This window comes from Phalacrocorax aristotelis, chromosome 1 (genome assembly GCF_949628215.1).
Source record: "Phalacrocorax aristotelis chromosome 1, bGulAri2.1, whole genome shotgun sequence".
In the NCBI taxonomy this organism is placed as follows: Eukaryota; Metazoa; Chordata; class Aves; order Suliformes; family Phalacrocoracidae; genus Phalacrocorax; species Phalacrocorax aristotelis.
The window spans coordinates 536,835-589,531 of NC_134276.1; the positions used below are offsets into that span (position 1 = coordinate 536,835).

A 52,697-nucleotide genomic window follows, 5' to 3' on the forward strand; every position below is an offset into this window, starting at 1 on the left:
GAAGAGCCGTCACTGGTGATGTGATTCTGCAAGGAGGGGCATCGCGCTGGGACGCACCCAGAGCAGCGTCGCCTGTGAGACGGGTGCGATTGCTCTGCAAGAGGTGTGACCTCTTCACTGACCGATTTGGCCTCCTGGCCCTTTCCGTTTTTACTTTCTCATGGATTATAAGATAAACTCAACTCCATTATATAGATTTCAACTCTTCTTCTGGTGTAAACCCTATGATTTGGTGAAAAATACAGCAGCTGGCTGTATTAATTTTGTGAGTGCTGCTAGAAATGCTAGGTGCTCTATCAGGGTTACTTATGCGTCTCTCTCTCTGGGAAGGACGGATATCACACTTCTGACAAAAAGGCTTTCAACGTTGATTGACAATCAAGCCTGGCAGGAGACTTTTTTTGTTGTTGTTCCAAGGGAAATTCCAGAAAAGAAACAACAAAAATCACTTTACTCTATGTAACAGAGGGACTCCCAGCTGAAGTGGGGGAGATATTTCCATGAGAGGGTCAATAGCTGTGATTTATGCTGATCACAGCTCCTGAAGAGGAGGCTGTAAGTGGGCATCAAAGCTATTTGGCACAGTTGTGACAGTAGGATTGTAAATAGAAGTGGTTGTGAGTTGATAATCTTACTGAAATCAGGATGGTTCAAGGATTATGAAATGGGAGGTTGCTTGGAAAGTAGATCCCACAGAGTTCAAATACAGAGCTGAGCCATAACAGTCAGTTGTTATTATTCATGATAATTAGCACACACAAAAGCAGCGCTTGAGGATGTAGTGTGCTGTTGCCACAGATGGCCTTGAGTCTGAATAGATTTGTCCTACAGATTTTGCTCTAAATTTCATTTTAATTGGTGCTTTTATTCTAGATGAGGACTGTCTGGCTAGAAGGAGATCTGTTGAAAAGGGCCTGGGGTGCTGATGGGTACAAGTTATCCCGACATCGCCAGGAGACCTTGCAGTGAAGGTGGACACTGCTGGGTCTTTGAGGGTGCTGGAGCATGCACACTGTGAAGGGCAGTGGCTTCCCCCCCAGTTCAGCACCGGTGAGACCATGTCTGGGCACTGGGTCCAGTCTGGGTCTTCCAGTAGAGCCAGCAGCGACAAGCTGGAGATCCTGGAGCCCAGGATGTGTGGGTTCTGCTACCAAGCCATCTTTCATCCACACCTTCTCCACCATCAAGTCTGCTGTGCTCAAGGCCATAGCTTTTGACTTTTTTTGTAATGATCTGCAGCCCCCGAGGCACACACCCCTCCTGACAAGCTCCCTGGTCACCAAGACTGGTATGGGGTTGACCATCCAGGCAGTACTTCTGGTGTTTCTGGGCCCCGTTCTCCTGAAGATGATGCAATATCACTAGGTAAATGGTCTCTCCCACTCTGTCTTTTCTACCCCAGGATACCATCAGTGTAGCCCAGTCACATTAATGTGTCATTTATGAGACAGCAGCATTTATGGCTTAAGTGCTTGCTCTTTCCTCAATGGTTTCAGACTCACTGTTACTTGTTCTGTTGTACATCATGATCCTTAAGACTATTGCATCCAAGGAGGAGCAGTCCAGGGTCTTGAACACTTGCATCTCCCATATCTGTGCTGTCCTAGTCTTCAACATCCCAGTGATTGGTTTGCCTGTCATTCACAAGTTTGGGAAAAACGCTTCTCCTATTGTTCACGGCCTCATGGCCAACATCTGCTTGCTGGCCCCACCATGATGAACCAGATTGTGTGTACAGTGTGAAAACCAAAAGGATCTGTACGACCAGAAATCTGCAAGAAGCCAGATGTGACTCCGCAGTCACGGCGTGAGGGCTCTGACTGTGATTGCACAGGTGGGTGAGTAAAGCCTTGCAGGTACCAGTGGCGTCACACAGCTCAGAAAGCCGGTGACAATTAGGTTATAAACTTAAGGGCAAACCCGTCACCCGGTGCCCACTTGAATAACTGCTAAGACTTGGGCAGTAAAACGCCAGTTGAAAGGTGTGCCATTTTTATGGTCAGATGTGGCTTCTTGCACTATGCACAGAAGACATAATTAATTAGAAGAAATGCATATAAGTCTGAGTGATGTAGCTGCTTAAATATTTTAACAAAACATTATTTCCTCTATTGATTTTCCTCTTACAATGATGTCTGATGGAGAATGATGTTCTGTCTGCTTTCTTTGGTAAAAAAAATAATAATGAAGGAATAAATACTTCAATAAATTTTAAAATGTTGCAGCACAGTACTGGATATATTCACCAATATTATACTGGGAATATCAGCACTTTCTATCAGTTAATTAGGAAACACAGACATCACACGGATCAGAAAGGGGTTATCAGTAGGAACAGTTATTCTCGGTGGGTACAAAGGTGAGTTAAACATTAACCAGAAAAAGCAAACGCAGGCTATCATGAGATGGGCAGTTTTAACGACCAGGCCTGTGAGTCTGCAGAGGGGCTGACAAGGGAGGTCCTTGAGGTGGATGCATCATCTCAGACCTCAGATAGCTTATCGCTGTGAGACGCACCACGAGGATGGGTTTGCCGTAGCTCTACCTGGGGTTTTCCCTGCAAACCTGCACCATGAGCCCGGTGTTTCCAGCAGCCAGACCCCGCTGCCTGCGCACGGGACGGGCTGTCGGCCCACGAACAGAGAGGACTGAGGGTCCTCCTGCCTGAGTGACATGTGCTTTACTGATCCATGAATTTATTGTGTATTTCTATTTCCACGTAAGCAAACAACCAGGATTGGAGCAGGGAGGAGTTAATTTTGCTGCCTGGCACTCCTAAGTCCCATTCTAGCAGCACTTTATACCCACTACGCTATGGTGTGAGCTGACCAAGTTTTGCCTCCGAGCAAAGGCCCTGTGTTTGCCATACCCTGGCCTGTGCCATGGGAAGATTGACCCGTACTTCACACTGTTTCTTCCTCAAGACCCTGGAAGGATGAGCTGATGCACAGCTTTGAGGGACAGAGGTAGTAATAAGGACAAGACATACATGGTTTCCCCTCTAAAACCCCTCACCAACCCGTGGCCTCCTCTGGACACTCTCCAGTACCTTTATACACTCCATGTCCTGCGGCGCCCAACGCTGCCCACAGCACTCGGGGTGAGGCCGCCCCAGCGCGGGGCAGAGCGGGACAATCCCCTCCCTCGCCCGGCTGCGATGCAGGGCTCGGTGCCCCCCAGGGCACGGCTGGCCCTCTGGGCTGCCAGGGCACGCTGGGGGCTCGTGTTCTACTTGCCGTCGGCCAGAGCCCCCCAGGTCCCTCTGCAGAGCTGCTCCCCAGCCCCTCACGCCCCAGGCTGTCTGTGCAGCCAGGGCTGCCGCGCCCCAGGGGCAAAACCTGGCACTTGCCTTTGTTAAACTCCATACGGTTGGTGGTTGCCCAGCTCTCCAGCCTGCCCAGATCCCTCTGCAGGGCCTCCCTGCCCTCGGGAGCACCAACAGCTCCTCCCAATTTTGTGCCATCCGCAAAGTTAATTAATATTCCTTCCAGTCCCGTGTCCAAGTCATTTACAAACAGATTAAAGAGTGCTGGCCCCAAGATGGATCCCTGTGGAACCCCACTAGTGACCGGCTGCCAGCCCGATGTAACCCCCATTTACTGTGACCCTTTGAGCCCGACCCATCAGCCAATTGCTCACCTGCTGCATTACGTGTTTATCCAGCTGTATGCTGGATATTTGTCCAGGAGGAGACTCTGAGACACAGTATCAAAAGCTTTACTGAAATCCAAAATCCTTGTCCCCCCCCACTGCTCCCCTTCCCTTATTTCCCCCATATTGGGGGACCGATGAATTTTCTCTGAGTACTGCAACAGAGGGTTCAGCACGGTTGCTGGTGCAATGGCTTGCTCTTACAAGGGTACTGGAGAGGAAAGTACAGCAAATATCTAGTTTGTTCCTACCTCTTTCATAGAGATATTTCTGATGACTTGGCATGAATCACTGCAGTTCTCTGCCTCAACTCCCACCCTGCAAAAGGAGGAATTTATACCCTTTATTTTGCCTTTTTTGCCTGTTGGACAATGTCTCTGCTCGGCAATTTTACAATCGAATCACAAACCAACAGGAACCGATGGGACCTGCTGAGTGGGAAAGCAAGTGTTCTCTCTGACATGGTCCTGCACTCAGTCACGTGTGAGCAACCCTTGTCCCTGGGCAGCGCGGGGGTCCTGGGGTTTGGGGCAGGTAAGGCCCGTGTCCCAGCTGAAAAGCCCCTGGCTGGATCTGGCTGCTCCCTGCAGCAACGGAGCCGTGGGCTGACCACGTGGGACATCCTGCAAGTAGAAATGTGTATGCATTGCGTGGCAGCAAAAGCCCCAAGATCTTCTAAAACGCTTAAACACCAATCATCTGCAGCTGCAGATCTGTCTTTATTGTTTTAATGTCTTCTTCTGAGACTCCTGGAGGGAAAATATTTCATCATTTCCGTATGGTAAAGCTTTAGCATCTGGCTTTTTCCTCAAGGCAAACATTTCCTGAGCATTTCCACCCTGACCCACAGTTTCACTGTCCATACAGTGACTGAGTAATTTCGTAATTCTCTTTTTTCCAGTTATTGCTTAGAAAACCTCTCTCTTAAAGTCCTTCTTTCTCCTGGTCATGGATTTTTCTTTGGTTTGGGACCTGTATGAATTTCCCACACTTCCTGCATTAGAATTCATACGAACAATCCTTATCAGCTTCCTCTTTCTTCCTGTTTTCATGTTTTTTAAGCTGATTTACCTTCCAGTGTAAATCAAAAAGAACAAGATGCCTGTGTCTGTGTCTGTCTGTCTGCCAGCTCCCACATAAGCTCTTGTTATTTTCTATGAAATCTGACACAGCCGGAACAATCATGGGAATGTAAGAGCTCCCAGGTTTAATGAGAACAGTCAGGTGTCTGGAGAAGGGGTGTCCTGCCAGTGCCAGGTGGGGTGGAAGGGCCTGGAGGGGCAGCTCAACCCACTGCTCAGCGTCGGGAGCTACGCGGGACGTGGGGGGGGCAGGGAGCGATGCGCTCACCTGCCAGCCTTGGCTGTGGCTCTTGGGAAGATGCAGAGCCTTGAGCCGTAATCCATTTCACAGTAATTCACCCTATTTATTAAAACTTCTGGTTTTGGTTTCCTGAAAAATGATCTCATTTAGGGGCAGCTTTTCAACGATTACAAATTAGCAAAAAGTCGGTGGTGCAAAGAGAGCAAAGTGCTGACTTTTGGCAGTAGAAAGGGCCAGTAAAATGTAAACAATTGATTATGCTTATCTAGCTTGCACTGAAGAGGTCAGAGAAACTTGAACAGTAATTCCTGCATTTAGTCCAACACAATATGTTTTCCTCAGCTTATACCTAGGAAAACATTCATTATATTTTCTGAAAATTTTGAGATACAATATATGGAAACATGCACCCAATGCAGAGCTGGACATGGCGGAGTCCAAGCAGAAAACATGCCTCTCATCACACGTGGGTTGAACCAAAGCCATCACTAGAACTCTGATGGCAATGGGCCAACACCAGATTGCTTCAGCCCGAATTCTGGTCTCCGGTTCCCACTAATTTCTCCTTTTTCATTAGTGATGCAGTTTAGTCTGAGGAAACATCTAGCAGGAAATCTGATCAGCAGCGGTGTTGGGCTGAGGCTACAAACATAGGAAATTGGGTCATTTCACATGCATACACGCTGCTGCTTTGGTCCAGACCGTCTGTCCATGCTTTCCTTTGGAAGGAAGAGCACCCCTGTCACCACACTTGCCCACTCCTGAAGAGTACCTGCAACACCTTTTCTTGAATGAGTTTGTTTTTCATCGTGTAGACGATAGGGTTTAGCATGGGTGGCAGGAGCACATAGAGACTGGCCAACAGGATGTGAACATGGTGGGGGACGTTGTGGCCAAACCCATGAGTGAAAAATGAGAAAAATGCTGGTGCATAGAACATTAATATAACGCAAGCATGAGAGCTGCAGGCGCCAACTGTCTTGAGCTGGGCATCCTTGGACGAGAGCCTGAAGACAGCCCGGAGAATGAGGACGTACGATACCCCGATGAGCACAATGTCCACACCTGGGCACAGAAGGGTGGTGGCAAAGCCGTACCAGATGTTAACGGAGATGTCAGCACAGGCCAGCCGGGCAATGCCCATGTGCTCACAGTAGGTGTGCGGCATGACGCTGCGCCTGCAGTATGGCAGCCTCTGAAGGAGGAATATTGTTGGGAACATCACACAAAAGCTCCTGGCTATTGCAGCCAGCCCTATCTTGGCTATCACCAAGTGCGTGAACATTGTGGCGTATCACAGGGGGTTGCAGATGGCCATGTACCAGCTGAACGCCATGGCCAGTAGAATGGTCGACTCTGCAGTGAAGCTCATGTGTGTGAAGAACATCTGGGTGAGGCAGGCATGGAAAGACATCTCCTTGGAAAGGGACCAGAATATGCTCAGGGCTTTGGGCACTGTGGAGGAGGACAATACGAGGTCTGCCACCGCTAACATGGCCAGGAAGAGGTACATCAGCTCGTGGAAGGTTCTCTCCGTCACGATGACAAACAAGAGGATGAAGTTGCCAAGGAGCGCCATGATGTACAGCAGGCAGAATGGGATGGAGATCCAGGTGTGTGGGTCCTCCAGGCCTGCCAAGCCCAGCAGAAGGAAGGAGGCAGGCTGCAAGCTGGCTTGATTGAGAGCCGCCATAGTGGGACGATATCTGAATTAGTTTGGGCTCCCTTCCCCGTCAGTGAAAATAGGAGAAGAGGTGGGGAACACAGCTAGTAACACAGAACCTGAGGTTCCCTAGGACACTTTATTTCTCTGGATCCCAAAGTGTTTTAAAAAATCACTCCCTCACACATTCAGGGAATTGTGCTTGAGATACTGACTCCAAAACGAGTAATAAACTAAATTTAAAAGTGTATTTTTTAGACTCAGAAATTGAAATATAGCAAAGGGATTTACCAAAATCCTTGTCAAAGGACCCAGGAATCCAGACCCTCCAGCTCCAATTGCTGTTATTTATTGTGCTTTTCTTCCGTAGCACCCAAAAGCGTATGAGGCTGAGACAAGTTGGGACTGACTGACACTGATTTTATACAACATGCTATTTCTTTCAGTACCTGCCTCACCTCTCTCAGACTGTCACACCACATTTTGCAGGAGGGCAGACTCGGATCACTGCAAGGCAGGGAAGGCTTGCACAGCATCCAGGGCAACAAAGCTGTTTACTGGTGGCCGCATTGCATCAATATGAAAGGATGACCCATGAACCTGTGCAGGGCAAAGCAGAGTGGAAGATCAGCACCCCGCAGAGTACTTGATCTCGGAACGACCGTGTGCTGGGGAGGCAGAACAGCCGCTGAATTTTAAAGCAAGTTCAGAAGCAAAGGTCTAAGGCAAAGCATAGCTGTTGACAGGAAAGCTGTGCAGTCTTTGCACAGAGGAGCTCAGGATCCTCAGTGTTTGCTCATGTCAGAGCCCAGGGATTGCCCAATGGCATTTGCACTGCAACTGGGTGAAATATAACCCAGCAGTGCTGCCCTAGCGTAATCTGCCCCGCACTGTGTCGCATCTTCCCATTCGGGTCTCAGCTGGCCACATCTGCCAGATCCTCCATACCAGGTCCTCCAGTGACCCTGGTAGTGACCCTCCAGTGACGGGTAGGGGGTGTGTGTGCAGAGCCCTCTCTCTGCATGCCAGGGGCTGCTGCAGCTTTTCTTCTTGGGGCTATCTTGGGACTTTTGTCTGCGCCTCCCCTTCCTCTGCAAGTTGCTCATCCCTACCCAGAAGGTGATTTGCAGTATTTCCAGAGAAATAACAAAGCCACCCCAGGGCAGCATCAGCCAAACTAGTGGCAATGTGAAGAAGAGCCGTGAACCTTTCACAGACAATGGGTGGTCAGGGTGAGGTCTCCTGCTGCTTCGGCAATAACCTGTCTGGTGATGATAGCGGAGACCTTTGCTGGTAGTCTTCTGCTTCTTTGAACTCACATCCCAGTCCCCTTATTGGGAATTGCACATTGAAGGCAGCATGAGGTCATTAGGTAGATATCAGCTTTTTAGAGCCAGGCTGTGATCTCCTGCATGAAATGTTGATTCAGTTGGGGCCTGGGAAACTCTCCTGCAGGTAGCTGCTGCAGGTAGCACACCCTTCAGGTCAGAGAAGGACCCTGGAGCCAAAGTAGCAGCATTTGCATGACAAACCCTGCCTGGAAAATCATGTTTCTCATCTCAGAGCCTAAAGCTGTAGACTGGAGTGGTCCCTGAGGAGTTTGTCCCAGCTGCAGAATTTTGCCTCCTACTTCAAATCAGACTCCTCAGCCACAGAAACCTGCCAAATGAGAGCTACTGCAAATAACTCACCAGCTCCCATGACGGCCAGCCATGAAGCTATCTGCCTCTGACACCTGCAGAGGGGGCAGGAGGTGGTGGTATTTATACATTCCCCCTGAGTCCCCATAGGGCTCACGTGCAGCTGGGAGCAGCAGAGCTCTGCTCTGTGCTGCTTGGAGAAACGTGATGGAAAGTGAACCAAATTAATGGGGTTTTGAGTGGAATTCCTTTAACGTGAGCTGCTTGGTGAGATTTCACCTTCCATCGCCTGCGCAGATCATGGCACGGGACAGAGCGCACAAAGCCTTCGACGTGCTCTTTCATCTCCTTCACAGTGGGGCTGGGATGCGTTGGGATGGCTGAAGACACACGAAAGAGTGATACTGACCTCCTCCAGCCAGCCCTACCGAGATGACAGAGATCTGCTGCAATCACTGCCTCTAGCCTTGCTCTGCGGGTGTTCAAGTGCTGCTGCTTCAAGCACCGGGATGATTAATACATTAAATGTGTCTGCTCCCTGCAGCAGCCTTTCATTGCCATTCCTGGTCTGAATGCTCAGCATTGGCTGTACTCTGTGAGGACTCTCTTTGGGGGCATAAAAAGAAAATCCAATATTAACAAAGAGTGGGAATGATCAACAAGTGGATGGGCAGAAATAGGTTGTGGGGAAATGGAAACTAATAAAAATATGAAGGAAGCCAAACTTGGGTACCTTAAATGAAGCACTAAATCTAGATTTAGTTGCTGAAATAAAACCAGATAGATTGACTTTAGCCGGATATTTTATTTTTTCAGCCAGATAGTTTCCCTTTCTTCTTCCTTTCTTTCCTTTCCTTTTCTTTCTCAGGAAAACTGTGAACTGACATCTTGGGAATCAACATTTCAAGATCAGATTTTCAAACCCCCAAATCTGGGATGTTTGCAAAAAGTCATGTCACCAGCTGATGGCATGTGCATGCTTCACGCCTGTCCAGCCCCAGCACAGATGTTGTAGCACATAACCCCTGGCTCAGATTGACTCTGGTGCAAGAGTTTGTAGTTCTAATTAAATAAGGTCCTCAAGCCTCAGTGACCCACTTGACATATCTGTGGCATAGGCAGACTAACGCTTGATTTCTAATGCCTGAAAATCAATTTTAGACCAGTAAAGTTGGAATTCTCCATGTCCCACACCTAACTTGGGTATCGCTCTCTGTGGGTGAGTCAGTGGCACATAGCTCTCGCAGCATATCGGGGTGGGGGGGGCTGGTCTCACCTCATTTCTCTCTCACCCTGCACACAGGGACCAGAACCCAGAGCAGTCCCAAGGACAGCAGGTTTTGTCATTGCCCAGCAGCTCTTGGGGGTTCCTCTCTCCTGTCCCTTGCTGGTGGCAAGCTATGGCTCACGTCTGAAAAGCAGGCATGGGCCTGAAGCACCTCAACTTTTGGGTTTTCAACCTAAAAGCCTCAAAATCAAAGCACAGCCACCTTTTGAACACAGCAACTGTATTCGGGGGGGTGGGGGAAGTATGGGGTGTGCTGGTCTCTGTGCACACACATCCTTCCTCTGACAGAGGCTTAACTGGAGTTCCTCTGCAAAATGCCTTCAGTGAGCCACTCTGAGGGCCTTCTCATGGAGACTTTGCTTCTGGATTGTCTCCCTGCTTCAGAAAAAGGAGGACAACAAGAAAAGGAAGAAGAACAGGTGAAACAGCCTTTCTGTGAAGGTCCTGACATGGGACAAAGAACCTATGGGGTGCATCTGGCTTGGGGCAACCTGTGTGACCCCGTGGATTTGCTTTCTCCCTTGTGGCTGCCAAAACGGGGATATGCCCCCCTCCTTGATTACACGAGGAGCTCCCCACCGTGGGCAGAGGCCAGCGCGGCCGCGGAGCGGCAGGGACCGGGAGCATCCCGCATCCCGCATCCCGCATCCCGCATCCCGCATCCCGCCCCGCAGCACCCAGCAGAGGGAAGCAACGAGCCGCGCTGCACCCGCCCGCAGCCTCCGCGGGGGTGCTCGGCCGGAGCTGTGGCAGGCTCCCCCGGGGAAAGGGGAGCGGGACCTGGCAGGATCCTGGCTTCACACCTCCCCGGTGCTGCTGCCAACGCTCTTGGCCGGCAAGACGGCGTCTGGCTCCAGCACGCTGAGGCCTCTGGGCTCCCGAGGTGCGATGGAAGGGCTCACACCAGGCCAGGGGAGCTCAGCTCAGCCTGCACCAGCATGGGGGTGCTGCAAGGAGCTAGTCCAAGCGCTGTCTAACCCAAGTCTGGCCACCAGCAGATCCCTGGGAAAGAGTTTAAGCAGAAGGCAAGCATGCAGTGGTGCTCCTCAGCGCAGAAGAGCACAGGGGCTCCCCAGCCAGAGAGGTTATTTTGGTATCAAAGGATTGCTCTCCTGTGGATTTATCTTGCTTATTTTCGAGCTTGTAGAAATCTTTGCCATCCACAATGTGTCACAGAGCTCTTCCCCGAGGGAGAGGGTCTGAGGACAGCTCTGAGGTTGAGGACAGCAGGTTTCACCCATGAGGAAAGCAGCTCTCAGGCAAACGTCTGACTGAAGCTCTCACCAGAATTTCAGTACTGGAAGAAGCAGAATTACTGGTCTGCAGGGTCTTTAGCTGGGGCTCGTAATTTCATTTTACATAGAAGGATGCATATATGTGTCTTCATGGGTTGTATAGATGTACCGTGGGAAGGCTGGGAGAATCCACTCGACCACTTTTTAAAATATTGATAGTTCCCAGTAACGGTGCTCCCAAAGACATGTTGATCTTGTTACAGTGCTGGGTGCACAGTCCATAACAAAGAGTGGCAGAAAACGCAAAAACAGTTCTTACATGTTTAAATTGTTTCAGAATGTCCTTCCAAGGGGAGTCAGTTTATCCAGCCCCTGCACCCCTGGGTCAGCTGGAGGAAAACAGCTCCATTGGAAACAGGGCTACCCCTTCAGCTCATGCGGGAAGAAATCAATCTTCTAAGTCTAAATGAGCCAGTCTGAGGAGGCGTTGTGCCGCAGTGCCTTATGGAAACTCCAGCATACTAATTAGTGCATGCTAATTCAGGAATGACAGTTATTCCAAGAAATCTGGTGTTGCAGGCTAACCCAGGCAAAATGATGCAGGTGAAACAATGAAAAAAGCTAGGGAGGAAAGCACTTGTGTTTTAAAGAGAAAACAATACTTTTGGTTAATGTCTGAGAATCCAAAAGTCATGGCTTGATATAAAGGGTTCCCCTTGCAGATCCGGGGGCCCTGCTGCTATTATCAGCCTGTGTTTGGCAGTCAGTCCAGCTGTGTCTGTAGAGGGTGAACCTTGCCAGAGCTGGCCCCCTCTGCTCCTGATCACCCTCATCCTCCCCGCCACATACCACGGACAAGGTCTGAATGTCCAGTGACCAGCCTGGTGTCCTTGGGGCTACACGTGGTCCCAGGTGGCCAAAAGGACCGTCACAGAGAGCAGTGCCTGTGCTGACACCCACACCACACCGGCAGTGCTCACGTAGACGTGACCAGCACAGCCCAGCCCCATTCCTCCTTGGTGGCTGGCCAGAGCAGGACACAACCCTCGCCCACTTGGTTCACAGTCACTTTTGTGTCCATGGGTCCCTCAGACCCTGGAGCAGACCAGAAGCCTGTCCAGATCCATGCCCACACCCTCAGCCTTGTTTCTCCACTCTCCACATCCAGCCTTGGGTCTTTCTGGGTTCTGGTCTCCTCCCATGCATCAGTTAGTCCAGCCCATTGTTTGTTGCCAAATCCCACACGTGTACCCCTGTACACAGACAGTAAGGTCACTCAGAAAGGAGCCAGAAGACAGTTTAACGAACAGACAGGACAGGCTGTGGTGATTAGGTGTGTGGCCTGGATGGCGCATTGACCAGCAACTTACGTACAGTCCATCAGCCCCTTTACCAGTCCCACTCCATTTTCCCATGCTGGTTCCTTCCCAATCCACTTGGATCCCTCCTTTCCCTCCCCTTTGGTCCTTATCCTAAACATCCTATAGTGCATTTTGCACATTCCCACGAGTGCCTTAAATCATCCCATATAAAGTTTTAAACAAGCCCCATTGACTATCCAGCACTAAGCCTGCTTTTTCCCAGGGGACTCATGATAATTTTCTTTCTCTCTTCTCAGCAGTTCTGCTTAAAACTCTTTCCTCCTGGCTCCTCCATCCACTCCTCAATCACTGACCTGAAGGTCACTGTTATCTCCTGAGGCCTTGGGTTTGTGTATGCAGGTATGGTTTGTTATTTTTCCTGGGTTTTGCCTCTATTTATCTGTTGAAGAGCCGTTAACCAGATGTCCTTACAAACTATGGTACTTACACTGCAGGTGTCTACATATCAAGATCTATCCATCCATTCAGAAAATTGCAGAACTATTCTGTGGTTCATAAGGTGCTCTCTGCCCTTCCCTGTCTCAGCGTACACATTTCTGGCCCAATGAAGCACCCTCGGATAACTGAGACAGAAGAAGTTCCATGGATTGACCTTGGCTTGCACAAAGCTGCAGACTGTAATGTGTGGGAGTCTTCTCTAGTCCCCAGGAGAAGCTTATCAAAGATCATATTGTCAGAGATCATTTTTCATTGCTCTAAATTTCTGGTATGACCCACCTCTTCCCCCAGGGGCCTGACAGTGCCTTACTCACACTGTGCTAGAGGGATGCGGCGTCAGTCGTGTGTGTGAAGAACTGAGGAACCTCCTTGTCTCGTCCACAATTTATGCAACAAAACAGTGGGCACTGGATCAAGGGGCATCATGGTTTTAAGCAGGCACAGCATGAGCTGGGACTGTGCTGGCAGGAGGGAAGAGAAGATTCCTACTCCCTCTCAGCAGCCAGGGTGCATTTTCAGCATCTCAGCAAAAATAAGACTCTCCCAAATTTAAGATCAGGTCCACACTAAGCTCACACATGTCACAGCCTGTCAGGAGGAGCCTGAGCACAAAACAAGGGTGAATCCTTTTGGTTGCTTTTCCAAGCAATGACTCTCTTTAACTCTTACAGTTTGCTGTACTCCCAAAAATGACGAATTCCACAGATGCACCCCAGGATTTCACTGAGACTGAGCGTCCTCATGAAGCTGTGAGTGCAAAAGGAGCTCACACTGCCCTAGCATAAAGAGACGTTTTCTGAATGGAAGCAGGGCTGCCCATTCCCCTTTGCAGGCAGCGAAACATGAGAATGTGGAGTCCCTGAGAGCTCTCCCATCTCCGTGCCAGCCCTCTGGAAAGGGGACAGAGCACAGCTCCTCCGAGCAACCCCACCTTGGGTAGCTGAAATGAGCTGGCCCACAGGAGGGTGACAAGGGTGCTTGCAGGTACAAGCATCAGTGACCCTGGAGGAGTCAGGACCCAGCTGAGCCCTCATCGGTGGCACAGTGCAATAATCATCCATGAGCAAAGGGCCCACTCACCTGCCTCGCTCACAAGCGCCCTGAGCACCCCACCCGCTCTGCCGCAAGGAAGCAGCCTGCTCCTGTCAGGGCTCACAGCAGCGGGGGATTTAAGACCTCGAGCATGAGGGCATTTGGTTTCTCGACGCTCAGAGAAGGTGCATTAACTCCTACAGCACTACTCCACCCTGGCATGCAATGCAGCTCTGCACCATGCCATCAGTCCCTGCTGATGGCAGCAGGGGATGTGCCCTGGAGACCCCTTCCACAGATGCCCTCCTCCTCCAGGCATTCCCCCACACCGGAGAACCAGTCTAGGCATGGTTTGGATAGAGGAGCTCCTGCTCTGTGGCAGCATGATGGATAGATGAGTCCTCAAGTCCCAGCCCCACTTCAGTTCTGTGGCTGTGGAGGGAAACCCTGCAGCAGGTCCCTGGTCTCTGGAGCAGACCAGAGCTCTATGGCCTTGTGTCCTGTCCCCAAAAGTGGCATTAGGCTGATGCCAAGAGCAGACTGTAAGAACAGGGCAAGCATGCTTAGTAATTCCTCAAGTGCTTTCCCAGCCCTCAGCAGTTTGTGGTCTAGGGGATTCCTGAGCCAGAACCTGTTCATATATATGTAATAGCTCAGGAAGGACTTTTTCTTCCACTAAAGGTTCATCTGAATTTGAATTTTGGTAACTGCAACACACAACGGCCAGAAGACCTAGAGCCACCACTTCATGCTTGTTCTGAACACACTTCTTTGGAGGGCTCCTAATTCATGTATTGGAAGAGACAGTGTACGCTTCATCCCTGCCACCCATCCTAGAGCCATTCAAAGATGCCTTGTGCTGACACAACCAAAAGCAGCGTCCGTGGTGTGACAGCTGCCTTCCTGACTGGTGCTGCATGCTATCCTCAGCGTCAGGTCATACATCTTGGTTCTCTAAGATGTGCTGAGTTTGCCTTCCAGGAACACCTGTCTCAAGCTCTTTGGTCCCTGTGGGACCCACATCTGCAGTCCCACACCTGCATCTCTGCCTTCTTCCCCCTTCCAGCTTTCTTCTTCTTCACCTACTGTTTCAGGACCACCGTCTGCCACCCTGTCCATATCCCGTTGGCCAGCCTGGACCACCCAGACCATAAGTCTCACTGGGTATGGGGTGAGGACTAAGGAGATGTGGACACGGTGTTTGGCTTGCTCTGTTAGAAGCAGCGCAGCCCGGAGCCCAGCAGTGCTCTGGCAGGTGAGGCTGGATGAGACTGGACTCAGCAGCCTTCCCCCCTCAAGCTGTCCCCAAAATGCCTCCCTGAGCACCCCAGCTCCCTCCAGCTGCCCTGGGTCACTCCAAGCTCCCGCAGTAACTAACCCTGGTTTTAGTCCTCCTGTAAGGGTGCTTTGGGGTGCAGAGCATCGTGAGCCCCTGAGGGCAGCTGTTGGAGGGGCGAGAGGGAAACGGGAGTCAAGTGAGCACTGCGAGATGGTCCTCAGGGAGCGAGGCACGAGCGCATGCCTGAGTGACACGCTGGTCACTGGACCAGAAGCGTGCTCTGGGACACCCACCTCCACCCCCTCAGCTCGTTGTGGGCTTTCCCGCACAGACCTCTTGCCATGCCCCTATTGTGTGACGGCAGACGCTCTTGCAGTGTTGCAATGACACTTAATTCAGAAGGTCAGCAGCATGTCTAGGTATGATTGAAATCTCCTCTTAGCCCTCAGAAAGGTTCTTGTGAGAGGCAGAGGTTCATGGGGATCTTCCTAAATCTTGGAATTGATTTTACCACAGCACTTGGTGCACTGATGGATGAAGCATTTTGAAAACAATGTACTAATAAAATAAAGGCCCTGGGAGGAATTTCATCCGACTAGAGGAAATGATGAGGAGAAAATGCTTTAATGGCCATTGTTGGTGAAGGGAGTAAATGGAATATTTAGTGCTGAACATTGTAGCTCAAGAGCCTCAGAGTGGATGAAGATGGTCAGATTTCAGTATCTAAAGTTATATTTATTACTGTATTCTTTGAGGTTTCTCTTCCCCCACCAGTAAAACACTAATGAAGAAACATGGTGCACAGGATATGGTGAATGCATTTTTATTGCAAGGAGGAATTGCATTAGGGCAATGTTAACTTAAATATCTAAACCATTTGCATTTGTGCAGTCATTTTGATGGAGGCTTGTTACCGCGGCTACCACAAACCCCTGGCTGACTGCAGGGAGCAAGCCAGGCTGGCGGCGGCAGCCACAGCAGCTCTGCCACTGAGCGCTGGGCTTGAGCCCTCCGAGACCATGACAGTGACCGCAGCGGCTCCTGCCAGCAACGGTGGCCCGGGAGCGGTGGCAGGTGCTTTATTTTCAGAATAAACTGAGATAAGCAGACCATATTCCCATCCTGGATACGTGGGTGTAAATTCCACACAGCTACACGCAAAACCCACCGTCCACACGGGCCGTCAAGCGGGATGCTTGCCCTCCGCAGCTCAGGCACTGGCACTGACTCTTCACCCACCCCGGGGGACGGCAAGGCGGTGTGCAGCCCTTTCCCTCTGCAGACTCGCTCCAGCACCAGTAACCTCCAGCGCAGGTTACTACACAGAGCCAGGATCCCACCCAGTGCGTGGGCCTTGCTCCCAGTTACTCCAGTTGAGATGTAGGTTAGGGGTGGCAGACAGATAAACTCTCCGCAGGCACAACCCCACCTGCACCAGGGGATAAGCTGGCACAGGGGCTCTCCCACAGCAGAGCAGAGCTGAGCCAGTTGCTGCAAACCCAGGCACCTAGAGATGATGTTGGAGCCTCCCCAGTCCAGGCCAGCTGCGAAGGAGTTTGCTGCCTCTGTGCCCAAACACGCAATGAGAAAGCACCAGTCTCTCAAATACTTGTGCATGCGGCTAATTCCCACCGAAAAGAGGTGTATGTGAGAGTCCCCGCGTGCTGCCATAGGGTCAGAACAAAGGGTGAAGAGGGTACGGAGGAGAAAAAGGAAGAAACTATGAGATTCACCCACAAAGTCTGTCCTTGTGCATTTTCTCTGATGCAGAAGGTGTGGGAAGGCACTTGGTCCCAGCCAAGAAAATGCAGCAGCCGGATGCCTTGCTCTTGGTGGAGCCAGGGTGCGCCCCTCCCCCAGGAGTCAGCTGGTGAGGAAGCAAAACTGGGTTTTGCGAGCAGAGGGAGTTACTGAACTGGGGAGGGGGCTCACCAGAGCAGCACAGCTTCATGCTCTGCAGGCAACAGTGCAAAACAAGGCATTTATTGGGGCAGGGAGACACTGTCCTTGCCCCTTTGCTCAGCTGGTGGCCGTGCACACCTGCCTCATGCTGATGCCCAAGGTCTGGGTTTTTATCACCAAGGTCAGCTCAGGAGCAAAGTTCACCCCCGGCTGGATGGACCGTTGCATGCACAGGGAGCAGCAAGCCCCTCGCCAGCTCTCTGTCCCCTCTGTGGGCAGCTTCTGACCATGCTTTGTCACCACGACAGGCTGGACCCCACAGGCTGGAGTCTCTCAGCAGGGGTGATGGGTGTGAGGGGCTTTCACACGCCTTGCTGGTGTGCAAATGAGAGTGCACATACTGGGTGGCAACTGTGCTGCTGCTCTGGCTTTGTGCTGGTAACACCTCCGGAAAAGAGCGGGGTAAACCGAGCCTTGGAGGAGCTGGGGGCAGCTCATTTCCCCCAGCCCTGCTGTGCACTCCTTCATCACACAGGGAACCAAACTGGGCTGCACTTCTGAGAATGGTTTTGGATTAAGCCCCGGATTAATAGTGCTTAGCACCAAACACAGCCTGGCTGGAAAATTAGCACCCAAACTGGGGAAGGGCTGGGGCATCTGAATCCCAGCACCTCCTCTCCAAATCCCAGTCACTGATGGGAGCACGGTCTGGAGGAAACCCAGATCCCACTGGGCATCCATCCCTCTGCCCAGTGCTTGAAGGCTGGCAGCACAGCTGGGTGTCCAGGCTGTGCCTCATTTTCCCCCTCACCCCGTCCTGCCCCAGGTTGGCCTCGGCATGCCGTGGGGTTTCACCGACGCTAGAGGGAGCAGGAACCCTCCCACGGCAGCGGGGTGTCCGCCGGGCCCCCCGACAGCGGCTTTGCCGTCCTCCGAAATTGCCCCACCTCTGGAGCCGTACAGGGCATGGGGTCCGCAGCTGTGGGTCCGTGGCTGTGCCGTGGTGGGGCCCCGCAGCTGTGGTGCACCGTTCCTTGGGCAAAGCCACACACACACACAACTCGCACGATGCCGTGGGGGGTTCGTGGGGGGTTCATGGGGGGAACAATCCGGGTCTGCCCCAGTGAGTCGCGCAGGGTGGCTTGGCCAGCCTTGCTTTTCTTTCCCCCTCCCTTCCTTGAACCCACGCTTCGGTTTCCCTGCCTGGAAAAAGAGGATTTTCTTCCATCTGCATCAGCCCGAAGGTCTGTTGGTCCTTTTCCCAGCACTGCGTGCATGAACAGGCACAAAGGTTGTCCCAGCAAATGCCACGTTTCAAACGTGAAGGAAAAGGTGTTTTCTGGGGCAGTGATGGTGCCTTCAACTCCTGACTGTGTTCCTGTTTGGAAGGGGCTCATGCAAAACACCAGCTCCTGGGATGGCAGGAGATCCCAGGTGAATTTTGTGCCTTACGACACACAGGACAGCTCAGTGCTTCGGCATGCAAACGGCCTGTGCTATGACTCACCCTAAGCCACATTTGCCCAAAAGCCCCTCAATCCCAATGAAGGAGGCCAGCTTGCCAGCACATGGCAGAGCTTGCCCCAAGCACGGCAGGCTCAGCGCCCGCCTGCACGGAATCGCACTCGGTATAGTCGAGGGGGCATTTCATAAACGCCGAATGGGCCTGCCGTCAGTCTCCAGCTGGAATGTTACCAAAGAGCTGGCTAAGGGAGAGCACATCTTTTATCCCTGGGGTAGGAGAAGGGCATGGGACAGCAAACATCCCCCTTTCTTGAGGGGGATCCTGCCCTGCCGTGAGCATTTCATGGCACTTTAGGCGAGCAGCTGCCCTGTTTGGTGCCTCAGTTTTCCCACAAAGAGCTCCATGCCTACCAACCACGCAGGGGAGCCCTCTGATCCCCTGAGACCCACCTTCTGGGAAGGGGAGGAAGGTGGTGTACTTCCCTCTCCTGTGGAAATAGGAAAGGTTTCAAAAGCAGCTGGCACATTTCACACACTCTCCCCCACCTCCCACAGCCTTGCACCAGGGCAAGAGGGGAGGATGAAAAAGAGGGGTTGATTATGAGGACATGTCCCAGTGTCCCTCTGGGAATATAAGTCGCCTGAGCCTGCCATGGGCTCTGCCCCAGAGATGGAGGGCAGTCATGAAAACTATGCTGCCGTAGGGGTGAACAGCCTGTGCTTGCCCAGGTAATCCAGGGCTGCTGTGTCTCCAGGTTCTCCTAAGAAAAAATAAAAATTAAAAAAAAAGCTAAATATTTTTCAGCTGGTTGCTACGCTGCCTCAGCAGAAATATTTTCTGCTGCATCAGAAGTCTGACACAGCATAAAGGGGACCGCTGCTCCTCGGCCAAGGGCTGCTTTATCTCTGCGCAGATGGGCTCCTGTTTGTGCCGTCTGAGCTATCGCCCCACCGCAGCCCCGCGCTGCAGCCGGGCTGGGAGAGGCTGCCGTGACTCAGCACCCTGCCGTGGGTGCCGGGTGCTGATGCAAACTCACTGCACTCGATTTACGATGGGGGAGCGTGCCACAGCAGTATGGCAGAAATAGCTAAAACATCCTGCTACAGAAAACGGGCTTGAGTCCTGGGCATGGGAGTCAGGTCCCTGTCTGGCTCTGCCGGGCAGGCGATGCTGGTTTCTGAGCTGGCTTTCCGCCTGGATGTCTGAAGAGGATTCTCAAAATAAATTGTCCCTCTGGGCCGGGGTGAAACAGGGTCTGTGGGATGTTCCCTGAGCTCCATCTCAGCTCTGCCCCACAGAGATACTGTTATTTAGGACTCCCTGGGAGAAAAGGGATCTACCTATTCCACGATGCTGGGATGATGGCTTGGGGCTATGGAGAGCTGAGCAATATTAGTAACATCCTTCAGGCCAGTCCCTGATTCACCCACAAGTCCTAGGACCACAGAGGTGCTGGGATGAGCTGGTGAAGTCCAGGGCCTCTGGCAGGGCAGCTGGAGAAAGGCTCTGCCAAGGGCTGCCCCAAACACAGGGTTTTGGTGCATCGCTCAGTGTGGGGGGCTGCTCTTCCCTGCAAGGGGGTACATGGTGCAGGCAGCCCTCAAAGAGCTACTCAGCGGCTGCAGAACGACTGCCCCAGGTTCCAGCCCATCTTCAGAACCACTTTTGCTACTTGAATAAGGAGCAGTTAACAGACTGGAGTCAGGTCTCCCCTTCTGCCTTGCTAAAACCAAGTCCCAAGACAGAAGCAGGTCTGGCTCTGTCCGTTGCCAGCATTAACAGCTTGAAAGCCACCAGGGAGACACAACCCATACAGAAAATGTGTTCCTGACCCAGCTGGTCCTATGCCACAAACAGGAGGAGAAAAGTCCTTGTCTGAGCTTGGCAATACACTTCTTGGTCCCACAGGAGCCTTCCTTGGTCACAGGGACCCCTTTCATTAACAAGAGCCTGGGACTGTAAGGTCTGCAACACGGCTCTTGTGGCTCCCATCCAGTGCTTGGGGGCTTTTTGGGGGGGGGTGTCTGTGGTTAAGGAAGCCTTCTGCAAAGCAATGACAGGCAGAGCCAGCCAGACCTGCAGCAGGTGTAGTGCTGGGAGGACTGGCTACGTCCCTTGGAGCTAACCTGCGCCTTAGAAAAAAAGATGCTGGAGCCTTGCTGGGGGGGGGGGGAAGCGAGGCCATTTGCCATTACTCTGAAGTCTCTGGGGTTTAAGCGTATGGAGGGTTACCTGCTCTCCACACTGTACTTCTGCCCACCACGAGTACAACCAAGCATGTTCCTGGAGCAGCGGGCTCCTCTGCTCTTCCTGCAGCAGCTCGGCTCCATTTCTCCAAGGCTCCCTTAGTGACCACAGGTGCAGAAGGATGTGGGGAGGAGAGGGGAGCAGCCTTGCCGTTCAGGTGTGAGAGTGCTCCCCAAGCCACGAGCACAGGCAAGGGCTGGGGGAAGCGGTGGAGGAAGGCAGCATCGGATGCCATTAGCAGCCAAGCGAAGGAGGTGGCTGGTGCTTGCTCTTGAGATTTGGAGCCACATGTGCCTTGGGAGCACTGCAAAAGCCCCAGGATTTTCAGAGACAAAGGTTTCATGCCTCTTGTCTCGGTCCTGAGGATGGTGTCCAACCTGCCTGGCACAGCTGGGCTCCCTCCCACAGGGATTTCGCTCCCCAGCCCATCCCACAGCGGGTGAGCCCAGACCCTCTGTGCCCCGTGGAATGATCCTGACCTCCTGTGCCACCACCAGTTCGGCTCTGCGGCTCTTCCTTTCCTGGGCCTGTAAAGCACCCAGGGTCCAGCCCTGGGAAATGGGTCTTTCTGGCCACTTTCTGCTCTCCTGAACTGACAACTGTGAGTTTGAGCCCTGCATCAGCAGAGCTGCATGTGCAAATAGCTGAGTCCAGGGGAATTCCCCGCTGACTTGTCAGAGTGCAGAGACATAGGAGGGCGAAGGCGCCGGGTCAGCCACCAGCTCCAGGCAGTGTTTGTGCCTGCAGAACCACAGGGATGCTGCAGACCACCAAGGATCAGGACTTTCACACTAGCCACAGTTCGGCTGAGTTGCCAGCAACACAGAGGGGTTGCACTGCGGGATTTTAGTGTGGCCACAGGGACACAGCGTCACACACAGGGCTGCGCCAATGCCTCAGGCCCTTTTGCTTTGTAGGTTTCCTAACCAGGGCACTATAATTCATGGCACTGTGTTATCCCATGGTATTATAATAACTTATTTCAGCTGCATGGGCAGGAGACCCCAGAAGGGACCTTCTCTGTGGGTCTGATTTTCCATCCCTTTCTCTCTCATCTGCTCACCTTTTGCTCTGGCAGTGCCCAGGGGCCCTGGGAAACACACATTTAGGGATCCCCACATCACTAGAGGAGCAGAGGGGAGGGCTCGGTGACTGAGAGTCAGGGCCCATCCTCCTGAGCAGCTGCATTGGTGCACACTTCACAGTGGTGTGAAAGCTGCCTTTGGGCACTAAGCAGCAATGAAGGAGAGCCTGAAATCCTGCCCTGTAACACCTCTCACATGCCCTAAGCAAAAAAAAAAAATGATAGGAAAACTCAGTTTACCCCATAGATACCAGGGCTGCACGCTGGTGTGACTAGCAAAGGGCAGCAGCTGATGTGTGGATGGAGGTATGTCTGTACAGCTGTCCGTATGCCAGCAGGCAGCAGAGCCGGACCCCAGCCCCACTAATAATGCAGCCCGTTTCTGCTAAATTGAGGAGCAGAAAACAGGCTGTCACATCTTGAGCATGGCCAGGCGCTGGCTTTTATCTCGGGTTGCAGCGAGGGTGGCGAGGAGCTATCTGGTGCGGGGCTCGCAGGGCGTGGGTGGCGATGGGCTGCCTGTGGGTGATAGAGAGGGAGCTGGGCATGGCCAGGGCGGTGGGGTCCCAACCAGCCTCTGTCAGGCTGATAGCTGGGTGTCGTGCTACCCTGCTGCGGCCAGGAATGCTGCACCAGCCTGAGCGTGGCAAAGCAAAGAGCCCTGCTCTGGGACAAGAGGTGCTGCAAAGGTGCAGCACGGTCCAGCAGCAAAGCGTGCACCATGCTGCGATGGAGGCTCGTCACACACCTGGTCACAGCTGGAAAACCCCATCTGGCTCCCTCAACCCCGGCCCCTCTGCACCCCGGGAAGCGCCGCACCGACTGCGTGCCTCACGCAGGCTGTCCCATGCAGGTGTCCCCTCCAGCCCAAAGGGCTCGTGTGCAGCCCAGGGCACATGTTCTGGTAGAAAGCCACAGGCTGGACCCTCTTGCCAGGAGCCTGTTCCTCCTGTGTTGGGCAGATGAAAACCCCAGTGAGGGTGAGGGGCGAAAGCAAACCAGCAACTTGGTTATAAGCAGGAAAAACACTGCCTTAAATGAGACTGTCTTGGAGACAGCTGGTCATGAATAAAAGAGCTGCTTTTGCCTATTTCTAGATTGCTTTTGCCTGAGTGTTTGTGTTGAGGGACAGAATCGTAAAATGGTTTGTGTTGGAAGGGACCTTCACAGGCCATCGAGTCCAACCCCTGCCATTGGCAGGGACATCTTCAGCTCCATCAGGTCGCTCAGAGCCCGTCCAGCCTCACCTGGGATGTGCCCAGGGATGGGGCATCGACCACCTCTCGGGGCAGCCTGGGCCAGTGTCTCACCACCCTCAATGTAAAACATTTCTCCCTTCGATCCAGTCTGAATCTCCCCTCCTTTAGTTTAAAGCCATCCCCCCTTGGCCTGTCACAGCAGGCCTTGCTAAAGAGGTCGCCCCCACCCTTCCTGCAGCCCCCCTTTAAGCCCTGGGAGGCCGCAATAAGGTCTCCCCACAGCCTCCCCTTCCCCGGCTGCACAACCCCAGCTCTCCCAGCCCGGCCTCGCAGCAGAGGGGCTCCAGCCCTCGGAGCATTGCTGTGCCCCCTCTGGCCCCGCTCCCACAGCCCCGTGTCTGTCCCGTGCTGAGGAGCCCCGAGCTGGAGGCGGCGCTGCAGGGGGGTCTCCCCAGAGCGGGGCAGGGGGGCAGCACCCCCTCCCTCGCCCTGCTGCCCGCGCTGCTGGGGATGCAGCCCCGGGCACGGGTGGGGGTCTGGGCTGCGAGCGCACGTTGCCAGCTCGTGCCCAGCTTTTCACCCCCAGCACCCCCAAGCCCTTCTCAGCAGGGCTGCTCTCCATCCCCCCATCCCCCAGCCTGTGTGGGTACCGGGGGTGGCCCCGGCCCAGGGGCAGGACCTTGTTGGCTTGGCCTTGTTGAACCTCATGAGTTTCTCCCAGGCCCCCTCTCCAGCGTGGTCAGGTCTTTCTGGATGACATCCATCCTTCAGGTGTGTTAACTGCGCTGCTCAGCTTGGTGTCATCTGCGAACCTGCTGAGGGTGCCCTCCATCCCACTGTCTGTGCCACTGATGAAGATATTAAACAGCGCTGGGCCCAGTACAGACCCCTGAGGGACACCAGTTGCCACCGGTCTCCATCTGGACATTGAGGTATTGACCACGACCCTCTGGATGCAGCCATCCAGCCAGTTCCTTATCCACCGAACAGTCCACCCTTCAAATCCGTATCTCTCCAGTTTAGAGAGAAGGATGCTATGGAGGACCATGTCAAAGGCCTTACAGAAGTCCAGATAGATGACATCCACAACTCTTCCCTTGCCCAGTGATGTAGTCACTCCATCAGAGAAGGCCACTAGGTTGGTCAGGCAGGACTTGCCCTTGGTAAAGCCGTGCTGGCTCCCCCGAATCACCTCCCTGTCCTCCATGTGGAGGGATGCATGAACAGGGTCAGGTCACATGCCCTGCCATGCCCTGGAGGTCCTCTGTGCATTTCTGCTGCAACCAGCCCCCAGCCTCCAGACAGTGTCACCTGAAACCCAGTTTTCAGACCCAGGAGATTTCCTACAAAATTAAAGCAATACAGTAAAATGCTCTAAGTCAATTAAAACACCAAGGCCCATGCTTACATGATAAGTAAATCATTATGTGACATGAAATTCAGCCCAGAGCAGTCAGAGCAAGGGGTACTCTGCACCTCTTGGAGTCAGACCTTAAGGGTACAAAGGATTAAGCCTGGATCCTGAAAATAGAGATCCACATCAGGAGCAGAGAGGCATTCATTTAACCTGCAGTTATGTTTTCGCTTAGTTTGTTGTTATGGCACAGAAACAATTTGAAGTGTCTTTGTGTTGAAAGCAGAGTGCCTCGGGTGATGAGCCACAGTTAAATTAGATAACTCTCCCTGAGGTAATAACATCGAGCGCTCTGCCTGCTTGCTGTAAAACTCCAGTCTGCTCCAAACCTCCATGGCAGTGCGCCTGTGCCTCTTCTCTTTGTGCTCTTTCCTATCCTCCCTTTCCCTCCTAAGGAAAAAAAAAAATGCATTTTCAGAAATTCTGCTTGGCTTTCATGTTCAGGCCAGGAACCAGACAGTCCCAGCCAGGGAACGCTGTATAAATTACGGTGATTCTGCCCAGCCTGCTGCTGCTCTGCATTTCCCTGAATTCGCCATTGATATCCCGAGCAGGCTTAGGGCAGCCGTTCCGCTGGTTTCCTTACGGTCTGTGAGCATTTTGTAAGGCTTTGCCCTGGCCCTGAATTTGGGGTTCACCTGGATGATAGTCTGAAGTCCCCTTTTGCCTCAAGCACCATTTCTGGAGCAACCCTTTATAGGGTGTCTGCGTTAGCAGTGTGGCGGGCCAAGTTAGCTCTGGCTTTCTAGTTAAACGAAGACACCAGCGCTAGACTGGACACAGCCAAAAGGACCAGTGGGGTAGGAGTAGGCTGAAGCTGAAATATGAATGCACAGCCCAGAATGGCTGTAAAGGGTCATGCTATTATGAACGCTCCACATCCAGAAGCGTGCAAGTCTCCGATACGACCCTGACCCAGCAAGCTGGCTCATTCACCTGCTATTATTCCTTTGCTATGAATGTCCATCCTACGGGATTTGAAGAGCTTAAAGAATTACTATACATATAAAAGAAGCCATTAAAACGAATCAATACAGAAAAGAAGCACTAAACGAGCTGGAATGACTTCAGTGTCTCTTCCTCCTCTCTCTCCTCTGCTTTTCCCCTTCCCCTTCCCCTTGGCTCTTTGTGGCCATCATTAACCATCCTGTAAAGAAGTGGTCCTGCTCCTGCAACTGCACCAGCAAAAACAGACCCTGAACAGGTCAAAGTGTGGGACCAGGAGACGAGGTTTCTCACTGCAAGCCACATCTCTGCCTGCTTTTCTGTAGAGTCCAGAAAAACAGCATTTATTACCTACAGATTCTCGCTAATAGCAATACTGCAGTTAATACTCTCCTCCAAGCCTCCGTGTTTGATGTTGTCCTGCTTGTCCCAGCTTCACACTCCTGCTCTCTGCCACCCCTCATTGAGCTTGTTCTTGCTGCTGGTTCAAATGCAGAAGAAAAGCATCATTATCTTTTCTCTTTTAAAGTTCAGCTCTGCAGAGCTGAAAATGAGACTTCTATCACAGATGAGGCAAATGCATTGCTAATAATAGACCCAGATGTAGCTTGGATTTTATTTTCAGTGTGGGTCTGCCAGGAAATGCAGACTACAGGGCGAGAGAAGGAATACGTGAAATGGGTATTTATTGTCTCCCCCAGCTGAGCGTACAGCTGTTTGGGTCAGCTCTGTGCTCAGCAGTATGGGCTGGCTGACTCACACGATGCCAATATCTGCCTCCGAAATTAGGGTTGCACATATTTGATTTCTCTCTTTGAGTCCTGCCTTACTGAAAATTGACAACTTCTGAAGTCTTCAGATCTCCTTCAGGAGCGAGGGTGTGTGACTGTGTCTGCTCTTTAGGTGAGGAGCTAAAGCAAGCGCCGGCCACCTGCACGATACATTTATCTGCACTGAGCAGCCTCTGCTCCACGTGGTGTTATCAGACCACCCCAGTGGCTCGCTTGCTGCTGGAAGGGGCCTGTGGGCCTTGCCTAGGATTCAAAAAATTTAAAAAAATGAATAATGCCTCCTAGGACCCTGCGGCAAGGAGCTGAAGTGTGACTACAGACATGGGCTGCCCCAACTGGATCATAGTGATGCGCTCGTGCCACTGCTCCGTGTGGCCCCATGAGACCCATGGACCAGTATCGATCTGTAACTGGAATGGGTCAGAGGTCTGGATGACACCTCCTAAACTGCCTACAGACAGACCCAAAGTCCATGGTCTTGTCAGGATGCCCTAAGCCTCATGCATCCTGGTTTTGCCTTTCTAAGTGTGGCTTCACCCAAAGCCTGGAAAACAGGAAAACACCGGTGTAGTTCAATGGGAAAGTGACACCCAGAGTCAAACAAAAGCCTTTGGTCAGACCTTGAACTGGTAGAAATGGATGTTTCTGGCCTGGCTGTAACATGGTGTGTCCTGCTATACTTGTGCAAGGCATTTCATTTCCCAGCAGGGAAAGGCCGGTGAAGTGCCTGCCTTGTTAGTACTGTACACCCATCAAAAAGCAGAGGAGCCTGGCCCCAGTCACAGCCCGCCCCAGCACCTGCATCCCACACAGGTATTCCTCGAAACCTGGGGCACGAGGAGGTGGTCTCTGTTTCACGAACACCAAGCATGGCTGCACATCCATGGGTCAGGTTCAGGTGTGGAGGAGCTGGACTGACAGGCTAATGTTTTCCACACTTTCACATGATGAAAGGTGCCTGCTTAGGAAGAGGCTTCTCTGCAGGTCTGTGCATCCAGGCCTGCAGCCAAGGGCAACAGCAGGCAGCGTCCCCAGGAGAGTGCTCCTGTGCAGAAGGGCCTGTGAAGTGCCTAGGTTCATAAATCAGGTCAGCTATCCCGTCAGAGGAATATTCCTCAAGTTTAGAGAGCCTGTAAATCCTGCAGAGAACTCAAAGCTCGGGTGCTGCCGGATGAAGCTGTGCTAAAGCACCTTGCACGTGGTCGGTGCCGGCTGCAGGGCATGCGGTGGCATGTGCATGCCTACGGCGAGCAGGCAGCCATGGGGAAGGAGAGGGAGATAAGAGGGTATCATGCCCTGAGCCTGCCTGTTAAGCAGGTCACAGGGCTTTTTCCTTGAAGACCACACCTCACTGCAGACTGACCACTCCGTGGACAGACCGACCCACCACTGGTGGGGACCCCCACACTGGCCCCAGCCAATGACCCCACAGCGCAGGGCGGGGAGGGGCCGCTGGCAGTGGATAAAAGCCTCCGTGGGGTCTGCAGCCCAGCTACGGAACCTGGGTCCTCCCGCAGCGCTGAGCAAACCCTCTTGCTCGCCACCATGGTGCACTGGACAGCCGAAGAGAAGCAGCTCATCGCCAGCCTCTGGAGCAAGGTCAATGTGGAGGAATGTGGCGCCGAGGCCCTGGCCAGGTAGGTCCAGCTCCCGGGCGTCTGCTCAGCTGCACCCTGGATTGTGGCAATTGTGTTTAACGTGTCTGTGTCTGCTTTTGTCCCCCAATCTCTCCCCAGGCTGCTGATCGTCTACCCCTGGACCCAGAGGTTCTTTGATAACTTTGGGAACCTCTCCAGCCCCACCGCCATCATTGGCAACCCCAAGGTCCGCGCCCACGGCAAGAAAGTGCTCACCTCCTTTGGGGAAGCCGTCAAGAACCTGGAAAACCTCAAGGCGACCTACGCCAAGCTGTCTGAGCTGCACTGCGAGAAGCTGCACGTGGACCCCGAGAACTTCAGGGTGAGCCGTGCTCGGGGCTTGACCCTCTCTCCCTCCATCCTGCAGAGCACCTCAGTGCCTGGAGGGTTTCAAACAAGCATAAATGACATATATTTTAGTTACCAAAGAGAAAGGGGCTGGCTTGGATGGAATCTGGGGGAGAGGGGAAGGTTGGGTGTTTGATAATACCAAGGAAATGCCAGGCTCCAGGCTGTGAGTGGTCTGGGGACAAATACAGGGAGATGCTCTGAAAGCCTGGAGGCTCGCATGGACATGGCTTGAGAAAAGCGGTAGAAGGATGCAGGGAGGCCAAGTGGGGCTGAGGGTGGAAAGCATGGAAGGAAGGCGCCATGTGCAACCTCTCCCTGGCACCTCCTGGCCCCAGGGATGGGGACACTTTGTCTCCCCTTTTTCCAAAGCTGGCAGACATGGGAGGAGAGGGAAGAGCAAGAGTGGGATGGTCAGGGACTGGACACTGATGGGAAGAGATGTAGGCTGGGATTCAAGACAGAGAGGACAGGTCTGAGGTTGGGGACAGGGTCAGCAGCTGAGGGAGAGGAGCAGCAGGAGGGGAATGAAGCAAAAGCGGTCAGGGTGCAGGGGGGTGAGAAGGGAAGGAGCAGTTCAGGCTGGAAGAGATTCAGCAGGTTGGATGTGGCTGATGGCCTCTGTTTTGAGGATGTAGCAGGTAGACCTTGCACTGACCTAACCCTCTGCTCAAGTAATCATGGGGTTTTATGGCAGGAAAAAAAAAAAAGAAAAAAGACAAAGAAGGTCTAGAAATAAAGTCTAGAGGCTGGAAAAAGCAGGTGTGAGATGAAGCAGGGACAGAGGAGGTAGATACTGGTGCGTGTGGTCAGCACAGGGCCATTTTCCTGCACATGGAACTCAGCTAAATGAGCTTCCTTTGGTTGCAGCCTCCAGGACCCACCAGAGCAGCTGGGTTCCCTCCAGCCCCTGGTCACTGGGTCCTGCATAGAGTGAAGGGGTGCTCAAAACTGGGCTGACCTAATTTCTTTCCTTCTCTTTTCCAGCTCCTGGGAGACATCCTCATCATCGTGCTGGCTGCACACTTCACCAAGGACTTCACGCCTGCCTGCCAGGCCACTTGGCAGAAGCTGGTCGGTGTGGTAGCCCATGCTCTGGCCTATAAGTACCATTAAACCCTCTGGAGGCAGATGTGTCTTAATAGTCAATAAAACCCCCACATTTTCTGGACTTCTGAATGTGCTCCTGTGTCTCTGTGGCTGCCTGTGGGGTGGGAGGGAGGGAGCAAGGGGCATGAAAGGTGGAAGATGGGCTCTGGGCTGCCGGGAGCATCATGCTCCAGAAAGGCAGTCAGGCTGGCCAAAGGGGAGGCTACTTTTCCTGGCTGTTTGGGCTCTCTCCGAAAGGCATCAGCCTGCTCACTGCTGCCCTTTCCCGCCTGCCCAGCAGGGCTGGTCCTGGACCGCCACGCACAAAGTGATGCTGGGGTGCCCCTCACATCCAGAGCTCCGGTGAGGCGTCTGGGGATGCTGGCCTCTAAACCAGTGATGGGCACGTCCCAGCCCACATGGTACCTCTGAGCTTGCTGAAATCACCAGGAGGGGATTTCTGACCTTTTTTTGTGCAGAAAGCCAAGCTGCAGGGCAAGCAAGGGCCCCTCTGGCCCTAAACCTCTCAACCTGTAATGCATGCAAGGATATAAATTTGTAGGGATTCACTGAAGCCAGCTTAGATTAGGCAGAAATTTGGCTCTTCATATTTTAGTTCTGATACATTTTTAAGAAGTTGATCAAAAGCATTTTCTGAATCAGCAGTGAAAATATTTTTACCATTACTCTTGTGCATTTTGATGAGAATACGATATCTAAAAGGCAATGTGTATGATCCCAAGAGGAGGGGATGAGGGCAGCTTTTAAGCAGGACTGATCAAAGCATTTTTTTACTCAGATTGCCTTAATGGAAGAATGTTTTTTCACTGCAATGAAAGGATTCTGCATAACCACATCGGTTTCAGTTATGCTTTTCTAGGAATAACTTGAAAAGCAACAAGGACAGCCATGCTGCTGTTTCAGAATGATGAAATCCTTGTTTTGCCTGATTTAGGAATAAATTTTCTGCCTTTCTCCTGATAAAACAGGGATTTGCCCTTATGACCCCTCTATCCTACACAGACAGCCTGACAGGCAAAGGATCCAGCCCTGCTGGCGGTGCCAAGAACATCCTGGGCTGGAGGAAACAAAAAAAAAGGAAAAACAAAAACCCAGAAGCTTGCCTAACTTTCTCCTGCAGCACAGCCTTCTACTTTCAGCCAGCGAATCGGCATTTCAGCACGATTTCAGGGGGTAAGACCGTCCTCAGTGTCTTGGTCCAGTTAGTGCAAATGTGCAGTTCAAAACCTTGGAAGATGCCACCAAAGAGGAAAGGTCTCCTGCACCTGGGGCATGGGCAGACATAACGTTAACAAAATGACTGCGGGTGCATCCGGCAGCACACACTGTCCATCCCTGTGTTCGTACCTCCGGGTCCCAAACCGGCAAACACACGCTTGCTCAGTGGCTGTGGGCCTCAGCATTCTGTTTTCACCCCAGAGTCTGTGTGAATGCCTGAATCATACTGCTCCTCCTCTCCCACCCTGTGCCACGGACACATCCCAGTGGTGATGTTCCCTGTGCGCTACGGCCAGCCCCTGGACGGTCCTGTCGGCCTTAATCTGCAATTAGAGGTGCAGGCAAGGGGTGGGTTGCTGTGCTGGTGTTGCAGAGCCGGCGCGCCAGGCTTTGCAAGTGGGAGTTGCCCATCTCTGGTGTGAAGCAAGAGCAAAGCTATGACCGCTAACAGCCCATCTGACCCCAAAGCGGGGTTGGAAGCAAGCCCTGGATGCAGGCTAGATGAACTCCATGGCAAGCCTGGTGTTGACAAGACACTGCCTAGTCCTAGCAGTGTCACATCAGTAGCTCTAACAGCTCATTACAGAGGGAGCGATGTCAGCGGCGCCTCCTTCCTTTGCAGCTGGGGAATGGAGCACCGCAGGGGAAAGAGCTCGACCAAAGCACCTCCAGCAGCTGGTGGGAAAGCAGGAATCAAATGTGCATTTCCAGGCTATCCCACTGTTCAGGCTGTCCTCTTTGGGGACAGCACAGTGACGGCGGGCAAAAGCACTGCTCGTGTTTCACCATGCAATAAAATGGCCATTGGGGCGTTTCTGCAGAGCCGGTGCCGAGTGACGCTGCGATGCTCGGGCAGGGCTGGGAGCCACAAAGTGCCAGGGGACAGCGAGCCATCAGCTTGGTTCTCAGCAGTTGGCTCACGTTCAGGACCTGAATCCTGCCTTGCCCCCCGTTACACCACTTCAGTGAGCCCCGGGTGCTCACTGTGAGCCCGCGACGATCTCTGCGTGGTGCAGACAGCCTTTTGGAGCCCAGAGTCCCTTTGAAGTGGTCCCAGCCCTCCATGGACTGACCAAGGCAAGGCTGGCTGATGCACATTCCCGTTTTGCCATCTGTGGCTTCCACTCCGGGGGGAAGGAGTGAGCTCCTGCCCCCAGCTGGGAGACGACGAGATGCTGGCACAGAGCGGGACGAGCCTGTACAGGGCTGTCCAGCTGGGAAAAGAAGATCACAGCAAATAAAGTGGGACCAAAGACACCCTCGAGACCTACTGGCTTAAGACACAAGAAACTGCATGTTTTGGAGGAGAGAGAAGAGGCTGGCCTGGATCCAGAGTGGCAGAGGCTGCGTACAGCTGCCACTCCTTCTGATAAGGGCTCTGGTAAAGCTTGGCGTGGGACACTGCCTGCTGCAATCAGAGTGACCAATAAATTCTGCTTGTTTCAGAAAGGCTCTCGCTCACTGTAACTGCTTTTTGCCACCATCAGGACAGTTCATCTATAAAAAGGAAAGGTTCCCGTTCGTGGAAGTGGGCATGTCCCAGTGTGAGGTCAAGAGATGAGGAACAGCTTAGGGGATCTTCCACCCACGCCAAAGGGAACAGCTGGCTGGAAGGAGGCTCGAGGGAAGAGTCCTGAGCACAGTGAGATCCATCCCAGGCAGACAGCACAAGGGCCCCTAGTTTTCCTTCTGGGGTTAAGCTGGGGTTAAGCATGCCGCAAGGTATTGCTGTGGGTGTGCTAGGGGAAAGGAGACCTCCCTTTGACTCTGTTAACTGGAAAAAAGCTACAGAAATTGCCTCTACTTGGCTCATTGTGATGAATATTTCCCCTCCCACCCTGTGCCACCAAACAGCCCCCTCAACAGACAATCCCTGCCCTAGGAGTCCTGAGGGTCCAAAAAAATGCCAGCTGGGGCTCTACCCCCAAGCCATAAAGCAGGTGATCTTAAAATTAACCCTTTCTTATAAAAATGGGTGAGATGGATGGATCCCCTGGAGAAGTCCAAAGCAAAGCACAGGGCTGGGACCATCTGGGCTGTCGTGCCTGTGCTTTTGCCATGTCTCTCTGCTGTCTCAGAGCATGCAGGGCTGCTTACAGCGGATGCTCGTGGTGTTCTGGCTGAGATCGCCCTGCCATCCTTGCAGGCACCTTCGGGGCTGTGTCTGCTTGACTGTGAGCTCCTGTCTCTGACGGCATTATGGACCGCTGCCCAGGTGTTGTAAACAGCCTCTGGGGCTGCCCAGCGTAGCAGGTTTCCTTAAAATGCCTTTGTGGCTGATTAAGCTTAAAACGAAAAAGCCCTTGGAAGTCTTTCACAGGGAGTTTAATCTCATGTTTTCCCTCTGTCAGCTAACTGTCCTGTGGCTCTAATGCAGTTGCTGGAGGTGATGTGCAAAGCACTTTGAAGGAATCCCGCCCCAGGATGGGACGATGTTCTCCGGCAGGGACACCGCGAGCTCGGGACGTGGTCACAGCAGCGAGCGAGGGGGAGCCATGTAGGCTGGGGAGGGACAGGGCTGAAGGAGAAGGAAGGAAAGATAAGGCAAAGCTCAGCAAGCCCCAGGAGCTGTTCATTCTTTGCTTCTTCTCTTGGTTTGGCATCTCACCTTATGCCTGGGATGGGCATTTGAAGCTGCCCTTGTAGAGTGGTGCATCCGAGCTGCGCTGGTGCCGAGGTGCCACAAGACTGATGCCACCAGTTTACCAGTCCACTCTGCTAAAAAAGAATCTGGAATCTGTGTCTGCAGAGCAATTTATTGATGTTAGAGCCTTCTCATCTCTTGTATTAACTGAGAAAGCATGTGAATGAACTGGTTTGCACACCTAGCAATTAGTGTTGCATAGAGTTGCAAGTAGAGAATTTAATTTAAGGTCGGGTCACCAGTTGCAGCTGAGGGCAGAGCTCAGTACCTGACTGTATCACAGACCTCTTGCATGATTTTAAATGCATCAATGCATCCTACGGTGCATCAGGACCCTGTTTGCAAAATTATACTGTTAAGAATACTTTTATTCTTTGACAGCCTCCCCTGTTAGTATGAAACACCTTGGATCAGGATGCCCTGTCAAGTAGGAGGGTGGAAAAAAGTCACAACTTTTGAAGACATAGTAACTGCAGGGAGTAACGGTATCGACCAGAGGTAAGGATGGAAAAAACAACAGGCAGTTTTATTTGGAGCAGGCAGATAAGAAGCAAGATAGTGCTCTTCAGATTTGTAAAGGGGGTTGCCAAGAGGACAGACTTCATCCTGCATGCAGTGAAAGATCACCCCTGCAAGGCTGTTTCTTAGGGCTCAATTATTTTATGTGAACAAACATTTTGATCAAGACAGCTCTACCAACAGTAGAAATGCTGCTTTGCCGGGACCGCTTATTTTTTTGGGGGTATGAGGTATGTTATATATCAAAAGACACCTTTTTTCCTCTATAGCCAGTGTCTGTACTCAAGAGTTTGTCAGTGTTAATGCGTGATATAACAAAAGCATCCAACTTTTGCCATGCGGACAGAGTTTTATTGCATATTTCTGTTAGCATTCTGAAAAAAATAAGCATGGTTTCCTATTTGGTTCTGCCTTTTATTTGGTGTACACCACATTTCTGATTTGGTCAGGTTCAGAACTGTGCCCCAGAGCCAGCCAGCTATTAGACTAAGGGGCATTCATCAGCCCCATACAGTAATGAGGCATTCAAAATCCAAAATAAAATTAATATTGTGTTGTCCTTTTCCTGGAGGACCAGCAGATAAAATTAGCATTGGACTGGTTTTGCTCAGTACGGCCTGGACCTAGACTCCTGCTGGTATCAGGTGGGATGGACTGTCCACATGGGTGATGTGTCCAGCCTGGACTCCTCATAGGACTAAGACTAGGGGTAACACTGTGCTCTTGAGACCCGTAACTCAGAGTCGTGCCTTCGAGGCGGACCCACTTTTCTCTGGTGACAGGGAATTGTGCTGGAGATGGGCAGTAGGAGAGCTCGGGCTCAGAACAGCAAACAGACAGCAGCGATGCACAGTGATGACGGACAGCAGCTCTGGAGCTCTTTGCTAGGACAGACAAGAAAGGAGGCTCCTGCATTTAAAGCATGGGGCCTAGATTTGGTCATTCAATCCTTGTTTCCCAGTAAGCCTCTGGCCCTCAGAGCTGGGGCAGATGATGCCTAGACCTGTTCGGGATGAATCCCAGGAGTGCAGGGCACCAATGCACAATAAAGACTCTGAAAACATGGGCAAAGTGGAGACTGCAAACACTGTGAAGGTCACTGCCTGTCCTTGGGTCTGCACCGCACAGTCAGCCCCCAGCGCCCGGCTGCCTCTGCAGTATGGGAAACCCGCAGCCGGCGAGAAGCCGTGCAGGCAGCTCTACCTGCACTCGGGGCTGCAGATACCAGTGCATGGGTATGAGACGATGCTTGTCCACTCAAAGGCAGAGGGGGGAAAGGGCCTCTTTTCCCCTTGGACAGCATCCAAAACTGCTATCTTTCCTTGCGCAGAGCAGCTCCCTCCCCAGCCCCAACCAATCGTTAGGTGAACTGAGATTAGGACAAGCCGTTACTAGCGCATAAAAATCCCGGGGGCAGAATTTGGCTCCACTTCCTCATCATTGTTCAGGGAAGCCCCGGGCAAACCCTCTTGCTCGCCACCATGGTGCACTGGACAGCCGAAGAGAAGCAGCTCATCACCAGCCTCTGGGGCAAGGTCAATGTGGCCGAATGCGGCGCCGAGGCCCTGGCCAGGTAGGTCCAGCTCCCAGGCATCTGCTCAGCTGCACCCTGGATTGTGGCAATTGCATTTAACGTGTCTGTGTCTGCTTGTGTCCCCCAATCTCTCCCCAGGCTGCTGATCGTCTACCCCTGGACCCAGAGGTTCTTCGCTTCCTTCGGGAACCTCTCCAGCCCCACCGCCATCATTGGCAACCCCATGGTCCGCGCCCACGGCAAGAAAGTGCTCACCTCCTTTGGGGAAGCCGTCAAGAACCTGGACAACATCAAGAAATGTTTTGCTCAGCTGAGCAAGCTCCACTGTGACAAGCTGCACGTGGACCCCGAGAACTTCAGGGTGAGCCGTGCTCAGACTCCAGCCTCGGCTGGGCAGAGGTTTCTGTTCTCTGGCGAGGGCTTTAGGGGTCTCTGAGGTGTCTGTCTGTCAGTGAGACCCAGAGAGAACCCTGAGGCTGCCAGAGCCTGGGAGCCTGCTGGGGGCAGGGGTGGTGGGGGGGAAGGGGGAGGGAACAGGCATATTTGGGGGTAATAGATAGGAGTTATGGGACCGGAATGTGTGAGAGGAGGGACCCAGGCAGGCGAGGTGGATGGGGATGAAACGCAGAGTCAAATATGTGCCAGCAGGAAGCAATGTTGTCTTGGAGCAGCCAGAGAACAGAAGGGAAGAAACCGAGACAGGGTTTGGAGGGAAGAGCTGAGCTTGTCTGTGATGGAGTGGTTAAACCAGGTGAGAAAACAAACACAACCACTTCAGCATGAGATGGGGATCTGAGCCAAGAGAAAGCAAGGGTGGATAGGGATATGAAAGGAAAGGATAAACCCAGTCGAAGCAGAGGGAGGACACTGCACAGCAGGCAAAGGAAGGTGTTTGGGGAGGAGAATCCAGCACATCCAGCCATCCTGGTGACTGCTGGAGATTCAAGCGGTGCAGGGAGCCTGGCGCTCTGCATGGGGCTGGGATAAATCCATTCCTTGCTTTGCAATGACTTCCCTAATAACCTGTGTCCACCTGCGACCACCTGGGTGGTGCGAGGGTGGGGAGGGGGGTGGGGGGCAGCACCAGGCTGACGGCTTCTCCTCCCTCCGTTGCCAGCTCCTGGGTGACATCCTCATCATCGTCCTGGCTGCCCACTTCAGCAAGGACTTCACCCCTGCCTGCCAGGCCGCCTGGCAGAAGATGGTCCATGTGGTGGCCCACGCACTGGCCCATGAGTACCACTGAGCCTCCCGCAAGCGTCTGAGGCTGGAGATGCTCCTGGCTCACAGGGAAACATCCTCTGGTTCTGCTGGTCTCTAAGAGCCAAATAAACACCAGCTGCTTCAGCCATGAAGAGGTGTCTGTCTCTGTGGGAATGGGGTGGGGGCCGCCCCAGGGTGCTGAGGAATGGGAGGGGGCTGCTCACACACACACGCAACATGAGCCATGGTCCTGCCTATGAATTCATGCAAGCGAGACTCATCTAAGCTGAAGAATCCAGGGGATCTTTCAAGGCAAAAAACCAAACACCCTACAAAATACAAACAGGCATACTCCGGTGCTTTTTTGAGACACCAGGTAACATCACTGGGTTCAATGTTTTACGTCTTTCATGGATTAAGTGGAACAAAACTTTGTACAAAAACGTGCAATGGGAGAAGCGGCAGTGAGATTAGGCCCATCATTTGTAACTTCCTTCACAGAAGAAAAAATATATTTTGTTGTTTGGTTGTGGTTTTTTTTGTCTAAATCATTCTCATTCTCAGATTACTAAAGGCAAAATGTAATAGGCACAACTATCTATTATGGCAAAAAAATATGCCAAGAACAGTAATTTCAGGTACAGGAAGGATGGAGCCTCTGCTTTCAGTGGTCCGTATGTCTAACTTTCCACAAGCAAAATGAAACTCCCCAAACGGTCTCCCTGCCGTGCAGGGGACCACGGCCCCCACCAGCCTCCTGTCCTCCTTTCAGACTCGCAGCATCCCCACAGCGCCAAGAGCAGCCCAAGGACATGGTTGGGGTTCCTGGGTGGTGAAGTCCTCCCACCCCCATCAGGGAGAACGCAGAGCGAGTGGCTCCAGAGCAGGTCTCCAGCAAAGACTGCACTGTCCCAGCGCAGAGGGCTGCGGAACAGTGTCACCCCCCCAGGCCTGGCCCCAGGGTCCTTTTGCCAAGCCCCCTCCTCAAGCGAGCATGCAGAGGAGAGCCGGTGCAGCCATCAGAAACCGTGGCAGCCCATGGCCAATGCAAACACGTTGCTCCACGGTCATCCAGACCCCACTGGATCAGCTGGCGTTCCTGTGCTCTGCCAGGGTCTGGCCCCACACGCTCTGTCCCCATCCCTGGTGCCTGCATCTCACCCCACCGCCTCCAGCCAGCTCTGCTGGGGGCAGAAGAAGACGTGCGGGAGACCCAGCTGCCTCTCCCACCACTCGGGAGGACCACCGCTCCTCTGGCCGCCAAATCGCAGGTCAGGCGCTGCCTCCTGCTGTGCATCTGCACAGATCCCCGTATACCCAGTCTTGCCCACCTCTCCCGGAGCCCCTGCAAGCTAACACCCTGCAGGCAACCAATGTGCCCTCTCTTCCAGCCTTGCCTGGCCTTTGCTAACAGGCTCTTTTGAGACAGGAGCTCCCTGGCTGTAAGCCGCTGCCCATGGTTTTCTTAGTGCTACCCTAGAGTCAGCAAACTCTTAAACAGCTAATAGGAGAGGAAAAGGTGAACCCAAAGCCTGGCAGGTCCTGCAATAAGAGGACAAAGAGAAACTACTTGCACACGGGTGGTGCATTCAGAGGGAGGACCCAACAGCCCCAAGCCTGAGTCTTCTGCCTCGCAGCCACGCGGCCCGCCGTGGTTTGCACCATCTGAGGGGCGCCAAGCCTCGCATGCACCTTCCTCTGAGGCCGTATGCGGGACTCGCATGTCACCGTGCTCGGACTTAGCGTGGAGATAAGCGCTACCCTCCAGTAGGGAGCTGCAGAGCTGGAAATCAAAGACAGGGGGAGGGCGTCCCGCCAGCCCGTCCTGGCAGCGGATCTGGGCATCTTGCCCTGGGGCCCCACCCTGACACTGCATCCCCTCCCTTGGGGTGCCAGGGCTGCGGGCCCCCCCCCGGGGGCCCAGCCAATGGAGGGGTGCACGGGGAAGAGGAGGGGCCCAGCATAGGGTATAAAAGTGGGAACAGGGAGAGCTGCTCGCCAGTGTGCGACCCCCTCAGGAGCAAGAGCTCAGACTTCCTCCGTACAGCCGGCAGCCACACGCTACCCTCCACCCGCCACCATGGTGCACTGGACAGCCGAAGAGAAGCAGCTCATCACCGGCCTCTGGGGCAAGGTCAACGTGGCCGAATGCGGCGCCGAGGCCCTGGCCAGGTAGGTCCAGCTCCCGGGCATCTGCTCAGCTGCACCCTGCTAAAGAAACCACTCCAGTCACAGGAGCATTAACGTGTCTGTGTCTGCTTGTGTCCCCCCCCATCTCTCCCCAGGCTGCTGATTGTCTACCCCTGGACCCAGAGGTTCTTCGCTTCCTTCGGGAACCTCTCCAGTGCCACCGCCATCACTGGCAACCCCATGGTCCGTGCCCACGGCAAGAAAGTGCTCACCTCCTTTGGGGAAGCCGTCAAGAACCTGGACAACATCAAGGCGACCTTCGCCCAGCTGTCTGAGCTGCACTGCGACAAGCTGCACGTGGACCCCGAGAACTTCAGGGTGAGCCGCACTCCTGACTGGGGGACCCATCCTCCCTACCGCAGCTCTGCGGGCAGTTTGTCCCGTAACCCTGAGCCCCGCCGTGTGAGGGATTTACCCTGGACATGCTGGTGCAGGAGGAAGGGGGGCTGGTGGTTGGGGTGAGGGGGAGATGCCAGAGAGGGACAGAGAGGGAAGGGACCAACCCGCATCTTGGTGTGAACACACCGAAGGGGCTGAGAGGTGATAGTGATGGTTATGGAGAGGCCGTCTGGAGGGTGCAAGCGAGGATGCACGGGAGACGGGAAGGCGGCAAGGAGGTGGTTTCAGTGTGGGAGGGGAGTGGGGAGAGTAGCGTGGAAGCAGTTGTTGAGCAGGAAAAGGTTTGAGCCAAGGGGAAAGCAAAGGAGCAAGAGAGAAGCTTGGCCCAGAGGAGAAAGGAGAGATGAGTGAGGAGCAGGGGATGGCAGCTAGATGCCAAAAGCAAAAGAGGAACGGGACCTAAACGGAGAGAAAACTTTGGCTTCTGTGTCTCTGCAGCTGAGGGTTTCCCAGTGGGGAAGGAACCCTGACATTTGTCACCAGGGCTGGCAGAGGTCCCCCCTGCATCTGCACAAGCTCATTGTTCACCCCAGGGTGCTTTGCAGTGCCAAGTGCCAGCTCCCTGCTGCACAGCAGACACTCAGCTGTGTCCTCTGCTCAGGATAAACTCTCAAACAAAGCCAGAAGGGAGAAAGAAAAATTTAATCAACAAAATTTTCTGGAGAATTTTTGGTTACTCTTCCCACAGCAGTAGCAGAACCTGAACCTTTAGAGTAAGAGCAGAGACAAGTTTACAGTACATCTTGAAAAAGACTCCAGGGAGATTTTTAAGCCTACAAAATGCCCTGAGGTTTCCCTGGGTCTAATGCGAGTGCTTGCGTGAGGATCTGCAGGCTCCTGGACATTGCTAACCTGAGGGTGCTCTTGTCCCCGCAGCTCCTGGGTGACATCCTGATCATCGTCCTGGCTGCCCACTTCGCCAAGGATTTCACTCCTGAGTGCCAAGCTGCCTGGCAAAAGCTGGTCGGTGCCGTGGCCCACGCTCTGGCCCGCAAATACCACTAAAGTGTCAGCAGGAAAGGCCTGGCAGCATCCTCCAGCTGTGTGTCATGCACAGGCTGACGTTCTGCTTTGGAGCTGACAGCTTGTAACAGCCAAATAAAGCTCATCCTGTGAAGCCTCCACTGAGTCCGTGTGTTCCTGAGAGGCTGGAGGGGTTGCAGGGACGGGAACCAGAGGCACCCGCAGGTGGACCGGGGTGTAAGCTTGAGCAGGGTGGGCATTTTGCTCCCAGAAAATACCACCTCCCTTTGTTCTGCATGTTTTTGGGTGGTTTGTCGCTGGAAATCATACTTACAGAGTATTGGGTAGATGCTGTCCTGCTACCTCTGTGGTCATGCACTAGGAAGTTTGCACTGAGGAACTAGTCGGTATTTTGCTGTGAAACCTGTGTGCTTTCTTGCAGGTGAGGGGAACTCAAAGGATTCATATTTTTTAAGGAGGATAAACAAAGTGAATACTTTAATCTACCCTGGTTCATTCCTGGCATAAAGCCTACAAGGAATTAGCTGACTCATACTGGTCAAGCAGCCAGCTGGGTGCGGGTAGGGTTTAGATAAACATTTTGCTATCAAGACCTGTCCAGACTTTGTTTATGCACTTCTTTTTCACCCTGTGCCGCCCATTCTGCAATTATGGGGGGCCCAATCCTGCGAACAGTAGTGACTATTGATGAGTATCAATGGGTGCTCTATGCACGCAGGGCATTTTTGGTGTTTAAGCGCCTGCAGAGCAGGACTCTCTAGGACAGAGTTTGTTCTTGGCACGGGAAACACTGTCTGCCCTGTCTGAGCATGATGCAGTAAGAGCAATGGTTAGCAGAAAGGACGTGCTTACTTTTTAAAGGGAAAAAAGAGGGCACATGTATATATCCCAGTACCTCCGACACCCCGTTTGCACTGCGTCCTATCCCTGCTTCATCCACATTTGGGCATCCCACCCTCTGCTTCTGAACCACTGGAGGGTATTAAAAGCCCTCTGTTACCCATAAGTGCCCCTTCTCACAGACATGACTTGAAGGAAGAGACGTTTTTTGGGTGTCAAGGCAGAGGCTGAGAAGGTGAGATGATCTAAGTCCCAAAGTGCTTCCCTCCCTGCAGGGAGCCTGGGCAGGCACAGACTGCGGTGGTTTGGTCAGGTGTCCAGGGTCACAGGAAAAAAAAGAATTCTTACACGATTTTTCATAGGTTTCGTGACAGACAGAGACATTCATAGATATTATTCATAGACTTCAGGCAGAAATGGCTGAATTATTTGAACAAGTAGGTGCCCTCCTGCAAGCAAGGTGTCTGGGGGTAGGATTGAGCTGAGCAGAGCGCTGGGGTTAGACCCTACAGGTCAGTAAGGCAGGGGATGCCTGGGCTCCCCCTGCTGTTGAGGTCCCTGCTGGGGTACCCCTTCCTGGGAGCAGGGACGAGGGTTTCCACCCCCTACACCTGGCAGGATGGGTACGGTGCCCGCTGGTGCTGCCCATGGCTTCACGCCCCAGCGCCAGCCCCAGCTGGGCGATGACACCCTGGTCCCTGTGTCCCCAGCAAACGCATCCTGTGGGGTGTCCTTTCCCCATGCTGCTTTGCCTGCTCCCGTTTCGTCTCCTGCATGGTGGCAGAACGCTGCTGTGGGAGCTGACAGCCCCCCAGGGAATGCCTGGTGCAACGCAGCGCTGGCAGCACCGCACGTCCCGGAGGGGCCGATAAGGGTGGGTGGGCACCGGCAGCAGCCCGGTGGCATTTTGCCGGTGTGTTTTCTCCCCCACGCATGCACCCAGGCAGTGCTTGACTTGATTTATCGTCATGCTCCAGCACACCGACCTGCGTGCACTGGAGTTTCTTGAGAGAAGGCAGATACAGGCAATTCTAAGGAAGATTGTTCATCCCTATTCCATCAAAAAAAAAAAGTCTACAACTAAAGGGGGAAAGAGATATTATCAGGCTGAAATTCTCTGTCAGTATTTTCTTTCTTTTAATTGATTTTCCTCCAATTCCTGTATTTTCAGTAAAAGGCCAAGAAGACCCTTAGCAGGAGGTGGTCCATGGAGGGAGGCAAGCCCCAATGTCTGGAGAGGAGCTTGGTCAGCTCTTTAGCTCTGCTGCAGCCTGGCAGAGTCAACACTTCTTACTTAGCCCAGTCCAAATCCTATGGAAAACATCAGGAAGACATCCGATTGCCCCAGGTGCTTTGGGATCAGGATCAAACCCCCTGTACTTCCAGCAAGGACAGTGTTTCTTGCGGGTTTATGCAGAAAATAAACAAGGAGAGCCCCCCACCATGAAAGGACATGGCTCCCGGTGAAGGTGCATCACCCGCAGTGTGCTCGGGGGTGTCCCAGGGGAGCAATTCACAGGAAGCCCAAACATTTCCTCCCGCCCAAGGAGGCTGGGAGCAGCCTGGATGAACGTGGGAGGAAATCTGAAGTATGGCAGCCTTGTCGGGACACGTTCGGAAGGGAAAGGCCCTGGGCTCCCCCTGGGCTGGACATCCCTGAGCTGAGCTTTTGCTGCTTTTTGAGACCACAGCAGCTCCTTCAGTGGCAAAACTTTTGCTCAAAGCCTATTTTACCTGTCCTTTGTGGATGTGGATGAAAGCAGAAATAGGATTAAAAGGGTGATTCTGTTTGATACTTGCTCCCTGTCCAGCAGCACTGCATCTGACCGGTCCTTTTACATCTGGGGGGGGAACACTTTGCGTGAGCTTCTTGCTGCTCCAAAAGGGACAAATAAACCAAGCGGGCCAAGTTCTGTTACAGGAGGAGGCCTACAGGGTTAACACAGATTTCAGCTGCAAAGCCCGAGCATCCACTGAGCAACTCCAGCGTGGCCACAGCTCCTGGCGGTGCAAGGACACTGGAGTCCTCCTGCAGTGCAGGTCCCTGCACGGGCTGCGTTTTGGCAGGGGTATTCGTCATTTTATTGATAGAGGCAAGGCAGAGTCCAGCATTTGGAAGAGCCAAGGCATAAGGCTCACACCGCACACATGTTAGATAGCGATGCTTGTGCAGACCCATCTCTGCAAAGGGGCCCTCATCTGGTAGGTGAAAGGGAGAACTGGCTGCACAGAGGGGAAGGGTAAAGCTCCTGAGGTCAGGATAACCAGAGGCCCCTTCTGAGCGTGCCACACCCTGGCCATCGCCTTCTGCTCCCCGGATGGTGGGGACCCCCACACTGGCCCCAGCCAATGACTCCACAGCGCAGGGCGGGGAGGGGCCGCTGGCAGTGGATAAAAGCCTCCGTGGGGTCTGCAGCCCAGCTACGGAACCTGGGTCCTCCCGCAGCGCTGAGCAAACCCTCTTGCTCGCCACCATGGTGCACTGGACAGCCGAAGAGAAGCAGCTCATCGCCAGCGTCTGGAGCAAGGTCAATGTGGATGAATGCGGCGCCGAGGCCCTGGCCAGGTAGGTCCAGCTCCCGGGCATCTGCTCAGCTGCACCCCGGGTAGAGAAATCGTGGAGACTGCATTCGGGAGCATTAACGTGTCTGTGTCTGCTTGTGTCCCCCCATCTCTCCCCAGGCTGCTGATCGTCTACCCCTGGACCCAGAGGTTCTTCGCTTCCTTCGGGAACCTCTCCAGCCCCACCGCCATCATTGGCAACCCCAAGGTCCGCGCCCATGGCAGGAAAGTGCTCACCTCCTTTGGGGAAGCCGTCAAGAACCTGGACAACATCAAGGCGACCTACGCCAAGCTGTCCGAGCTGCACTGCGACAAGCTGCACGTGGACCCCGAGAACTTCAGGGTGAGCCATGTGTGCAGTCCCAGCCTTTCCCTATGTCATGTGGGGAAAGTCAGATTTTGCATTGAAACTGGGGGGTATTGCCTCCGACAGCACTGTCTAGGGGTACTTTCTTTGGCTGGTGCAGGCAGAGTCCCAGTGTAGTACCCAAGCACGATGGTAGGTTGTGCAGGACCGTTTGGAGGAGTGTGGGTGACTTTCACACTGAAAAGTCACATTTCTAGTACTAGCACAGCAATGGGGAGGAGAAGGTGTTGGGAGATCGTTACCTGAAGGCGATCTGGTGGGGACAAAAGAAACAAACCCAGGGGGAGGTGCAGCATGGGCTGGAGGAGTCGGAGGCAGCGGGGAGCTAAGCCGAGCTTTTAAGGAAATCGTAGGTCCTACAGCAAGGTAAGCAGCTAGCGTGCTCAAAAACCACAGAGCAGGTCTCTGGCTTGTCCAGCATGGGCTGCCTGTCTAAATGGGACACTCCCTCCTCCTCCAACGCTTGGAAATAAAACCGGATTGTTTTCTTTATTTACCTCTAAAAAGAAAAAAAAAATGACCCAGCGTTTTGCAGGGTGGGTCTCAGGCCCAATTGCTTTAACGTCCCAAAAATGGGGGAAATAGTGTCAAGGCTCTTTCTTCCGTTCTTTTTTTTTTTTTTTTTTTAAGAATGAAGCAAATATTGCTCTCCCAAAAGCCAGAGCTTCCTACGCAAAGCCCCGCAGCCCGAGGGTCACTCCAGTGAGGCGGGGGGGGCGGGGGGGGGGCGTGTGAGGAAGAAGAGGAGGAGCATGCAGCCTGTGAGAGTCCTTTCAGGAGGGGAATTCAGGCTCAAGGAGATGTCAGGAGAAAGGAGATGCAGCCGATGAGTTGCAGGGTGGTGTCTGGGGGGGGCGGGAAGGAGAGCGGTGGGAGGGATGTCTGCAGCAGGAGAAGCAGAGACAGCGCTTGCATCAAGGAAGAAGCTGTTTAGAGCTAAAGACATGGCAGGACAGGGTGGAGTTGTGTGCAGCAAGAGCAAGAGCCTTCTTCAAGGGGTCCTAGGTCCGACAGCTCAGCCCCAACTCGGGGATGTCTGCTCCCTGCTCCATGGACTGCTGCAGCACAACGGTTCAACCCTGTCTGTTTTCCTCTTTCCAGCTCCTTGGAGACATCCTAATCATTGTCCTGGCTTCCCACTTTGCCAGGGATTTCACCCCTGCTTGCCAGTTTGCCTGGCAGAAGCTCGTTGGTGTGGTGGCTCATGCTCTGGCCCGCAAGTACCACTGAGCATCCCGGGACCGGCTGTGTGAGGAGAGTCCCTGCTCTGCCACCAGCACCTCTGAGCACAAGGAGATGCCCTTTGGTTATTGGCAGGCTGTAACCACCAAATAAATGCCTCCCAGCACCACGTCTGCGGAGTGTCCCTGTCTCTGTGCTGGGGAAGGAGGGGGGCCAGCGGGGTTGGTGCTGTTGAAACATCCCTGTGGGTGTATTTCTTGTTTCTAAGGGCTGCTGCAGACACTTTCCTTAACTCTACAGTGCTCTCTCATGTGCAGTCCCTGCCAGTGCATGCATGGAGGGGTCTGTAAAGAGAAAACCTATGCAAAGGGCCCCAAGACCCAGGATTGTTTCAGAGGGTCATAGGAATAATGAGGGATTGCAAAGAACCCATATCTGTTCTCCCCTGCTCTACCTTAACGTGAAATAAGGTGACGCCAGCCCTCTCCAGAGCAGAGTCCCCAGCCAAGCTGCTGCCGCGCCCGGGGAGCTGGCACCTGCCTTGCCCTGCTCTAGGGCTGGGGATGCACCTTCTCCTTTTAGAGTACCTGATACAGAAGAAAACCTTTGAACTCTGGCTCTTGGGAGGTTCAGGAGATGTCCACTCCTTCTAGCCACATCAGTCACCCACACAGGAGACACTGCTTCCCCGAGGGGGGCTTATCGTGCTGATGTGCAGAGCAGACCCTCATCCCCAGGCACGCACAGCCTCAAACCCGCCTCTCTCCAGACTGAGGGCATTCAGTTCACAATGTCACCCGTGAACAAACCCCAGCACACTGACTGGTATTGGGCTTTGCCCTGCCTGGTCCTCCTCCTTCCATCCGAGGGGCTTTTATGGTGCATGGAGCGAGGCTGTGGGTCAGCATTGGTTATTCATTCATTGGGACAAAGGTGGTATGTTCCATTTTTTAAGCTATTTCATTATACAAAACAGTAGAAAATATAAAAATGGTCAGGCAGGACTGTGTTTATTCCAGTGTTAAATCTTGTCTTAAACCAAGACTGGAGACTCCTTGCACAAGGGGGCTGACAAGCAGTGCTGTTTATAGGATCTGGCGCAGCAGAGTCTTGGCTGTGATAGAAGTTTCTGGAGTTACCAGGGTTGTTTTGGGTCATAATCTTTCAAAACATGCTCTCACCTCGCCTGGGTTCAGCAGACTTCTCCTATACACCAACTCTGCAGGTTTCCGTACAGAGAGAGAGCAGCCCCTGGGAATGCCGTGCAGCCAACAGCAGTGCAGCCCCTGTGCTGGCCCTGCTTCGAGCAGGGCATCAGACGAGAGACCCCTGGCGTTCCCTTCCCACCCAAATTATCCTGTGGCTCTGCACTCTGAGTCTGCAAGACGATTTCTTGCTTTTCTCACCTATGGCTTCTTTGGAAGGGATCCAAAAACAAACAAGTTGAAGGCGCCTTTATAAACCTGCTTTGTTTGGATGCTGTGGAAGGCAGGACTGAAGAGGGGTGGGAGGAGGGTGTCAACGTTGCCAACCACAGCGCGGAAGATGGGGGTGCCTCTTTCCCAAATCTGTGCAGGATGGGCTAGCCAAGTTCTGGGATGAAGAAGACTGAGACCGCAGAAGCTTCAGGCCCTCGTCCTTGGAGGCAATGCTGAGAGGTGTCATGAGGATGATGATGGAGGACAATAAAATAAGAGGAACCCATGGTGAAGGTCCAGGACACAGATGCAGTTGAACGCCGTCTCTCTGGAGGGCAGCCGGGGGATGGGACAAGCTGCTCCCGGTCACCAGGCAGCCAGAGGAGATGGAGGAGCAGGGTATGATCAGGGCTGTGCTCCTCCGTAGGCGTCAGCCGTACCTTGTCCGCCCTCACGCCTGTTGGCATGGCCGCACAGCGCCGTGGGGGCAGAGAGCCACCAGCCTGTGCAGGGGGGCACAGCGAAAAGCTGCCTCCGGGAAGGTGAGGGAGCGGATAAGGAATAGCTGAGACACACGGGGCTAATCGCCATGAGCAAGGACCGCAGCACCCCTGTGGAGAGGCACAGCCCGAGGTCAGTGAGGGCCAGCACGGCGAGGACATGATGCAGTGCTGGTGGAGGGTTTGGTCTGCTTTTCTAGCATTTTCCAACGCTCGTAGTGACATGGACAGACAAATTGAGGTGGAAATCTGGGGTAAGTGTGGTTAGCAGAAAGGCTGTGACCATGAGGCTGGTCCCCGGCTGACCCCATGAACTGCTCTTGGTGTCCCCTCACTTCTCAGGAATTGCAATCTGCGCAGCCCAGATTTGGTTCAGGTCTAGTTTAGAAGCAATAGACAATTCCTGAATCCTTACAAATTGCATCATGCAGCCCTGAAACGATGGAAGGCCCACACTAGAAGGTTGATGGATTGCTCTCCTCTTTCATGGCAGCTTCTCTCAAACCTGAGACAGCACTGCAAACCTTTGATGAACAAGCACACCGTGTTGCTTTGGAAAGGAAGGAAAGGGGTTTCCACTGCAACAGCACAGACTAATAATGGAATGGATTTCATGAGAGGAGGATTGCTTCTTGTGAAAGCTGGTAGGAAAAGTTGTTAGGAAACAGGTAAATTATATAAATCAGAAAACAGTTTTGATCTGTGGCTGTGATACCTGTTCTTCCTCAGCCACTGGGAGACGTCGCTTCTCCTCCTGGACCCTGCCCTCCTGCAGACCCACCATGAAAATGGTTTGCAAATAGTGGGATGGAAAATAAAACTTCTTATTTCTCTCACAGTGGACATTGTTTGCAGTTTTTATAGGTCTTAAGAAAAATAATTAGTCGAAAACTGTGCTAGGATAATTAATGCGGTGTGTGCAATGCAAAATGTGGTGGTGAGTTTTGTGCTTATGCAGAAGCATTCATGTTTTCTCTACAGTGAAGCCCTCATGTTAACTGCTGTGGCATATTGTCTGGATATGGAACCTTAAAAACTCCTGCTTAAAAATATAATGAATTAATCAACCTCCAGAGCCTTTTAAGGAATCCTTATTTGAAGTTTAATGGCAGTCGAAGGAGCAGGCTGACCAAAGGACTATCAGGTATAACTATTTTTATCTGTCCCAATCCCCACACTTATGAAAATAACAGAAGCAGAAAAAAAACCCCAGTTCTTTTCACTTCTGAGCATAAGCCAAAAATACTCTTTAACTGACTCTGTGCTGCCCCTGCTGGAGTTATATATAGTGTAAGGCACGATTTTGTGCCTCTAGAGGGAATTCTCTGCCAGGAGCATCAGCAAAATAGAGCATTCCAGAAGACAGGTTTTACAGCTGGTGGGACTGGAGTATAATCCTAACAAAATTCAGCCATCCCTGTGATAAGCTCACTGTGTTGCCCACACTACTTGAAATGAGGATGAATGGTAATGTACTTGTTCTGATTTTGCAAAAGATGCTTTATTGCTTTCAAGAAGCAAAAAAGATGCTGTTTTCTCTGAGCAGCAGTATGGAAATACCCAAGCTACCTAATGGCTCTGTGCTCCTGCGGCAACCACTTCGGGCAGTTTTTTTATACCGCAAGTTACATTATGGAGGTGTTTGGACAGAAAATATGCCTGTCTGTGAAACAAGGGGGATCCTTTGCAGCTTGCCCAGCCCATAGGAGAGCGCTTAACCTACAAGGCCATAAGCAGTCCCATGGGTGAGACTGGAGGGACGGGACCAGCTCTGCTGGCTGTTCCCCACGACCAGCTGTGATGTACAAGGGCTGGCTGGGAACAGGACTGCAAATTTTTCTTCTGTGTCCTTAGCAAAATCTGATGTCATGGCAACAGCAGTACTGCTGGAAAAAAAAAAAAATTGAGAAATATCATTTGGGTATTAAAAGGTTTTTGATCCATCCCCCTTGGTAACCTTGGAGGAATGAAGGTCTGAAACCCCAGAGTGACTTATCACAGCTGATCTGCCTTATCTTTCCTTTTTTCTGCCACCTTACCTCCTCCCACCTCTGCTTAGGGCCCTTCCAGCCCAAACTCTCTTCAACAGGAGAACCAGCCACGTGCTCATTTCCCATCCCAAACCAGAATTGGCAGGGATAATGTTTCTGAGATGACGAGGAGTTTCTCTTTCATATCCCAGAGACTCTTAAGTCCAGAAGTGCAGGAGTTCTCACTATCTGGCACAAAGTGAACTCAGAAACCAAATTATTCTCTTTCTTTTTGTTGGCAGCCTTTTGTCATGTCTCCCTCAATCTCTCTTTGTCCAGGCTAATCAACTGCTGCTGTGCAGGCCGGTCCCCGTGCTCCATCCCACAGAAATTAAGAATTCCTGCACTAGAGGCCCACATACTCACTACGCAGTAACAAACTCCATGGTAGTTAATGTGATTTGGATAAACCCACGCCGCCAAACGCCGCAGCTGACGGAGGTTGGAGAAGCACCATCCTCGTCCCGACAGCAGAGGTGTGTGAATGACTGGTCCCCAGAGAGCAGAGCATCATCTCACCACAGGGCAGGTTCCCTCCTGTTACCTGACAGATCGCACGTGGGACAATCGTCTTCTGGAGACCACCTAGCTTCACTGCAGGGGTGCAGAGAGACAAGTTTGCTGTTGTGGTTGAACCTGGCAGGCAGCTAAACATCACACAGGCATTCACTCAATCCCCCCCCGCAGTGGGATGAAGGGGAGAATGGGGGAAAAAATAATACTTGTGGGTTGAGATAAAGACAGTTTAATAGGAGAGAAAAGGAAGGGGAAGTAATAATGATGATGATAATAATAATAATAATAATATACAAAACAAGTGATGCACACTGCAATTGCTCAACCCCCACCGACCGATGCCCAGCAAGCTCCTGAGCAGCGGTTGCCGCTCCCCAGCCAACTGCCCCCAGTTTATATTCAGAGCATGATGTCATATGGCATGAAATACCCCTTGGGCCAGCGGGGGCCGGCTGTCCTGGCTGTGCCCCCTCCCAGCTTCTCGCTGGCAGGGCATGAGAAGCTGGATAGTGCTTGACCAGTCTAAGCACTACTTAGCAACAACTAAAACGTCAGTGTGTTATAAACATCATTTCATATTAAATCCAAAACACAGCACCAGCCCAGCTACTAGGACGAAAATTAACTCTATCCCAGCCAAAACCAGGACACTTGCCCAAAGCTCAGCCACATGCCCCTGCGGCCACGGCCAGCCTTTCGTGGATGTGGTGGTCCTCTTGGCTGCATCTGCAGGGATAGATCTGGAGCAAATCCCTGAGACACGCTCCAGAGCTTTCCACTGTGAATGCTGGAAAGCACCTGCTCAGATCGAGAGCTTTGGCAAATATGCTCACCCTGTCCTGCCCGGCACGCCTGTGACTGGCTCCATGAACTGGCCACGTGCTGCCTGGTCGCGTCTCAAACCCTCAAACAAACTGCTCTTGCTCCTGCTCTGCCCTTTCTCTGTCCTGCATCTTCTTCCAGGGAAGAACCTCCTTCCATGGAGGGGATCGCTTCACTTCAGGACAGTTTTGTTTGGGAAGCTTCTGTTTTCTTTATTAATAATTTTTATTTTACGTACATGAAGTTTTCAGTGTTTGACAGCACTAGAGAGACGGAACGCCTTTTGGTGGGAAGGAAACGCGAGGCAACCTTTCTTTGCCCTTTCTGCATGTTGTTGTTATGGACCTAATGAGGTTAGGCACGTGGGCTGAAGTGCAGGCATTGCCAGGCACGATCTGTACTTGGATCACCACTGGGTCATGTTCCGTTGGCGCCTTGGGACAATATTCCAGCAAAGTACTCCATAAACACCAGCCCTGGCCTTAGCTTTTTCTGGTTTGCCTCTTTGTTTTAGTTGCCTATCCATGACGTGGGGAAAGTAAAATGTGTGTATCTTTAAAAGGGTTTATTGGAATTCCGCTGCTGATGTTTGAAAAACGATGCGTAGGTAAGAGTGCTTTTGCATGGCCGAAAAGTAGGCTCAACGTCCACCCGTGCTGGGCTTGTGGGCACTGCACCTCCCTTCTCCTTCCCTTTCCCTGCCCTCGCTCCCAGGATACTGCATTGGAAGAACTTCCATCTTCTCAAGCGCACAGAGAGAGCGAGGCACCGCTTTTGCACTAAAGGGCTTGGCAGGGATGTCTGTATTTTCCTAGGGGTGCAAAGGTCTAAAGATGCACTCTGTTTTACCCAAAATGCAGTGATGAAATCTAAGCACTGTTTCCAGGGGGTTGCATTTCTATCTTACCTTCAGACCTAGCTGGCAAGTGCAGAGCAGCAGTTTCACCCTGGAGCCAACACCTACACTTGGGGCAAATAATTGATTTTATTTGTTGATTAGCATTCTAAAAACTCATGGGTCTGTTTCAAAAGGGAAGAGAAATGTAGAGGAAACTATTTTTTTTTTGTTCATTGCTGCTCTGACCAGCATTTCCTAAACATTTATGACCCTCGTGTTGGCTCCTGCAGCATTTGCCCTTGCGCTGCTGCCAGGGGGGCAGCAACTGACGATCGGAAAGGGAGTACCATCACCTCCCTGGGCTGCGTAGCTGGTCTGCATTTCGTGGCCTCAGCCACTGCAGCAGGCCCCAGGTGACTGCCATTGCTGCTAAGATTTCACGCGGGCATCACAAAACCAGACTCCTTCCTCTGCCTGTGAAACACTCAGGTGGGAGCGCGGTTCCCTGTGCCTCTGCAGCTTCTGCCTAAGGACTTCAGCCGAACAGAGGTACGGGTCTCAAGGGCCAACGCACTTCCATGTCAGCCTTGCTTCATAATCAATGTTTTAATTTTGGGTGGGTAATTTTCCAGTCAGATTTTGTGATAAATGGTAGCTTTGGTTCACAGCTGGATTGCTTATCTATCATTGTGCATTCTTGCACCCATCCATCCATGAATCCATCCATCCATCCATCCGTCCATCCATCCATCTATCCATGAATCCATCCATCTGTTCGTCCATCCATCCATCCATCCATCCATCCATCCATCCATCCATCCATCCATCCATCCATCCATCCGTCCATCCGTCCATCCATCCATCCATCCATCCATCCATCCATCCATCCATCCATCCATCCATCCATCCATCCGTCCGTCCATGAATCCATGAATCCATCCGTCCATCCATGAATCCATCCATCCATCCATCCATCCGTCTGTCCATCCGTCCATCCTTACACCCCCCCTTGTTGTGGTTTAACCCCGCAGATGTTCAGTGAAACCCCCCCCCTCCAGTTTTTATTGCTGAGCATGATGTCATACGGTACGGGATATCCCTCTGGTCAGTTGGGGTCCTGGCTGTGTCCCTTCCCAGGTCCTTGTGCACCCCCAGCCCACTCACTGCTGGGGCAGGTGAGAAACAGGAAAGACCCTGATGCCGCGCACGCACTGTTCAGAAGTAAAACACACAAATCCAAACCAGCACCGTATGAGCTGCTAAGAGAAGGAGCTCCATCCCAGCCAAAACCAGTACGCCCTCCAAATCCATCACCTCACCAGCTATTGCCAGCACACTCCGGGGCTGCCTGTCTATCTGTCCATCTATCCACACACATCGTCATCGTTCATCCCTATTTCTTTCCCACCACACTGCCTCCGCTCACGGTTTCCCACCGCCGGGGTGCCTCTTGCCGCAAGGCAGGGACACTGCAGGGATGCAGCTGCTGATATTCGGAGGAGGGAATGGACATTTTTACTGAGAGTAACACCCAGTGTTATAACAGCATATTTCAGACAGGATTTAAAGCCCCAAAGTCAAGCTTTAAGAACTGGGGTTTTTCATGGGATCTTTCACAAAACACAGATTATGCCCTATCTGCTGACAGGGTGACGTCTTGCTCCTGTCTCTGAAGTGGCTGGTGCTGAGCACACTTGGAGACGGCAAACCAGTGCCTCTGGTCCTTCCTCACCGAGAGCCTGGCAGGTCGTGCCATGAAGCACAACCGAGCAAGGATTACGCTCTGTCCCCAGGCTCCACGTTCATCCCTGTGGGCCGAAGCTGAGCATCAGCTGGAGCCGGAGTGCCCAATCCTCCC

The 52,697-nt window shown here is 52.7% G+C and overlaps 5 protein-coding genes and 1 pseudogene across 6 annotated transcripts; 5 read left to right on the top strand and 1 right to left on the bottom strand.

Moving 5' to 3' along the window:
• The first annotated feature begins 1,005 nt into the window (after nt 1-1,005).
• On the top strand, nt 1,006-1,717 carry LOC142052005 (olfactory receptor 51L1-like; annotated as a pseudogene).
• A 3,999-nt stretch (nt 1,718-5,716) lies between these two features.
• Nucleotides 5,717-6,667, bottom strand: LOC142052033 (olfactory receptor 52B2-like). The gene is given in 1 exon segment (XM_075081881.1): nt 5,717-6,667. A coding segment is annotated over 1 exon segment (951 nt).
• A 20,576-nt stretch (nt 6,668-27,243) lies between these two features.
• On the top strand, nt 27,244-29,134 carry LOC142061052 (hemoglobin subunit rho). The gene is made up of 3 exons (XM_075101611.1): nt 27,244-27,615; nt 27,715-27,937; nt 28,951-29,134. The coding sequence occupies exons 1-3, from the start codon at nt 27,524-27,526 to the stop codon at nt 29,077-29,079; spliced, it is 444 nt and encodes a 147-aa protein (XP_074957712.1). The 5' UTR covers nt 27,244-27,523; the 3' UTR covers nt 29,080-29,134.
• Nucleotides 29,135-34,032: 4,898 nt separating this feature from the next.
• LOC142060899 (hemoglobin subunit beta-like) lies at nt 34,033-36,343 on the top strand. The gene is made up of 3 exons (XM_075101282.1): nt 34,033-35,027; nt 35,127-35,349; nt 36,106-36,343. The coding sequence occupies exons 1-3, from the start codon at nt 34,936-34,938 to the stop codon at nt 36,232-36,234; spliced, it is 444 nt and encodes a 147-aa protein (XP_074957383.1). The 5' UTR covers nt 34,033-34,935; the 3' UTR covers nt 36,235-36,343.
• A 302-nt stretch (nt 36,344-36,645) lies between these two features.
• Nucleotides 36,646-39,902, top strand: LOC142060835 (hemoglobin subunit beta). Its single transcript, XM_075101166.1, has 3 exons — nt 36,646-38,363; nt 38,477-38,699; nt 39,657-39,902. Exons 1-3 carry the CDS (start codon nt 38,272-38,274, stop codon nt 39,783-39,785), a joined length of 444 nt encoding a protein of 147 aa, XP_074957267.1. The 5' UTR covers nt 36,646-38,271; the 3' UTR covers nt 39,786-39,902.
• An 877-nt stretch (nt 39,903-40,779) lies between these two features.
• Nucleotides 40,780-44,884, top strand: LOC142060964 (hemoglobin subunit epsilon). Of its 2 annotated transcripts, XM_075101405.1 has the most exons (4): nt 40,780-40,839; nt 41,776-43,170; nt 43,287-43,509; nt 44,635-44,884. In XM_075101405.1, the coding sequence occupies exons 2-4, from the start codon at nt 42,923-42,925 to the stop codon at nt 44,761-44,763; spliced, it is 600 nt and encodes a 199-aa protein (XP_074957506.1). In that variant the 5' UTR covers nt 40,780-40,839; nt 41,776-42,922; the 3' UTR covers nt 44,764-44,884. The 2 variants fall into 2 exon arrangements, with proteins under 2 accessions (XP_074957506.1, XP_074957592.1); XM_075101491.1 differs by lacking the exon at nt 40,780-40,839 and having other exon boundaries at nt 43,066-43,170.
• Nucleotides 44,885-52,697: the final 7,813 nt, after the last annotated feature.

Excerpts from the sequence above, each read along its gene's own strand:
- LOC142061052 (XM_075101611.1), top strand. The coding sequence starts at position 27,524 with ATGGTGCACTGGACAGCCGAAGAGAAGCAGCTCATCGCCAGCCTCTGG. Across the intron at positions 27,616-27,714 it reads GGCGCCGAGGCCCTGGCCAG|GCTGCTGATCGTCTACCCCT; the intron begins GTAGGTCCAGCT and ends ATCTCTCCCCAG. Across the intron at positions 27,938-28,950 it reads TGGACCCCGAGAACTTCAGG|CTCCTGGGAGACATCCTCAT; the intron begins GTGAGCCGTGCT and ends TCTCTTTTCCAG.
- LOC142060899 (XM_075101282.1), top strand. The coding sequence starts at position 34,936 with ATGGTGCACTGGACAGCCGAAGAGAAGCAGCTCATCACCAGCCTCTGG. Across the intron at positions 35,028-35,126 it reads GGCGCCGAGGCCCTGGCCAG|GCTGCTGATCGTCTACCCCT; the intron begins GTAGGTCCAGCT and ends ATCTCTCCCCAG. Across the intron at positions 35,350-36,105 it reads TGGACCCCGAGAACTTCAGG|CTCCTGGGTGACATCCTCAT; the intron begins GTGAGCCGTGCT and ends CTCCGTTGCCAG.
- LOC142060835 (XM_075101166.1), top strand. The coding sequence starts at position 38,272 with ATGGTGCACTGGACAGCCGAAGAGAAGCAGCTCATCACCGGCCTCTGG. Across the intron at positions 38,364-38,476 it reads GGCGCCGAGGCCCTGGCCAG|GCTGCTGATTGTCTACCCCT; the intron begins GTAGGTCCAGCT and ends ATCTCTCCCCAG. Across the intron at positions 38,700-39,656 it reads TGGACCCCGAGAACTTCAGG|CTCCTGGGTGACATCCTGAT; the intron begins GTGAGCCGCACT and ends TTGTCCCCGCAG.
- LOC142060964 (XM_075101405.1), top strand. The coding sequence starts at position 42,923 with ATGGTGGGGACCCCCACACTGGCCCCAGCCAATGACTCCACAGCGCAG. Across the intron at positions 43,171-43,286 it reads GGCGCCGAGGCCCTGGCCAG|GCTGCTGATCGTCTACCCCT; the intron begins GTAGGTCCAGCT and ends ATCTCTCCCCAG. Across the intron at positions 43,510-44,634 it reads TGGACCCCGAGAACTTCAGG|CTCCTTGGAGACATCCTAAT; the intron begins GTGAGCCATGTG and ends TCCTCTTTCCAG.